This window comes from Lampetra planeri, chromosome 29 (assembly GCF_965212315.1).
Source record: "Lampetra planeri chromosome 29, kcLamPlan1.2.h2, whole genome shotgun sequence".
Lineage (NCBI taxonomy): Eukaryota > Metazoa > Chordata > Hyperoartia > Petromyzontiformes > Petromyzontidae > Lampetra > Lampetra planeri.
Window position 1 is genome coordinate 1,751,902 of NC_136135.1, and position 69,089 is coordinate 1,820,990.

A 69,089-nucleotide genomic window follows, 5' to 3' on the forward strand; every position below is an offset into this window, starting at 1 on the left:
CGCTCGGCCGCCTTTGTCTCCCCAGTGCCGATTTTTACAAATCGCGTCCAACCCGTTTAAGGGCTGAGTTGACCTAGGCGAGGTCCACACTCGGTTCGAATAGTCGTCACTCGTGTTGAAATCTCACTCGCATCGCTCGCTCGCTTCGTAGTGCAGTGCGCTAACCACTGCGCCACCGCTCCCGACGGATACTTCGTCATACAAAAGACAAAGATCCCCCGTATAGCCTTCACATACTGTTGGGGTACGTGTGGTTAGCGAGGACCTATGAAGGCCGGCACGGCACACGAGAGAGTGGGCGGCCAGCACCACGTTCGATCGCCTTTGTCTCCCCAGTGACAATGTTTACGTAACGCACCAGGTACCCATTTAGGGCTGAGTCAACCTAGGGGAGGCCCAGAACCGGTTCAGATAATCGCCATTTGTGTTGGCCGTGAGCGGGAATCGAACCCGTGTGGTCAGGTTCGTAGCGCAGTGCGCGCTAACCACTGCGCCACCGCTCCACTCCGACACGCAGCCCCAGCCACGTGCACGCATTCATACTCACAGACACAATCGCGCACGCACAGACGTCAACACGTACAGACACACAGAAGCAGACACAAAGGATAGACACACAGAACCCGACACGCACACACGCATACACACACTGACCCACACAGAGACTCACACAAAGACTCACAGATGAGAGCAGTCACCGCCGGCACACACAGACTCACTACCTATAGACGCAACCGATGTACGCACAGATAGTAAATACGTGTAGCCTTAACAAACTGTTGGGCCAAGTGATGTTTGCGAGCACCTATGAAGGCGGAACGGCAAACGAGAGGGGTGGGTGGCCAGCACCACGCCCGACCGCCTTTGTCTCCCTCGTGGCTACAACATACTCGTGCCGTCATCACATCGGCATGCTTCACGTGCGCGCAGCCGTATGATCAGACCCAACCCCAAAGGCAAAGACACCTTATACATGTGTGTGTGTGAAATCAACATTCCAGACCACAATATAACGTCATTCTGTAGAGGAAATGCGGGTGCACAGGTTATTAAACGCCTGTGTATGTGTCATAGCAATCACGTGTGCACTCACGATCAACAATCTCCTCGTTTAATTCCCCATCTGAAGCACGGAAATGTCGATGCTTTGTGATAACTGCAATTGGATCGTCGGTTTCCATATTAGATATTATGGAGCCGCGGTAGCGAGATGTTAACTACCTCGCCTGGTATACAAGAGGTCGTGGGTTCGATCCCGATCCCGATCCCGACCCTGACGCTCTGTATTTGGAGTTTGCATATGTCTCTTCCCGTGGTCGTGTGAATTGTGCTCCTTGTCCTCCGGTTTTTCCCTCTACATTTAGAAAAATGTGCTTCGAGTATTTGGCTGCTATGAACTTCCACATGATGATAAGCCACTTCGTTGAACTATCGTTTGTGGCCAGGTCGCTTCTGAAAAAAAACTATACAACTCCGTGGGCCTTAACTGGTAAAATAAAGTAGAAATAGTAGTACAAAGTCACCCCAATAGTTGTTTGATGTTTCGGTAACTTGATTTGCAATTGTACTATAAGTCTAAACGTAATCTTCAAGAGCCGGATTATTCTACAGGGAATACATATTTTTGTTACATCGATTTAAGTTTGTGCAATATTTCAGATTTCTCACGTCACGGTTACTTTTTGCTCTGATTTCTATCTATTTATCCGCTGTAATTTATTGTTTTTCTTTTGCCAATTTGGTGACCCAGGTCACTTTTTTGCGAATGAGGCTCTATCCTGATCCCTTGAGTTCTCACCCTGAGTTAACAAATAAACGTGAACTTCATCCTCATGATTGTGGATAGGCTCAGGGCGACCATAATAAGCCTGTGTATCTGGGAGTCAGAGCTATTTTACACGCTTTCATTTTTAACTCACTCTGTCTGTTGTTGTATCCTCAAATCTTGTAACTAAATTTTAACCCACTTCCCAATGTGGTATCGACTGCAAAATTGGTATACTTATATCATACTGATGGCAATACTATATTATATCATTAAAAATAAAAATTTAAACCATCTTTTTAATATGTTCTGTTTCACCTTGGGTCTAATTGTCCACGCTCAACTCACGTTGGCTATAAATCACCACGGCCCCTTACGCTATGGCAAGCCTCGGAGCCACTTCCTGGAGTCGTGGAGTTCTGCCACTACTCGTACAGTAAATTTCATTAAAGCGTCTTCTTGGTTCTTTCGGTTCTTTTTTTGAATCCCTGCAGTCACGAAAGCTTTAAATCGAAATTCATTAAAGCGTGTTTTTAAAAAAAGTTTTTTTTTAAATTACTTATTCTGTTTGTCTTGGGGTGCGACTGGGATGTCCTCTGGCCCCTACACTCTTTATTATTTGTTTGGATACGCAGTTCGAGAAGCTTCTCATAACCATATCAGAGAAATGTCCATCTGGTACAGATACAATAGGAGGCTGATCGATTCCCGGGGGAAGTCAAATGATGGCTCACTATTGGTCAACCATGTTATGCATGCTAATGACATGGTAATTGCTGCTCACTCTCTAGATTGAATTAGAGACTCTGCTGTTACAGCTGGAGTTTTGCAACGAAGAGGTAAGCCCTTACCATCAGTTCCACCAAAATGAAACACCTGAGCAGTCTGTTCATGGTCAGCTCTGGCTGTGGTCTGCCTCTCAATCATTTGAGGTATCTTTTCATCAGCTGCATAACCCTCTGGAAACATCTGGCCTGCAGCTGCAAACGAAGCTCCTAGTGATTAATCATGCCCTCTCCTCTCTTTGTTGCGAAACGTGGACCCATTTACAGAAACACCAGCACCAACTTGAAACGTTCAGGCCGGCCTACCTACGCTCCACTCTTGGTTTAACCAGATTGGATTCTGCAAGGAGCTCACAAATCCTTGAAAGATATGGGCAAAGTCGCATCTATGAGCCTAATTGGTAGCCGAAGCTGCGTTGGCTGGGTCATGCAGCCCGCATGCCCAGCCACCGCATGCCCCAAAAAGCTTTTGTTTGGCGAGATAGAGCGGGGTAAACTGGCATAGCATGGACCCCTTCACAGAGTGGAAGAGTAGGCCAAATGCCCTCTATATCGGGGCTCTTTAGAGCTTAATTTCATGGAGGCCCTTCCACTTGCAGTGGCGTGAGCAAACAATTGCACCTTTTACCTTTCACCTAGCGTGACACAATCGCCGTGCTGATGTCACCGCCACTTAATCTATGGAACCGCCCACCTATGTGTGTGTGTGTGTGCAGTTGCCCTTTGGTTAAAGCAAACGTGACATTTTCTGTATTCATTGAGCACACATCATGTTCCCATGACCGAGAGTAACGCAAGTGTGAATACAAACTGTCAATCCAGACCATTGATGGAGTACCCATGTTATTTGGGGATCGGAGTGCAGTATTAAAATAATGCCAGCACACCGAAACACGCACACATGCAAGGAAGCAATCTTTAGCCAGATTCGACTGCGTTGAGGCTCACCGGATAGAACATTGCCTTTTAAACAAATGCCGCAGTGAGGTCCTGTTGTCGTCGACAAGAGCCCTCCGCGGAAAGCTTCAAACTGCTGTCGCTGAAAAAACACTGGCTTAGAGGCAATAGCGCATGCAGCATGGCGAGCAAGGGCCCTGCTACAAGGAATAGAAAATTGGGGATCCCCTGCCGTGCAATCTATCCCTCACTTCGTAGCCCGGGAGCTGCCGGCCAGTGGGCTGAGGCGCAGTTGCACCGCCTGCGTCCTCGCGAGGCACGCCGCCATGGGAGAGGCTGATGTACAGAGTGGTCCAGATGTCATGTGACCCCCCCCCCCCCCCCAACTAATTGGCCCCTAACATTTTATATGATTTTATATTATTTACACTACATTACACACCCGTTTGAATAAAATATAAAGTTTTATAGAAGGGTCACAAGACACCTGGTCCACTCTAGACATACACGTTTCACGCTGCAGCGCTATTATGAGTTTACTTTGAGCAGCAAGCCAGAGGCTACGTGACCCGCTGGCGAAAAGTGAAAACGAGAAATTCACGGCGTCACCGTGAATTGCTGAAAGTGCGCGGAGTCCCAGGTGAAGGTTTGGACTCCCAACGCCAATGAAGAACAACCACGAACCTTGACACAGAAGGTGTAAAAACAAAACATCGGAGGTGGACGAACAGCTCAGGCGGTTCATAACACATTGTCCTGCGGAGGGAGCTGGTAGGAACGTTGGGTTGCTCGGTCAATGGCCAGGGTCAACGGCGGCGTGGTGTATTCCGCAAATATGCCCGACTGTGAGGGCGGGCACAAACCGGCGTGAGTAGGTTAAACGTTGAGTTTTATAAGGGCACCACGGGGTGACCAGCCCCTCCCCACTCAGCCCTACCCCTCCTACCCCCCACCCAGCTCCACCCTCCCCACCCAGGCCCTCCCCACACTCCCCACCCAGCCCCTCCCCACCCTCCCCTCCCCACCCTCCCCTCCCCACCCAAATCCCTCCCTCTCCACCCAGCCCCTCCCAGCACGACGGACACAATAATCCCCTTGTGGGCTGGTGTAACCAGGAGGTTCCTGCCAATAATAGCCACGTCACAAAGGCTGAGCTCGAATCCGGACCTCAGCCACCCATGAATGATTACATCGATGTCTCGGTTTGCATGGCGAGATGCCACCGATGACTGCACACACAACAACAACAACCCATCACTAATCTAGGCCACGACTAACATCAGTGGTGCACGATATCCGAACAGTCGAGGTAGTACGCATTTGTTAGAAAAAGTTAGTCTTCAGGCACATTGCTATTTTACTTGTTGTGATAGTCACCTTATATATCTGTTTAATATTCTGTAACCTAATTTGTAATTGTGCTATGATCAATCTAAACATAATCTTCCCAAGCCGACTTGCGCTTATAGGGAATTTATCCCTTAACATCCATTTATTTTTGCGTAATATATCTCCCAATTCTCATGTGAAACCGTTGCTTTTGTACCGATTTATGTTTGCTTCATTGCTTGTATTTTATTGTATTTGTTTGGCTTTCCTCATTTTGGTGAGCCACCTTCACTGTTGCAAATCAGACTTTATCCTGGTCTCTTGAGTTCTCACCGCCTGTTTAAACACAATTTTAAACTGGGTCGATCCATATTCTTGGTCCTTTCGGTAAAGTCACGTAGAATGGAAATAATAAAATAATAATAATAAAACATAATAAAATAATTCTCACGACGTTTCGGCCACAACGCAAGCAGCCGTCCTCAGGTGAAGAACAGGTCTGTCAGAAAGACAGCGTCTGAATGAACACCACCAGGCTTGGCAGCGTATATTTAAGCAAGGCGCTCTTCCCCCTCCAACCCAGCTTAAATATACGCTGCCAAGCCTGGTGGTGTTCATTCAGACGCTGTCTTTCTGACAGACCTGTTCTTCACCTGATGACGGCTGCTTGCATTGTGGCCGAAACGTCGTGAGAATTATTTTATTATGTTTTATTTTTATTATTTTATTACTTCCCTTCTACGTGACTTTACCGAAAGAACCAAGAAGAGGTTTACTGCAGTCTTGCACCCCTTTGGGTCTCAATCGTTAAAACGTTTATAATGCATATAGGGTTTGATTAAATAAAGTCACGAAAGCTTTAAATCGAAATTTGACTGAAAAGATCTTAATAAAACGGCGTAACAACATGGGACCCTACTGATAGAAAAGAGTCTTTGCCATCAGTGTCGCTTTCCTGGGTAAATAAGTCATTCTTGTTATTTCGTCACGCGCACAAAGACACGCACTCATATATACTCGCACACTTCAGTCGATTCACACGCGGCGTCGTACGCGTTCAGGAGCCGTATTGGAGGTTCGTGCACGCGGATGAAGGAGTGAATTGTGAATGCTGTTATTTATGATGAGCGTGCTGGGTGGGGTAAGGTTGGTCACTGAATATTGTTTGTGTTCGATTCATATAAACATAGATGCCTTGTCCTCACAGGGTCCCACCTGGTTATGAGTAAAGTCTTTATATGTTTTTATTTTTATTTTGCTACCATAGGCCCAAACACATCAGGCTTCCAGCAGCAACCAGTCCGATTCTCAAAGTTGTATTCGGTAAGAGTGAACGCTTTTCTTGATTTGAGCACGATTATTGTTACTGGAGTATTGCCCTTATCGTCATGCGAGCATGGCCAAGAGATCATTCCGAACGTGGAGCAGTGCCGGGTGATAGAAGCGAAAAGAGGAGTGCTGTGGCCGGCAGTGTGGTGAGTGAGCAGAGTGTGGGTGAGCTTAAAGGGTCGCTCAAGTCGACATTTCCCGAAGGATCAATGAGGGAAGTAACTGGATGGTGATAAGGAGGCAGCCGATGAGAGAGTGTCGAGAGTGAATCAGCGAGTGCTGCGTCACCGATTAACCTGCACTGCTTTACACTGAATGATATCAGGTGCAGTGAGGTGGGAACTGAGTGTGGTGTCCGTGTGTTTATAATGTACTGTACGTGTATGATGTGGGATGAGCGGTGGTGCAAATGTTAGCACACTACGCCGTAGACCCGGCTAAGGCGAATGTCAGTGATATCAAAACTACCGTAGTTATTTTCCCTCCCCCTAGATTGACTCAGCCTTAAAATGAGCACCAATTTGTAAACCCATTTTTTTGGTGATGCTGATGCATTTGCAGCGATGCACAAGCACATTTAACACACAGAAAAAACGCGACACATTCGTCGATAAGACCGTGGCCTTTCAAGGAACAGTCTATAATAGTCGATATTTCATCAGATGGCCCTTCACGAGTTACGAACAAGGCCAGAAACGTCGCCTATGATATACGTTTCCTTTCAAGGCCACTGTGTTGTTGACGAATGTGCCGAGTCCTTTGATCAACGTGGCCGGCTTGTCAAGGCTGGGACTCTCATAGCAGCACAACGTTCCACTAAAGTTCGACTTATATTGGATGACCTTTACGGGGGGTTATCGTGACCCCATGGCCCAGGCAGGCACACGGATGGACAGAGCGAGTGCATTAATGCTATGAACCTTCGTTCAAAGGGCAACGTGATTTTACTGTTCCACAAATCATTGAGGCACGGCTTATTCTGCTTACGTCCCTGAGCCAGAGGTGGAAATTCGAAATTTCTAAGGCGGAGCCGAGTCTATCTACATCACAACCACCGTTCACTTTACCCACAAAGTGGGAGCTATTTTATCGACCCGGCAACTTCGCGATTGTGAGCCGCTCACTCTATCGCCGAGCCACCTTAAGCTTAGTTCGAAAGTGTTTAGAAAGTGAATTCGTAAACCTTATCCAGAGACCATCAACTAGCAGCGAAGCAGCGATGCTCAAACAGATGTGTTGCCAATGCAAACAGCACCCGTTACATTGTGTGCATGCATACAAGAGGGGGGGGGGGGTAAATAACCCCTTCCCAGACCCTGTGGCTCTGAAACTCGCCTGCCACCCCACCACCACCACCCCACTGTTTGAACAACACAGCTTGAGTTTCCCTGTCCACCGGCACCAAATGCCGTGCTCTGCGTTCCCTGTTTCACCGGCGCGTTTGTGTTCATCGCCACCTCCGAACCTGACCTTGAGTCAACATCACCGGTGGGCAAACGGCGCGGCCCGAGAGTGCGGCTGAGGTCTCACCACGAGCAGCAGAAACGCCCTCCCCCTCCCCCCTGTTTTTTGAGTGCGCGGCGATTGTTGCTGTGAGGTTTTCTCGGTTTGAACCCGGCGGCCGCCCTGGTGAATACCAACAATATATTCGCACCATCTGATTCGCAAGTGGACTTTAATGATCGTCTTGATCCCGTGTGCTGGCGTCACGGGCCAAAATTTTTTTCCCCAAATCTGTCGAATTTCGAATATAAACTAAACGATTGTTTTTTTTTTATTTTTAGCAGGTAAGGCCCACTGAGCTATATAGCTCTTTTTCAGAAGCGGCCTGGCCACAAATGATAGTTCAACCAAGTGACTGATCATGTGGAAATGTCTAGCAGCCAAATACTCTGAACGCATGTTTCTAAATGTGAAGGGGAAAATCGGGGGACCCGGAGAAAAATCTACGCGACCACGGGGAGAGACATGCAAACTCCAAATATACAGCAGACTTCAGGGTCGGGATCGAACCCACGACCTCCTGTATAACAAGCGAGGTAGTTAACATCTCCGAGCCACCGCGACACCCCGAAATAAATAGCATAGAGAACGGTGAGACACTACCAGAACGCACTCAAACGTAATCTATGTCAGTTGGCGATAGCTGGAGTACGAATTTAAAACAAGCTAACAAAACAGCAATTCATCAAGATAGGATTGTTTGTATTTTTAAAACGATAACTTGAATAAACAGGAATGTTCATCTTCATTCAAGGAATGTTGCGTAATTTATCTGTGGGGCTTTGGGCCCTGGACCAAGGCCTCAATTCCACCCCCCCGCCCCCGACAAACTCCAGCCCTGTAAACATAACTTGTTATTTAATCTGTTAGGACATGTAGAAAAGTAAATGGGCTTGAACGGGACACGCCATAGATAGAAGGGATGATGGCAGATGAACGGGAATAATGACAGAGTTGCAGCCAATGGATGGAACGCTTTCGAGGGCACGTCTGCTAGAGAGGGATGAAATCACCTCGTAAAATAACAAGAAGAAATTTTTTTTAGGTTTCTAATTCGGTAAAAACAAAAAAACTCAATATTTCAAAGAGCCGCAATGCATGTGAATACGAGATGGTCCTTAATTAATGTCACGAAACAGTCCTTAAAGACCTTTGTGCTAGGTGGATAATTATTACATCACAAGATGTCGAGCGATTGTGGCAACGGTTTGGGGAGGTCTTCAGCCGGTAGAGGATTGATCGTTGCTGCTGCTGATGGTGGTGGTGTTGATGATGATGATGATACTGGTGGTTGTCGGCTGACATTGGTGGATGAGTTATGCCCCACGATCGCTTTTGTAGAGAGGAATTGGGCGCAATTTATGAACAAATCACTTTGCAACCGTTCCAGAGATATTTTTTGAGAAAAGTCATTATATGAGATATGTCATCAGATTTTTCCATTGGGTTTTGATTTGTTAAACAAGCTGGAATCCCAGAAAAATAACCCCGCTCTAAATGAGGGAATGGTGTACACGTACAGCCAGTTTGTCAATCCACTGCTTGGTAAAGGCCTCCCCACGCTTGTGGGCTGTGATGGATTATAATTAATCCTATTCACCGCGCTGGTCAGTGCGGATTGGCAGTACAGGGCAATGCTGTCTTAGTACCCACAATGCCTGTTACACGACGAGTCTTTTTGAGCATTCTGGTCATTGGGATTCTTGGATGGAACGCGCATTATACATTAGAAGTATTATTATTGTTGTTGTTATATCTAGCGCACTGCTCAGGCACAACTTTGCTTAGCTTCTTAGTTCAGACGATATCGGCCGAATCGAATAACCCACACTACCTGCACGTCATGCGAATGCCCTGGGCCAGCAGTGGATTGACACACGGGCTGCACGGATATCCTAATGATCAAACTGCACACAGAATGTGTAATCCGGCTCTGAATTACCCTGGTGTGTGTTTCTCATTGGATACAGCCGTCTCAAAATCCGGTTTTTCAAGAACCGACTCATCTGCGAGGGCCTTTCTCTGTCAAGAGCAGACTCGAGTCACTCGACCCGTTGCCACATTCCTCACGTTCCTATGCAAACCAGTTCAGACCACCTCACCTCGCGTTTCACCTTCACCCAATGACCGTTCCCTACGCGTACTTCACCGGATGTCCGCCAAATCACGATCCTCAAGATTCAGTGAATCACCCGGGGTGGTGGCGCACGCCTGTGGATGGCAGCGAGGGTTGGCGGGTCGCACGAATGTTGCGAATACCCCTTCCCATTAGGCGTCGAAGACGTGCCGTACCCCGGCTCGCTTGTACAGGGTGGTCCAGATGTCTTGTTACCCACATTTAATTATTTTAAACTTAATTTATTTTTAAATGTAAGGTTGATCTAAAACAGAAATGAATATGCAAAGGAAATAAATGTTAGGGGTCAATTAATTGGTGGGGGGGCGTCGCAACATATCTGGACCGCCCTGTACAGCACCTCTGATTGTTACGGTGCGTAAGAAGTTCGATATACAGCAGCAAATGCGGACTCGGCATGTTCCGTGTCTATGGGATAGAGTTTTGCCCCCTCGCGCGTGTGTTGTTTGTCCAGGTGCTCCGGTTTCCTCCCACATGTAAACACTCATTGTTGGCACCACCTCACCGCGTCTGTGGTTCATTGCGCTTCCGAGTCATCTCTCATCCACAGAGAACGGATCATGTGTGCTGTACATGTTGATATTGTTATAAAGCACCGTGACAACACAAATTGCATGCAATACATTTAAATTTACAGCTCCACCACACCGGATACACCTGGACACTTTATTAATCGGCTATGTAGGGTGGAGGAGCGTTAACAACACATTTTATTTACGCGATCTGACCCAAACTATCAATTATCAACCGTATCCCAGTTGGCTCAAAGCGCTAATACCATGTCACAGTATACTGCACCGGCACTGCCAATATACTGGCTTTATTCAAATCTGAGTTTCATCCGCCTGTGATTAAACTAGGTTCTTATAGAAGTATATGGCCCGGTCATCAATAGCTGCAACGAAAGGGAAACGTGTTGCTGCTGATCTACCATGATATGTAACACGATAACTAATGAGACAATGTGCCTCCTTCCAGTGGTGACCATAGGTAGCCACAAGGGTCGCTGCGTGGGCCACTATGAATAGCTCTCCCCAGAGCTGTGGGAATACGTATGTACAGACGTAGCCAACCGTGATAATTATCGGAGGCGAGGAGAAAGCACAACAATCTAAACACAAAAAAGCAGTTCTAGGGAAGTGAGTTTTTAATTTAAATGGCAAAGTGCATAACTCCGGTGGCTTCCTAATATCGGAATGAAGAGCGTTCCAGACGGACGCAGAAGCGCATCTGAAAGCGCGAGATGCAGTGCTTGGGATTCGAGTCAAATGTTCCCTATCATTCTGATTGTGTGCTGCATGGCTGCTGTGTTGAGTTTGGTGACTTGAAGGTGGGAGCGTTTAAACTTCCCACATATGTCAAATAATACCGTGCAAGTATATTTTACACGACACATCGGCCACTCGGCCTTCTGGAAAGGGCCTAATTTTAGCAGCATTGAATCAACACCAACAAACTCTCGACTGGTTTTGACATTCAATGTCTCATCAGCGCTGTTGTCAGGCTTGCTTGAACCTAGCTTCCACTTTGGTAAGGCTGCCGTGACATCATTTTTCATCATACAAGCGGAGGTAGATGGAATATAATGGGATTTACCAGACCACATTCGCCAGCATGGGGAAGTATGGTTCAACAATCATCATGACCGGCACGGCTTGAGCAGGCCTTCATCTGGACATCTGTAAAACTACTGAATATCTGTGAGAAAACAAGCTTTATATCTCCAGTATAAATACAGATTCTGAATTTGATCTAATAACAGATTGATGACGTCCGCAACAGCATTTTGAAAGGTAGTGTGACGAAAATATATGTGGGATTCTAGGAATTTGGTGGGTATGGCTGTAAAGAAGAAGTTGGCCAAGCTGACGGAGGCAAGTGGCTGGCAAGCCCATCATGTGTCCTGCTTGAAGCCTCCCAGAAATGCGGTGGCTGTAATTGCCGTGCCGTGCAAACCGATTTTGCTGCTGGGGAGAAAATTATCTTCTGACCTCAAATGCAGGCGTCATGCCCCACCAAGTGGGCGCCACGATGGCGAGATGTTAACTACCTCGCCTCTTATACAGGAGGTCGTGGTTCGATCTCGACGCCTGTAGAGTTGGGGTTTGCATGTTTCTCTCCCCGTGGTCGCGTGGATTTTTCGCCGTTTTTTCCCCCTCCACAATTAGAATCAAAGTGCGTATCGAGTATTTGGCTGCTGCAAATCTCCACTTGATAAGCCACTTCGTTGTACAGTGGAGGTCTTCCCTGGTCGAATAAAATAAAAGTTTAAGTGGCTCGCTTCCCTCCTGCCGCCTTGTGGCAGCCGGCGGGAGGTTGGGTCAGTCGCTTTTACCTCCCAAAGGGTTCGGCGTTCATGGCAACAATGTAGGCGTCGTAAAAAAACGTCGTACGCAAGTTGTTGTTGCTCTGTTGCACATATACAGTCGCACCTCTTGGGGGCCGTCCATAAATGACGTCACGCGATTATGGACGATTTTTTTACCCCCCCCCCCCTCGTCGCACGGCGTCACAAAAAGTCAGACCTCCCCTCAAATATGACGTCACAAAGCTCTGCCCCCCCCCCAAATAAAACATGCTTTAAATCGCTTTAAACTATTGTCATTGTAGTGCGTATTTAATGTGCCGCTGCACTCTGATGTTGTAGGAGAAAACATTTATTAAAGTATATTTAATTACGTAGAACGTGTTGTCTATATTTATTTAAAGTTGCGCATTTTGATGTGACGTCACATTTCTCCCCCCCCCTCCTCACACATCGTCACAAATGTCTGACCCCCCCCCCCCCCCCAGGTGCGTGACGTCATTTATGGACGGCCCATTGTCAAATGTAACTGCTGGATGAGGGGCCTCCCAAACGCCGTGCGGGTCGTAGGGGTTATCTGGCTAAACTTTAGCGGGGCTGGTCAATACCCTCAGCTTGCCCACAGCAAAGAGCTTTATAGATCATCGGATTCCTCCAGCATAAATACATATTCTTATTGATGACCCCCCCCGCCCATCTAGCCAGGCTTAAACCTGCTTAGCTTGCTAGCTCTGAGGACTTCGAATAATTCGGTGAAATTAGTGTTTTGATTAATTTTGAGATCGGGTATAAAATACACGCTGTATTTAAAATCTTACAAAAGTATTCATAAAACTATGGGATCTAAACTCTATCACCGTCATCGTCATCATCACGTTCCTGTGATGTTAAAATTCCCCCCTGACCGCACAGGATTTTTTTAAAATCGCTCCATCACTAGTAGTGTGTGGTTAATGCAGACAGGATTCATGGAAAAAATGTTTCTATTTGGTACTCTTAGCTTTTTTCGGTAAAGTCAAGTAGGAAAAAAATGATCAAATAAAATAATAATAAATTAAAATAAATCAATTAAATCACGGCGTTTCGGAGGCAACTTGCGTCGTGATTTAATTGATTTATTTTCATTTATTATTATTTTATTATTTTTTACCTACGTGACTTTACCGAAAAAACCTAAGAGTATATGAATCCTTGCAGTCACGAATTTCTATTTGGTGTTTGAACATCTTAACACAACTCCTGTTTTATTGCCAGAAAGGGTAAAACATATTCTGAAATAAAAGTACATTTATTATTATTCGTAATAATCAATATTATTTTTATTTAAAGCTTTCGTGACTGCAGGGATTCATATTCTTGGTTCTTCGGTAAAGTCACGTAGAAGGGAAAAAATAAAATAAAAAATAAAAAAATAAAATTCTCACGACGTTTCGATTGCAACACAAGCAATCATCATCATATGTGAAAACCACAGCAAGAAATTTAGAAAAAAGTGGCGTTTTTTAAAGTAATATTATTATCTTCTTGGTTTTTTCGGTAAAGTCACGTAGAAGGGAAGTAATAAAATAATAAAAATAAAACATAATAAATTTATTTTTATTATTTTATTACTTCCCTTCTACGTGACTTTACCGAAAGAATCAAGAAGATGAATCCCTGCAGTCACGAAAGCTTTAAATCGAAATTCACGTAGAAGGGAAATAATAAAATAATGAAAATATAAAACAATAAAACAAATTATTATTTCCTTTCTACGTGACTTTACCGAAAGAACCATAATATAATTATTATTTAACACCGCCGGTAACCATAACAACTCGTCGATGCGTTGCTATGCGAGGTTTCCCCCCCCTCTGACCTGGCATCGCGGGGTCGCAGCGGGCGTTGGCGCGGGAAACACAAACACACGCTCGCAACATTGACTCTACAACAACACTTTAGCACACTCGCGACTGAATGTTCGCATGAACACAACGCTCGGGGCATGGCTGCAGCTCAGTACAGGTGCGTGTTAACGTTATCGTCGCTCACAATCATCCGTCGTCGTTTGTGAAGGCAACCACTGCTGGACGGAGGCCTACCTAGCGCTCGTTGTTGCGTTGGTTCGCAGTGGTTTTTGTTTGAACTTCAACAACGCGGGGTTGTTTTAAGGGGACCTGTCTCAGTTGTTCTCACTCGCCACCGATGTTTAGCCGCGACTGGGGAAGCGAACTATTTAGAAGTCGCCCGGTTACATAGCGCGCCTTGGCGCTAATCACTGCGCCACCGCTCTCTCTACCGCCGCCGGTTCATAGAAATGTTTTTGTGGTAATTTCCACTAAAGTCACTTTCATAGGAATATATTAATGATCTCACTTGAACAGATAACATTAAAAAAAACTCTACTTATAAGTGATTAAACACTGTGGGCTCCAACGGTAAAGTGTATAAGAGGCGACGTTTCGGGCAATGGTCCTCCAGCCCAGCACAAAAATAGGCCAGAGAGGTGGAGTGGATAAGAGTCGGGAGAGGAAGTTTCGCAGTTGTCTTCAAATTAAAAAAAATTATTTAGTAAGTCTCTTATTCACTCAATCACTCTGGCCTCGATGTGCTATGAAGAAGGGCCGTTGCCTGAAACGTCGCATCTTATATATTTTCTTTTAAGACCATTGTTATTGACGGACGTGTTGAGTTTGTTTTTATTAATATTAGTGCTTGTGCACTACTGGCAACGCAGAATCACCAAATTACCCACTTTCATAGAGATATATTGAGCATAAAGTACTACATTCTTCCACTTCCATAGAGGTTACTGGGAGGTCACCTTCATTCTTTAGAATGGAGCTCTAATTGTGAGTTCAGCTTTTACCCAATGTTCAAAGTATATCGATGAAGTATATCAATGAAGCAAACAACAATGTCACATGGGAAATATGTGACATCTGAAAAATATACAAACAAATCATTGTTAAGTAAGACATTGTGTAACAAGTTAGCATGGGCAGATTCATTTTTATTGGTAGATGGTGGTGTTTGTTTTTTTGGTGCAGTGACCCAGTGTTCTCAACCAAAGGAAGCCCATTTGTTGAGCCCCGCTCACCACTGGGCCACTACCACCCGTCTCCTGGCAAGACTCTAACCCAGCGTGCCAGGCACACGGTGAGCTCGGGCGTTCGAGACCTCCGACATCCTTTGGCCTTGCTCTGCCCACCATCCTCAGCATTTTATATTTATTGCATCCTTCCTTGCCATTTGAACTTTTGAAATAATAAATGTTTCTGCTAATTTTAGCCCAACTGTGCTTTAAGCTTCATCTATTGAGATAAATGATAGTTTAGGGAAATAGTTACTATTCTATTCATTAAGGCTTATCAGCCAGGGGTTTACATGAGATAATTTCAAAATGTTTGTATCAGAACTGGACTATCTGCATAAGGTTGTGAGATGCAGAATCCATTCAGAGCAGTGCCTCCCATCGTGTGAAAGAACGGACCACGGAGGCGGCTGTCACAGCGTGACCCCTGAGAACCATTCAAGTGACCTCTGGTTCACATCATACTGCCATTTTAAACATGCACATACTTTGAACATATATAAAGCTTAATTTTAAGTTGTATTTCAAATCCGTTTATTGCTGAATTATAGACTCGTAATATTTGTGGTGAATTAAGTTTTTGCTGTATATTTGGTGTGATTTGCTTTGTCTACTAGGTCTCCTTGAACTTTGATCAATGTGCTTTCATATGTTTTAAATCAGGGGTCCTCAAACTACGGCCCGCGGGCCACATGCGGCCCACCGAGGGCATTTATCCGGCCCATGGTCACTAATTGGGCTGCGCTTGTGAGCACTAATTGGGCTGCGCTGGTGAGCACTCATTGGGCTGCGGTGGTGGGCACTGATTGGGCTGCGGTGGCGAGCACTGATTTGGCTGCGCTGGTGAGCACTGATTGAGCTGCGGCGGTGGGCAATGATTGAGCTGCGGCGGTGGGCACTCATTGGGCTGCGCTGGTGAATGGTTCAATGGGCCAATTGACTGGACTTGCCCCCCAGGCCTAAGGCTGCCAGCCCTCCCCTGGCTGCGCTTGACTGGCTCTCCCTCCCTCAGCTCCCTCACTTGCCCCTCGGCTCCACTCCCAGTGATATTCCCGTGTGCTGAGTAAATGATAGAGGGGTAATAACAGAGTGATCTCTGATCTCTGGAGGGGCTGCCTGCTGTTTTCCCGTGCTGGTCAGTGACAGACAGCCGAGGAGTAGGAAACCCAATTTAAATGACAGTAAGTGCATTTATATTCTGATTGCTATTCAATTATATGAGGTTATATCGCACTGCGATCTGTGAACAAAACTGCAGGTGTAATTAACTTTTTAATGGCACCCGCACCAGTGTGAGCCTAGGGTAAAAGCGGTGTTCCCCCAATCAGACTGCATTGATGGGCAGTGCAGTCTGTATGTCTCTGTGTGGGCAAAGTTATTGCTGGTATATTGTTTTTGTAGCGCTGTATATATATTGGTATTTTACTAATAGCAATTTTGACTCCCTAGGAAACAATGATGTCAAGAAAGAGAAAAATTGACTCGGAGTGTAGGATATTCAAAAAACAGTGGACTTATGATTACTTTTTCATGCAGTACAAGGAAAGAGCTGTGTCTGATATGCCAGAATATAGTGTCTGTGTTCAAAGAATACAATTTACGTCGACACTATGAAACTCAACATAAAGATAAATATGATTGTTTGGTCGGAGAAGTGAGAAAAGATAAAATATTAAAACTGAAAAATACATTAACAACTCAGCAAAATACTTTTGTGAAGCAGAAGCAGCTAAATATTTCATCACTGCGAGCAAGTTTTCAAGTTGCCAAGCTAATAGTGTGCACTGGCAGACCATTCGTTGAGGGAGAATTTGTTAAAGAATGCCTTCTTTCTGTTGCCAAAGAGATGTCTCCAGAGAAGGCCGATTTATTTAGTACAGTGAGTCTTTCAGGACCTACAATTACACGGAGGATTGAAGAAATGGGAGACAATTTCCATCAGCATTTCCAAAACTCCACAAAAAAACTTTCCTATTTTTCCTTGGCACTCGACGAAAGCAATGATGTGCGTGATTCTGCACAACTTCTAATTTTTATTCGTGGGACGAATGACTATTTCGAAGTCACAGAAGAGCTTGCTGCACTGCAAAGCATCAAAGGAACAACTACAGGAGAGGATATCTATGGAAAGGTTTGCCAAACTGTGAATGGTTTGGAGCTGAACTGGGCTAAACTAGCCAGTGTGACAACTGATGGTGCTCCTAGCATGGTGGGGTCTAAGAAAGGAGTAATTGCTCGCATTAACCAAGAGATGGACAAACATAACCATTCTCATCCAATAGCCATACACTGCCTCATCCACCAACAAGCGCTGTGTAGTAAATCACTCAAGTGGGACTCTGTTAACTTCATTAGAGCTCATGCACTAAACCACAGACAATTTCAGGAATTTCTGTCTGAGCTAAATGTTGACTATGAAGATGTTCTGTACCACACAGAAGTCCGTTGGCTGAGTCGAGGGAGAGTTTTGAAACGTTTCTATGACTTACTTCCACAGATTACAGCTTTTCTGTTTTCAAAAAACAAAGAAGTACCAGAGCTCAATGATGCAGAATGGAAATGGCACCTTGCCTTTCTGACAGATGTAACAGAGCTACTCAACAGTTTCAATGTGCAACTTCAAGGAAAGGGGAAGCTCATCTGTGATATGCAATCACATGTCAAAGCATTTGAAGTAAAATTAGGCCTCCTCATCAAACAAGTGAAGGAGGAAAACTTCTGCCATCTCCCCACAACTCAAAATCTGTTAGCGAAAAAACCATTGGTTGCATTCCCAAACAAAACATGTGTGGATTCACTGGAAAAATTGCAAAAGGAGCTCCAATTTAGATTTAAAGAGCTTCATCTCCATGAACAGGACATACAGCTTTTCCGTAACCCATTTTCTATTGACATTGAAAATGTGGATACAATTTACCAAACGGAACTGGCTGAACTGCAGAATTGTGACTCTCTGAAAGACGCATTCAAGTCAAGCAGCCTTCATAATTTCTATGCATTTCTCCCCTCTGAGACATATCCTCATCTCAGGAACCATGCACTCAAAATGGCAACCATCTTTGGCAGCGCTTATGTCTGTGAACAAACTTTTTCCAGAATGAAACATTTGAAATCTCCAACCAGATCTAGACTAACGGATGCACACTTGCATCACTTGTTACGACTAGCAGTGACAAATATGGAACCGGACGTTGACCATCTCATTAGCCAAAAGCAGGCCCATAGTTCCCATTGAAATACTGGCAAGTTTGTTGATTTAACTTTACTGTTCTTCATTTTAAATATTGTATTTTTTCCCGTTTTGTTTCTTCACTTCAAAATAAGATATATGCAGTGTGCATAGGAATTTGTTCATAGTTTTTTTTAACTATAGTCCGGCCCTCCAACGGTCTGAGGGACAGTGAACTGGCCCCCTGTTTAAAAAGTTTGAGGACCCCTGTTTTAAATTAAGGTCTTTTTCCTCTCTACCTAGTCTCTGAGTCCAGTCCGGCTGCAGTCTTTGAGTCCGAAGGCTGGGTTTCATGCCAGTGGTTCCCAAGCCCAGAAGCCCGGTGCCCGCCAAGACGAACGGCAAAACGAACGTGTCAAGGCGCAGGTAAATGATTGCCTAATGTACTGCAGTACGGTATTTGCATTATACATCACACTGCAATGCATTGTCCCGCTGTACAATAGAATATTGATGAAGAATGCGAGAAACCTTGGAGCTGTCACTGATCCAGAGCTCTTGTTTTCTTTCGACACATCTCAACTCGGTTGGACTCCACCCCTCTATTTGCGGAACATCTGCCACTTCCTGACCTCAGCAGCCACTGAGGCCCCCATCCCTGCGTTCATGACATCCTGACTCGATTATCACAACTCTCTCCTCTACAGTCTTTCCAAATCCCTCATCTCTCCAATCCAGCATCACCAAACTCCAGATGTACAAAAAATTTCACTGCCAGATTCCGCACCAACTAACACGAGCAAATGAGACGACATTTCCTCAATACTCCAATCCCTCCACTGGCTCCCAATCTAATCCCAAATCAATTCCAAGATCTCACCATCTTCAGGATGAACTCTCCTCTATCTACCTGTCCCTCCCAGTCTCACGCTCCTCTCTACATACCCTCTACTACAGTAGCCTATTGTCTTCAATAGTTGGGAACTCCCAGTCCCTGTTTCATTCCAGGCTCAACACTTTACAATGTCTTCTGTCTGTGACTGCCTCTATGATATAAATACGCCATCTGTATCTGTACATTGTCCTGAGATGCGATCGCAAACAGATACTACATTGACATGGTATTTTACTGCCATTTAATGCATTGCAACAAGAAATACACTTTCATCATCAATAAGTAATCATCATTCATACATTAATTATTGCGCTATTGCAGCACGAGTCACAATGACAGCGCAGTGGCTCTGTAACTGTACACTCCCTGTGCTTTGCGCCATCACAAGGTAGCGGTTCGGACAGCGAACTCCCAGCCCGACCCCGACTCTTCGGACCCCTTCGACGAATCGTGGCCATCAACCGAGCAGAGCTCAGCTCGCACGCCTGAGGCTGTGGAGGGGGAAGCAGGGCTGGAACCTGTGCCCCCCACAAGGGAGCCTGTCATTGCAAGGTTCGGATTTTGATGACGGTAGCGCTGACTCCTCAACGGATAACGTATTTCTTTGTGGCAGTGGTTGGGCACTGATCCAGCCAAACCAGAATCAGAATCAGAATCTTTATTTATCCTGGAGGAATCCGATGAGCTATCGAGCCCTTTTTGTCCAGTAAGGGGGGGGTTTTATAACTGACCACCCCGAGTTCTTGTGCTAGGCATGTGAATATTGATTTCCGTGAAATTTAATGAACTATCAAAATGGAGGCTCATGGCTCGATTTGAGAATATTCTTTGTATGATTTGAGCGATTTTTGTTTGTATCGGTCATGAGGTTTTTTTAAGTGTCATTGGTCCTTTTTTTTGTTAATTCTACAAGCACAAACAATCACTATCACCTTTGGGTTATCCAATAACAAAATAAAAAAATAACGTGCGTGCCAGCCGAGTATAAAGAGATCCTCACAGTGACGGAAGTGACTGAGCGTGCTCATATTAAATAATGTTGGCAGGCCACACCCAATTAGTACAGCTCGGATGCTTGCAGTGATGGATAAATATAATTTTGGTGAGCCATTTAAAATTAATATGCCTTGTGTTGCTGTGGGTCTTATGACATTAGGTCGTGAGTTATATTTAAACTATACTAAACTAAACTTTTTATTTCATCAGATAAGGCCCACTGAGCTATATAGCTCTTTTTCAGAAGTGACCTGGCCACAAATGATAGCTCAACGAAGTGGCTTATCACGTATCCAAATACTCTAAACGCACATTGATTCTAAACGTGGAGAGGAAAACCAGAGGGCCCGGAGAAAAGTCCATGTGACCACGGGGAAAGAGACATGCAAACTCCAAATATACAGGAGTCAGGATTAGGATCGAACCCACGACCTATATACCAGCCGAGGTTGTTAACATCTGACTTGCGGTCAGTAGGTTCCCTACCCCTGGCCTAGGTACGTGTCTGCAAGGTTAAGAGTTGTCTCCTCCGTCGTGCAGGTTTGTTGAGCGGTTCTGTCACGGCCGCCCCACGAGCCGAGCGGAGCGCGAGGCGGCCGAGCGTGCAGGGGGCGGCTCGTTTTGGTGGCTCCAGGGCCCGACGACCAAAGCCACAGCACGCGCGGCGGATCACCTCGACTCCGGTAATGTGAATGCTTTGTCATCATTATCCTGAGAATTTTTTACGACCGTCATTTTGTCACCATTGACAGCATCATTGTTATCATCATCATCTTTGTGATCTTTCCTGTGGTTATCGTGATCATCATCATAGTCATTATTATGACCGTAATTTGTCATTATGACCGTACTGACATCTTTGTCATCATATTAAATCATGTGATCATGACATCATATCACGAAGGCCCGCAAGCCATATTTATCCATCACCACAAACATCGCTCCAATTTTAGTCCCCGTGCTCAGTCAATGATTTCACAGCAAGGGCCTCTTGCGGTTACAGAAGTGACTGAGGCGTGTGTTAATGTATGGCCCTGCCAACGGTATTTGAAAAGGTCTCTCACCCCTGTTTTGCACCAACAATGACCATCCATGGGAAAGGTCATCTCCACATCTTACCAATATTTTCAGACTTTTTTTTCTCTAAATTTGAACTACGCGTCTGCCGTGCCATTAACGATGTTTGCAGGTCGTTCACAGCCGAGGTCACCACGGAGGTCATCCAGCGAGAGGTCCTTGGGTCAAAGGTCATCCGGCAGGTCGGGTCCCAGCCCTGCTTGCTCTTCGTTAGAAGGGATGAGACAACGTCACAATTCGGACACGGTGAGGAGTTATTTTGTTCCTTGATCTCTGGTCATTATGAATGTGTTCAAAATAACTTTAAAAAATGCAGACAAGGTATTATATTTTCATTTGTGTTTCATTTGCATGAATCGTAAATATTAATTTCTTATCCATATAATTACATTAATCTATCGTGAGAGTAAGAATCTATTTTAATCGATGAATAATTTCTATGTGATGCCAACCCTCACCGACAGTTGATTGTTTTTTTATCATATCAAATGGCGCGTAAAATGGTACGCACTGGAGTATGAACCCGGTGACCTGAGTTTGATTCCCACGCATCGCTAACATCGGTGGCGAATGATATCTGAACCAATATGAGGCCACCCACCCTTTCACCAATCCACACCAGTCAGTGTGGGTTGGTGAAGAGGGTGGAAGCCTTCATCCAGCCCTGGATTGATTTCACGGCTGTGTGTCGCATTAAAGGAAGTCTTGAGATATGATATACCCGTTATGGACCATACCCTCAAATAACGGCATGGGTGGAGGTGCCTCTTATCTTCCAGAGTTTTCAGAAAGATGCAAAATTATACTATTTCATTATGGCCAGCCTGCGGTCATCAGGTTACCGACTAAAAATAATGTGTGTTTCTGAATGTGTATATTAATGTGTTTGTGTGTTTGTTTCTCTGTGTGTGTCTGTATGTACATATGACAACTCAGCCTCAAATGAGTACCTGGTGCGTTGTGTAAACATGATCACTGGGAGACAAAGGCGATCGGGAGTGGTGCTGGCCACCCCCCACCCCCTTGTGTACCATGCCAGCTTTCATAGGTGGTCACTAACAGCACTTGCCCCAACAGTTTGTTCAAGCTATACGGGGGGGAATATTTGTCTGTATATGTATGCCTGTGTTTTTTGTGTGCTGTGCCTGGGACTCGTCATCCTCGTTGTTTGTGCTGGGCCCCGGTCGCTACGTCCTCGGCTGTGTCGCGATGTCGCTGTCCCCTCGCGTCTTCCCCTGACTCTCCTCACCCCCTCCTTTATATCCCAACTTACAATTATTCATGACGTTGTAAAGCGTCTCGAGATGGGATGGCATTGAGATGATAATAAATGTGTTGAAATTGTTGCTGCTGCTGCTGCTGTTGTGTGTTCTGTTGTTGTCTCTCGGGGCCAAAGGAGGGCGATGGGGATTTGTCCGTGAGCGGCCTCATGGATGCAGACACTCGCAGTCTTCAGGAGCGAGCAAGCCAGCTCCTGGAGAGAAGGTAAACTGTGGCAGGGTTCGACCCAGCTGATAAGCAGCTGCTTAAAAATAACAACAATACGAAGTGGCCACGTGGCTTAAAGGTCAAGGCCAAGCTGGCACCGCTGAGATCCTGCGTTAGAATCCAGGCAGCTGTCTGTGATTAAACCGGGTTCTCAAGTGTCTCTCAGTCTCTCGCTTCCTCGGTCTCTTACTCGCTATCCCGCTCACTCCGTTCCATGTCTCTCACTTTAGCTCGTTTCATGTCTTTCACTTTTTGTGACCCTCACTTAATCTATGGCTCCCTCCCTCTCTTATTCTCTTAGATGTTCTCTCACCCCATCACTCGCTTCCACTTACAACATTGCGCACTCAGCCATGTATCGCTCACTCTCTCTTGTTCACTTTTCCACTCTCTCCTTGTGTCACTCTCTCTTTCACTTTCTGCGTGCATTTATCACTAACTCCCTCTCTCACTCACTCCCTCTCTCCTGCTTGCTCCGTCTGTCTCGATCCTTCCGCCAGTGAGAACACGCTGAGCAGCCGTGCGGGCGCCGTCAGCTCGGCGGGGCTTGGGTCCGCGCGCTCGTCGGAGCGAAACTTCACCGAGCCAGCACGTCCGCCGTGGGGCCACCTCGAGCTCCTCCTGCCTGGTACCGGTGGTGGGGTCGCACTGTGAGGGTCACGCTGTGAGGTCACATTGTGGGGTCACTGTGATATCTTTAGTGTGTAATCACATGATGCGATCGGGTCCCACAGGGAGCACGACCCCCCTCGTCTCGTCGCAACCAACGCTGACGACGCCACTCCCGCCTGGCGCAGGCAGAGGAACGACCCCAGCGGACGACATCTTGTACCAGTGGCGTTTGCGGCGCAGGATGGAAGAGGCGAGGGAGTTTGGGACGAAAGCAGCGCACGACGTGCCAGCGGTGCCCTCCAGCGATCGGGAACTCCCACGACCCACTCCATGGCAGCTGCCACAGGCGAGCGTGTGTCTGTGTCTCTGCCAGTGGAGTAGCGATTGAGTCCGCAGGCAGTGCACCTTTTTGTGTTTAGTTTGTTGTCCTTCCCCCGCACCTCTGATTCACACGGTTGGCTACGTACGGTGCGAAAAAAGTTCAACATACATACGTACATACCATTTCCCATGGGTCAGAGGGGGCCTCATTTCATTCTTTGCGCACGAGGCCCCATGCTAGTGATTGCTATGTGAGGTGCCCAGTTTGGCAGGCATAGCAGGATAGGGTTAGCAACTCGAAAGTTCCAGAATAGAACGAGGTAGCATAGCGTTGTACATGTTTGTAGGAAAGGTAACGATGGGGTGGGGTTCGTGTGGGATGGAAAGAGGGGCAGATCGCCAAGCCAGGTATTGCAGTCGCACCCAGAGGCTGACAACCAAGTGGATGACCTCAAACCAGATGGTGGTAGTAGTGGTAAAATGAGACCTTGATGGACGTGTTGACTGTGTCACAATGGAAATACGAAACAACTACTTAAATATTTAATGCAGCCATAACGTAAAAAAAAAACTCCCGGAGTGCACAAATACAAAAGAAGAGACGAGGGAGCAATCAATGGAAGGAGAAAAAGGAAGCAATTAAAGGGGACTCAAGGCATGGGGTGGAAGAGGAAGAGTTTGAGGAAAGACTTGAAAGCAGAGAAAGAGGGAGACCAGGTTAGGAGTTGCCTGGGAAGGAGTCACCAAGGCCATGTCCTCCAAAGCACTGGGTCTCCGGTGTGCAGTATCACCGTGAAGTTTCATACAAGTTATTTAACAAACGTGTTCATTCTCCTTTGCTTGGGTATTTCGCAGGCTAACGCGGGTGTTCTTTTTACCGCGGAAGACACGGGGAGGCATCCACCAAACGCCCCTGCCCGCTTCGAGGTGCCCATCGCCAGCCCCCACATCAGGCTAGCCCCCACATCGGACACACTAGGAGGCCCCAAAGACTCCATGGTCATCACGCCACACCTCCACCTGTCGTGCGACGTGCTGCCCTGCCCCCACGCCCCCCTCGTCCATCACGAGATCCGGGACGAGCATCGCCCCTCGCGCCCGGTCAGAGTCGCTCCTTACGGAAGCAACGGGGGAAAGGAGGAGAGTCGCAGCGAGATCAGACCTCGGAGTTTGGCCAGCGCGACCGAGCGGAGTGGAACAACGGGCCGGCCGAAGACTTCCAAGATCGCGAGCCGCCCGTCCGAAACCAAAGTCGCGTACGGTGACGACGATCGGGAACGTCGGGGCGGGGATGGCGACCGTCGTCACGGCGCCTCGGGTCTCGACGTGACGAGCGATCGGCGGAGCAGAAGTCGCACCGGGACCGCAGAGAAGTCGTCGTCCCCGCCGGCGTCGAGCGCAGACCGAGGTTGCCCTGACAGGGCGGCGAAACCCGGCAGGGAACGGCACGAGAGGAGACGGAGCGGAGAGGACGCCGGTGGCGTCGAGAGGAGGGGGGAGGTGCGACCCGAGCGAGCCAGAAACGGGAAAAAGCGGAGGGAAGGAGGAGGCGGAGCGGTGCACGGTTCGGCACGGAGCGACGAGTCTCCGTTGAGCAGCGCTGTTGGTTTGGTGAGAACTTTGTCCAAGTAGACATTAACTGACTAACGTCGGTGTGTTCCGTCGGTTATTTTGTGTACGAATGCACACGAGAGAGTGTGAGTTAGATTAAATTATTTTTTTTACGGATAAATATACTGTGCAAAGTTATATCGGCATCATGAAGAGAGATCCACTTCTAGATATCTCACTAATATCAGGAGAAATAGATAACAAAAATGTAGATTTCAAAGCCTCTGCATGTCTTCTACCAATTTCCACTCACTTGTTAAGCCTTCTAACCATCTCCTGACACGCTCTAGCCTAGCCGCGCTGATTTGCTCACAACACTCACCGGTGCGCAAGCCGAGGTCATCGGCACCTCACGGTTGTTTTCGCATGTACACACGGCGTCTGTGATGTGACCCCACGAGAGAACACCCAGTGGAGTCATGTTAGGGTGGGGTATGGGGCACACAATTGCTCCACCTTGGCCAATCCAACACACAGACGTCTGTTGTAACCCATCGCCTACTGCGCAAATATAAGTATGGTAATATGTTTGTCAGGCACATGCTGATTCTCCGTATTAAAGATATCCGTGAACTCATTGTGATGATAATTGTGATGATTGTAGGTCCTCGACGAACGACTCTTCATGCCCGCCGAGTTGAAACGATCCGAGACAAACGAGGTGAGTTCATCGTTCTCTCGGTCATTACAGATCCGAGTTTACCCGGGCGGTGGTGGTTAGGCACGTCTGTAATCCGGCACTGGAGGCGAGGGTCGGCAGTACAGCAAAAATAAACACTCCACCTGTTCCATCTATATGGGATAAAGTGTGTCCACCTTTGCATGCTTGGGTTTTCTACGGATGCTCTGGTTTCCTCCCACATGCATAAACACATTAATTGGCTGATAACACCTCGGTATATAGAGGACTGGAGAACTTGGGCAATTGCTGGTGCCGGCTCACCCGCCTGGCTACCTTCGTCTGTAGTTTCTTGTGCCTCTTGCGTCATCCTTTCTCGACGAGAGCGAATGAACACTTCGGCGCGTTACAAGTTGAAATGATTATTGTTATGAATAATTTGTATTGTTATGGCAGCCTACGTGTTAAATGCATTGTTATGACTGAAGCCTGGAAGGATGTAAATCGTTGCATTGCTACTGGTAACGTATACTTTGTTACCATTAAAAAAAAAGGTGTCAGTTTTGTTGCCAGATAAAAGTGTAAAAAAACAATTATCATATTTTGCTACTGGCAAAGGAGGTTCCAATGGTACTTTGAGAAGTATCAGGATTACATTTGTGACATCGCTTCTCATTCCAGCCGCGGCCTGGTCGAGTCCAGGGAGGTGCGTCGCGGGGCGCCGTCGCGACGTCGCGTCCTCGCTCTCCTCCGTCGGCCCAACCGGGACTCCCGAGTGCCGTGCTGCGTCTCCTAGAGCAGGCGGAGGGTGAGCGTCCTCGCTCGACGTGGTCACTGCATCGCTACGGAGACGCCGCCCCTCTCTCGTACGCGACAGTAGAACCTGGAACAGTTGGTCAATCAGGTTGTGGTTAATTGGCTAAGAGTTGTAATCGACTACTTTCGTGTTGGTCGATTACACGAGCCTCTTTGAAAATGGCGGCCATCCCGATATTCTGCCTCCTGAAGGTAGGAACCTACCCCCCCCACCCACCATACAAGCCATGCTCAGAGTAAAGCGGTTGATAGTGACGATCACGTCGCCAGACTTGGTGTCGACTAATGTGTGACCAGCCAAAGGTATTTAATCATCCTATTCGGTCGTGTTTTGCAATTTTATTTGGTTCGCTGTGCAGGGTAGTGGAGGGTTACACGATGATCACGTGGCCTAACCCAACAATTAGTCATGAATTGTAATATTGTGTTTGCGAAAACGTGCCTGTCGAGTTAAATAGTTTTTGTTTTGTACGCACGTGTCCGTGATTCCTCGTCTTAAGATTCAGATGGAGTCGATTTCCCAGACGATCCCCTGCTGAAGCTTCTAAGAGAGCAGAGAAACCGGGTCCGAGATCGCCTGTGGTGAGTGCCCTTGATGCAGACGGTGTGACAGCTTTGAACTTGACAGCCACGGCCAGCATAAAGTCCTAAGACGCGACCAATTAAGCACACTACAAGTACATCTACAGCCCTTTTGAATATCCACTGCTGCAGGTGCTCGATGGATTGTTGACCGAGTGAAGGTGATGGCTTGGGGAAGCCTTCATCCATCAGTGGCTGGATCATGGCTGACGATGAATAATTCTACACAACCGCTCGTAGTTATTGTCGCCCCTGCTGGCTGCTAGGCACACAAATCGTTACAAGTTCCGCTTTAACTCGATTATCCATGGGTGGATTGTCTGGCTTGTGAATTAAGCGTGCATGCGAAAGAATGTCTTTCCATTCACGCTGCTTTCATTAGTGGCTGCAGTGGCCATATAACATGTTGGAAAGGTAATAGATTACCTTAATAGACTTATTTAATAATAAGAGAAAACCAAATCTGTATGATGAATACACAGATGCCGCATTCTACGTCTTTACCACCTTTCTACACAGGTAACCAACACATCTTTCTAGTCTAATGCGAATGTGCTGTGCATTACCCTAATAATGTTTCCGTTTTGTGAGTTTCACACTCTCCCCGTGCACTGTGCACTCTGGTCTGGCAGCGACACCACCCGCCTCATCTCCTCCCTGGAGCTCACGGAACATCCCTCCTGAGAATGAGGAAAATTCCGCTTGGGAATTCTCCCAGTGAATGAGCCGTCGTCAGCAGGATGGACAAGATCCAAGTCTTTTTTTACACTTTCCAGCGCAAGATGAAAGCTTTGTGGGTCCACCCAGTCTGTTAAAAATTCGTACAAAATTATCCAACATGAACCAACCCATAATAGAAATGTGTGTTGCTATTGACTCGCCAAATACAAAATCGGCCAACTCTATCAAAAGGTGGCCCAAAACGTTGGAGACAAACCAGAGAAAAAAATAGAATCTGCAAATTCTCACACGAATTTTGCCCCGAGAGATACCCGTCGGCTTCAAGACTGATAATTAAATACTTGCAACGACAAGCACTTGTTGAAAAGTGTAACGTTATCTACACATTTATCGTTTCCATAACTTGTTTGTATTGCGCAGTCTCAAGCTGTATAGTTGCTGTAAATGTATAATTTCCTGTGGTGGGTTTCATTCAGAGGTCAGTTTTTTTTTCCTGTGAAGTTCATGTTTAGCCTTGTTTACTACCGCATCAATACGACAATAAAAAAAATATGTGAAATTACAAATATTCACAAACGTGTACATAGATTTAGAAAATGTTAGCATCGGCTATCTTTCCAATGCCGTCATACTTATGAGTATCGCGAAGGAGCAATCCATCTAGCTCATGGGTCAGCAATCAAAATAACAAGAAGATACATTTATTTATATTTGGCTAAAAAAACTAAATATTTCAAGATCCGCAATGCATGTGAATACGAGATGGTGGTCCTTAATAAACAACGTCACAAAACAGTCCGCGGTGAAGCCGCATGCGGTGCCGGAGTCGTAGGTTGCCGACCTCTGCCCATGGTGAACTGGACTTCCATGGTCAGGGGCAGAGGTCGCAAACGGGTTTTGATTCCTTACCCGTACCCGGCCGCACCAGGGTCGCAAATGGGTACCCGTACCCGGATGGGTACGGGTACCCACATCAAGCAAAAAAAAACAAAAAAATATTGTTTAACGCTGCTTAAATATTGCAAGAATACACCATGCAGTACTGTACTGCACTAATGAAACCCTTTTAAGTCATTGCCCAAAACAACCTCATGTATTTTTCACTAATGTAGTTCTTTTCCAATATTTCTGTTCATGTGATATACAAGAATATCTTTCCTCAAATATAAGTTGAAAAAATAATGAAATTTATTGGCGCTGTATTTCACAAACGACTGTGACTGGCACGGAGCCGAGCACACTTAAGTTGAAAGGCAGCCGAAAAGAGTTGGTGGGGCCCTTAAAGAGTCTCTTAAAAGTCGGTGCAGATTGAACGCTGCTGTGGATCTGTAGCATGTGGGAGCTCACGCGGAGAAACGATGCCTGGAAGCACCGGTACTGGTCCTTCGTATAGGCAGCAGCTTGTCAATCGCGTCGCCAAATTTCCTGATGATGCTGGTTGCAACTATCAGCGAAAAGACGCACCCAGTTAAAATGTTGTGGAATTGCTGAAGTGGTTCACGTGACAACGTCATTAATTGGCTGTGGAGGGTGTACGACACTTTGCACCTATACGGTCTGATCCAAAAATAAATGATTAATCAAAACACAGGCTTTTATAAATACAATAATCATCTTTAAGCTTCTCAAGTTATCTACAGATGCACAGATCCATTGCTCATGCTTCATAACCAACTACATTCCCTCCCCCCCCACACGCAACACTCCATACTCGAGCCCTTAAGTTGTGTTTAGGTAATACCATCATGAATGCAGTTTAATATGCCGAGAACAAGCTTACCGAGCATAATGAAGCTTATTTTATGGACAATAATGCACGATACAATAATATTGCATCAATATCTTTAGAATTCATGACACTATAACTTGAATCATTATTACAGAAAACGCATTCCATTACAGAATAAAACTTATCAATGAACAGACTTCCATAACTTAACGATTTATGCACAATCACATCACTTACGCTCTAAGCCGTGTCTGGAGCATTTTGAAGACACGAAAATCAACACGGGTTTATATATTTCTTTATTTTTACTATGCATAGAATAGACACAGACATGTTTTCATAAAAAAGAAAGTACGTGATCCGTTTATAGGTGTAATTTCATTTCAGAAGACGAGACAAAAATACAAAAAATATGAAGGAGTTTGTATGTAGCAACCGGATTGCAAATGAGAAGTCGACCTTGAGGGAGTGAAGTCACCATTGTGGTTTTTAGCAAGCGATTTGCGAGCGACACGCACACAACAGGACCGGGCCTTTTTTCACTTCGTTTTTCTTATCATTAGCCATGATTAATCCACTGCTGGATCAAGACCTACCCGGATTGTAATATATTTATCTTAAAGCATTAGTCATAAGCATTCTAATTCAACGTTTCCATCCACTATTTCCTCAAAAAAAATCTATTTTATTACGTATGTTGAACTTCTTCCACACCATACGTAGCCAACTGGTAATCGGAGGTGCGGGGAAATCAATCGTAACCATGATTGTCACTACCACATCTCCACCATAAAAATTATAATCATAACCATCATCATGATTACCATCACCACTAACACAACCATCGCCACCACCTTCCCCAATGACATCTGTATAAAATCACCATCTACATTCGCATCATGATGACCACAGCTGTAACCACCACAACCATCATCCTCAATCACATCAAAGACAAAGATCCCCTGTATAGCCTTAACAGACTGTTGGGGCAGGTGTTACTAGCAAGCATAAATCTAACTGGAGCGGAAATCAAACTCGGGTCGTCGGGTTCGTAGTGCAGGACACTAACCGCTATGCTACCGCTCCCCACTACCATCGCCACCACTGCCGTGGTCGTCGTCATTAGATGACGTTGGGAGCGAAGATGCCGTGGAAGCCGTATGGGATGTCTCTGGGCACCACGGCTCGGCCGAGTTCCACGAACGAGGAAGCGTCCAGAACCAGCAGGAAGGACGGCTTCTCCTGTACACGGTCAGTGACGGCAGGGTGGTGGGGTCAGGTCAGGGTGGCGGGGTCAGGTCATACTGGCGGGGTCATGGTAACGGTCAGGTCAGGGTGGGACATTCATGAAGTGATGCTATATCACCAGGAGTGATGGAGGGCTACGAACCCAGCTGAGTTCGATTCCTGGCTACATGCCAGTGACATCTAAATCTCTTTGTTTCAGAACGCGACTGTTGGTCACATATCAAGCAAAGAAAAAACATGGAATCGCCAGAACTGCAACTTGCCATATGAAGTCAAAAGCCAAATTGAGCATAGCGGTTTCTCTGTTCAGTCTCTCGTGACCAAGGAAATCCCATCAATTCGCACAACAAAAATTAAGAGGCCAGTCGAGTCGTGGGCGAGCGTCTGAAACCTGGACTCGAACCCAGGATCTCGGCAAAGGACCAACTCGGCGTCTCTGCCGTGCCATCGTACCCCTGGCGCCGCCCGGCCGCCTCTACTTGAGGTCGTCCTCGGATGAACCGGAGCACACCTTGTCAGGCGAAATGACGACGGACAACACCACCCCTTCGTCCTCTCCTTCGGCTCCGGGACTTGGTACGAACACGGGCTCCGACGGGTAATAGCCGTCCACTTGCCAATGCTGCAAGCGCACAGGCATACGTGCACGCGCCAACACAAAGACGTATAAACGCACACCCGCGCGCACATGCAAATGTACACATGTAACAACAACAACAACACCTGCCATTCACCACCAAGAGGCGTTGACGTCACCACGTCGCCTGTGCCAGGCCAGCTATACTTTGAGACCGCTCGAAGTGTGGAAGGCTCGCTGACAAGAGGTCATGGGACAGACCCGGGTGCCATGGCTCGACTGAGTGTGATGACTGGCAGATGCACCAGCTGTGCCCTCCCCCCTACTGTGCCAATGTAAGCACACACAACGGCGTGCACACGCTCAACTACAGCTGTGCTCACACACACGCACGTGCACACATGCACGCAGGCATGTGTGCGAAAAAATACACGAAGTTCCCCCACTCATCGAAAATAACGATGGTGTACGTACTGTATGTTGAACTTCTTTCGCACCGTACATAGCCAACTGCGAATCGGAGGCGTGGGCAACCAAGTGTGTGCCAGCCAAGCGATGAAGCGGCAGCCAAGGGATGGAACTTGCCACAGAGGATATCCATGACGGAGATGGAGTGATTAAATCAGCCCATGTACAATTGCTCGATGAATTGTTGCGCAGCAGGACAGAGATGGCGACGGCTTGATAAGGCCTTTATCCAGCAGTGGATAGATTGTGCCTGATGATGATGATGCTGATGACGACGAGGGTACATTCCAGTTGCGTGGGGCTGGTGCCAACCTGCAGCGTGCAGTGACTCAACAGCTTGCCCTGGTGTGATGTCGAGAGATGGGGTAGTTAGCAGTGGATAGACCATGGCTGATCATGATGATGGCGAATGGCGGCTTCAGTGACGGTGGTAATCATGACAACCAAGAGGATGGTGATGACGATGGCGATGACGACGACGTTGATGACGATGCGGTGGGACGTTTCCGATGAAGGATGTACGCGCGCGAAAGAGGACAAGATGTTTTGAGACGAGCGGGGAACCCCACCGCTGCGCCGTCGCACCTTCGTCTCCTTGGTGGTCACGTCCACCTTGATGAGGCTGTTGGGAATCACGTGCCGGAACCCGCACGAGTAGAAGTAGCGGTAGGGCCGCGCGTTGAAGCGCTCGTAGTGGATCCTGGGGAACTCGAGGCCTCCGTACTCCTCCACGTCGTCGCCGTGCAGCGGCTCGGGCTCCAGCCACACCTACGGCCACTCGGACGCAACGTGCTAAGGTCCGCAACACAACGAGGACAACGATTCCTCTCAACCCCCCCCCTCCACCACCCCTGTGGGTTAAAGTCATGAAAGCATGAAGGAGAACAAGGGTGAGAAACCGTAGGTCAAGTCGATGGGTCAAAAAATGTCAGAGAGAGGCACGAAAGACCGAGGAAGCTCTGGTCGGGTCAGGCAGGGTCATGGGAGGTCAGGTAGGGTCAGACAGGATGTAGGTGGATCACGGGAGGTCAGAGAAAATCATCGGGAGTATCAGGGTGTTTTTTAGAGGGCGATGGTAGATGATGTCACGCATTGAGGAATAGCTACATTCTACACAATGAAGTTGAGTTTTAGTCAAGAGCTTTCGGAGATGCACACAGTGAATCTGGGAAGTGCTTCAGAGGGATGAGTAACAGCAGGGGACTTCCCACAGCTGTCCACCGGACGTCCCATCGTATTGAAGCTGTTCACCACACGCGGTCCGCGAGGCGCCCACGGAGTCTCCGTTCGTGTGCGAGGGTACAACGCATCGTCCACGCCGGGTGAGGTGAGAGAAGGGTCATGGAGGAACGGAGAGGGTCACGGAGAGGGTCACGGAGGGGGTCTAGAAAGCACGCAGAAGACCGCGTCGGAGGACGAGGAGGAGGGGGCCGCCCACCTTGCCGTCGTCGCGGAGGGTGGCTGAGGCCGTGGTGTACGGCAGGGAGCAGAGGTTTGTGCCACGCGGGGAATCGGGCCCCACGGAGAGGGGCATCACGAACCGGCGTGGGTACGTCATGGGCCGCCGATTGTAGAGCTGAGGGCGGAAATCACGACGTTCAGATGCAACGATTTACGCAGGGCGTTTGCAACAAACCGAGGGGCAGCTCTCCGGCGCGCGTTGGTCGGGGTTGTTACCACGTGTCTGTCGTTTGACACGATTTGCGACGGTTTGCTCCGATGTGCTGGGAGCTGAATTAATCAGTTCGCGAAGAAGCTCCCAGCACGTGGAGAAAAACGTCGGGCAACGTGTTGGACAACACGCGGTGCGACACAAAAGCACACACGGCATCGAAGCCGATGTGTAGCTTTTGGAAGAAAATGTGTTTACAAACTTGCAAATAGTCCGTTTTCCACTGGGTTTTTGTATTCAAGTTTTAGGCAAGCCTCTGATCAATGTGGCTGGCTTTCAATAGGGCGAGTCCGCTCGTAGCAACACAACTTTCTGCTAAAGTTTTGTTAATCTTGCATCATCTTTACGAGAGTTATCATGACCCCCACGTTACGGATAGATGGGCAGAGCTAACGCACGCTTTCAACCTCAGTTGGAAAGCGTTAACACTGCCGACTGATTCAACGCAGACGCAACCTGGTCAAGGGCATCCCCGGAGCTACGCAAGTTCTTCAGCGTCAGGGGGTCCTCGTCCGCTGTGCAGTAGTGGTCGACACAGCAGAGGTCGTTGACGATGTGACCGTCATCCTCGTAAGCGTTGATGTGGTGGAAGGACATCATGGCCTTCATGTGGTAGGCCACCGGCAGGATCTGGTCAGAGGGAGCGACACACGGTGAAGAGGTGGCAGGGATAAGTTGTTCGTTCTTTCGGTCACTCATGACAATGATGATACACTCGTGCACAGAGACAAAGATTATCTCTAACGCAATAACAGATTTTTGGGGCAAGTGCTGTTAGCGAGCACCTATGAAGGCCGGCACAGTACACGAGAGGGTGGGTGGCCAGCACCACGCCCGACCACATTTATCTCCCCAGTGGCAATGTTTACACTTTGCACCAGGTACTCATTTGAGGCTGAGTTGGCCTAGGGGAGGCCCTGGACCGGTTCAGATAATCGTCACTGGTGTTGACCGTGAGCGGGAATCGAACTCGGGTCGCCAGGTTCATAGCGCAGCGCGCTAACTGCTACACGACCACTCCCACACACACACACGTACACACATGCTGCTGTACGTACTCGTACATAATTCATCACAAGAGGTTAAATCAGACATGACTGGCCCACTGCCAAATGGAATATCAACACTGAGAAAACGCATTTCATATCAGTCGACAATCCCAAATATGAACTCTTTGTAATATACACTCATGCCATCATCATTATTATCATCCATGGTCAATCCATATTTCCTGGAAAACTCTTAAATGCAAAAGCAGTCGTTATAAAGAAACTGGCCAATCATCCGGATGGCGGGACTTTCCAAAAAAATTATTCTGAGACTCAGAGAGGGTTTCCTGGGCAATAATAATAAAATTACAGATTTCCCTCTCTGAAAGAAGATAAAGTGCAAGAGTGTGTGTCTGGACTAGGCGAAAGAGGGAGGTAGTTGGAATTGCAGGCCACTCATCATCTATCTATCAATGGAGATGTGAAGAGCTTGAAGATGCAATGGACAACAGAAGTAACTGTGGATTACGGACTTCCGTGCGTATGGTCACATCAGAATAACCAAACAGGAATCCGGCAAAACCAATGGCGACATGAGTAGAGGGCAACAGAGGAATGGGATGCCTAAAGAAAATGGACCGATGGAGAGGAAGAGACACTGTAATGAAGAGGAATGATCAGCAAAGTAAGACGGAAACATCAGGGATATGACGATGATCACCAGCACACGGGGACTGCTGCTGCTGGAAGTTCATGAACCAGCGGCCTCCGTAAATGGGCTGGACAGGAAGAAGAGGAAGAAACAATAAGAAGAAGATATTGTTCATCCGTTGCGGCGAATTCGCGCGAGTGCTTCGGGGAGGGCCGTGCGGCGTGGAGGGGAGGCTCGTCGCACCTCTCCCGTGTGCTTGTTGGCCACGCGCATGATGCTCCCACGCTGCGGCTTCCAGACCATGGAGTTCGAGTAGGACCGGCCACGGAGACGTGACGTGAGCAGCTGCAGGATGTCCATGCACAGCGGCTGCTCCAGGAACACCACGTAGTTCTCCGTCATCGCTGGACGAAGATGAGGGGGAGAGGGAAAGGTCGAGGTGCAGCCCCGCAAAGTGTCTGGCTGGCGGCACCGCTCGGCCAGAGGCCTTGCTTCAGCCCCCCGCGTCCTTCCAGTTACCGGATTGATGTCTGCCCGCACCGGGTTAGTCTTGGGGGGTTATGTGACCGTGCATACGTATGTACGCTCAACTTCTTTCGCACCGTACGTAGCTGATCGGAGATGCGGGGGAAAGAGGGGAAGACAACGGACTGCTTCACCGCGTTGGTCGGTGTGGCCTGGCGAAAGTGGTGGGGTCACCTCGGGACCGCTTCAAATGTCAACCGCCGCTAATTCTGCCCGTGGCCAGGAACCGAACTCGGGTCGCTGGGTTCATAGTGAAGTGGCGGAAGCCGTCTGCGACATCGCTCCAACCCATAATGCAGTACATTCGTGGATAATTCGACTGCAATGGCATAATTACAATGACGGTATTGTAAATGAGCATGATTGGATGACACTTACACCGTGAGGGTTGTGGGTTTTTTTTACCATACTTCACCGCACTTTCCAGTGTGGGTTGGTGAAGGTGAGGTTCTCACAGTACATGGTAGCATAGTAGAGTACAACAATGGATCAATTGATAACGTTGCACTGCCGCGCTCTGCTCTGACAACGTCGCCCAGTGTGGTTAGCAGAACGTTAATCAGCACACATTTGGTTCGATCGCGAGTGTGGGTTTAGCGAGGCTGTGGTAATATTACCAAAGCTATGGTAATACGATGGAAATCGTGAATCCGCGGCCGGGAAGCGTGCGACGATCGTGGCGCCCTCGAGCGTGTCGCCGTCCGAGTCCTTTTGCACCGGCACGCGGATGATGGCGTAATGCGTCCCTGGGTGGGTGGCACAGACGCAGCGCAGCAATCATATTGAGAGGGTGGCGGTGGCTTGAAAGGCCTTTATCAATCTAGCAGTGGATTGCTCACGCGTGTATGTATGTGAAACTTATTTCGCACCGTAGGTTTAAAAACCATCTCTTCTCTCGCGAGCCCATCCTGCGACTGCTACTCCCTGCCCCCGCTCTTCAGCTACAACCAGAATCAGAATCTGTATTCATACTGGAGGAGGAATCCGATGAGCTATAAAGCTCTTTTACACAGGTGTCCAGTCAGAGTGGGTCAGAAAATTACAACAACAACAAAACAGACCTACTCCAATCCCTACCACTACTCCAATCCCTATCAATAACCCTATCACTACTATCACTACCTCCACCCCTATCACTAACCCAACCCCTCCGTAGCACACTTATACCAGTGGTTTTTTTTCGTCCATAATATATAATAGGTGATGTTTCGGGCAATGGGCCTTCATAGCATAAAGAGAGACCAGAGAGACAGAGTAGCTAACAAGCGTTGGAGACTGCAGCATAACACATTGTTTGGTGATGCTGCTGTGTTGGCAGTGGTGCAGAAGCGTAAAGAACAACACAAGTCACATTCGTCAACAAGAGATTATATAGAATAGGCAATGGCCCTTCAGAGAGCATGGCGGGTGACGTTTCGAGCAATGGCCCTTTCGGGCATGTGAAGGTGCTTCACCGTTTGCGACCTCTGACCTTATTTAGCCCTCGTGACCTTTGACTGACATTGCCCCTTGCGATCTGCGATCTTTGTGACCTCTGACCTTCTCTGCCGAAGATGTTGCCCATGTTGTAGGCCGTGCCGTCGGGGTCGTAATGGGGGTGCGCCGTGGCCGAGTTGACCGCCACAAACTTGCCCCAGTCCACCTGCACGCGGACGAGCGACCACAACCCCCACCTTGTGTCACGACCGTGTCCCGCCGTGTCCCGCCGTGTCCCGCCGTGTCCCGCGCCGCGTCGCCCCCATTCGTGGTGTGATCCCTTTGCTGTGCAAGCTGTACTGCGTGCGTGGAGTGCTGTACGGCCCAAGGCTTGCTACAATGTGACCAGGGGTGGAAAAGGGGCCGGAACGACCCAGAATGCCGTGGCGGGAGTGAAAATTTGAACCTGACTGAGGTTGTGGAAGCAACCAGGGACAGAAATAGCGTTGGTAGCGATAGTCTATATATAATGATTTGAAGCTTTCCCACCTGATGACAGGCGCTTGTGTTGCGCTAGAAACGTCGTGATTTATTTTATTTTATACCTACGTCACTTTACCGAAAGAACCAAAGAGTACAGTCTATATATGTAGATATCTACAAATATAACTCCCGCAATTGTCCGTCTGTTATGCTCTCGATCTCCCAATCGGTAAGTGGGCGTAAAAGATATGGAGAATCGCGTAAAACGTTTGCGAATATACTTAACAAATAGATACAACAGTGTTTACTATTTTAAATGAACACGCTGAAAGATGCAACACAATATAAAATGTATTCGTCAATGCTCGTGTTTGCCCCACCGATATGATGCATTGTACTACCCCGCTCTGGGCTGCGTCGTTTCCACACCGATCGACGCTGTACCGCACGAGTCGCTGTGAGCCTCACCTTCTCCTTGGTGTCGAGCGTGCGAGGGTCGACCTTGCGCATGTGCATGGTCTCCGAGCTCACGTACACGTCCTTCTTGTACTCCACGTAGTTCACCACATCGTTGTCGGTGGGCGCTGCATAACCACCCCCCAGCCCGGGCAACACGCGTAACAAAACGTTAAGACTAAAAAGGAACGATTGTTTTTTAAAATCACCCTAGCAGCCCGCATGTTCTCTGGACGTGACCCTGCCTCCAGTGCTGGATTAAACTAGAGCGGGGCCTGTAGCATATGATGTTATAAAGGGGCCCTAAAATAAAATAAAAACATAAATATTAAAACACACTTTTTTTAACTTGCATAGTAAAGTAATTGTATTTTTTTCATTTGCTATAAAGCCAGATAATATGACAAATCGCTAACCTTAAACACCCGGTCGTTCGTAAAAGTTGAAGGCAGTATAGTACTCTATTAATAGATCAAGTGCAGAAACACTGAACTGGAATTGATAGCTTGAAAGCATTACACGTGGGGCCCTTGAAAGTGCGGGGCCCGTAGCATATGTAGCTACTTTTGCTACTCGGATGATTGTTTTTGCAGGCATTTGTGGCTGATCTGAAAACATCGACCGGTAACACTTTAGATCCCAAATTAATCATCGGTGGCTCAAACCCGAATTCGAACCCAACACATTCGTCAATAACACCGTGGTCTTAAAATTAATAACATATTATAGGTGACGTTTCAGGCAATTGCCTAAATAAGGACCATTGCCCAAAAAATAAGATACTTTTCCTTTGAAGGCCACGGTGGTCTTGACAAATGTGTTGAATACAGTATTATACTGGTAGGAACGAAGTGGACCAGACCACCAATAGATTATATCGTCCGTCCGTCCGTCCGTCCGTCCGTTCGTCCGTTCGTCCGTGTATCAACATCGACCCCTACTGCAAACACTTGGCAGGACCCTACAAAAACCTTTTGACTCAGTGGGGCTTTCCTGGCTTAACAAGTGTAATAATACATTATGTTTATATTATTTGGTTATTCGTTCCTACCAGCCCACCCCGCAGGGTCCTGTTCTTTGTATCAATGCGGCCAGTATTCAATAGTGTAAGTCCCAAATGGCAACACAGCTGTATACTGTGTTCTTTCATTTATATAAACTGTGTGGATGAGAGCTACAGTGCCCAACCCCACCCCCGACAACCTCATTACGGATGGATGGACAGACCTAAGGAAAGCGTTTTGCAGTCTGAATTGGTAACCCAGTAAATGAGTGCCTCTTCCTTGCCCCCTACAGTTGCCGAACGAATACATTATAAGGTCGCACTCATTACACACAAAGTGTTTGCCAAAAATTAACCACTACACTTTGCCGATCTGGTCAAGGAGCATAAACCATCTCGCAAACTCCGGTCATCCTCGCAGCAGCTGCTTTCGGCTAGCCATCGAACAAAGACGGTCACTGCATCGCGCACTTTCAGATGCGCTTCTGCGGCCGTCTGGAATGCTCATCCTTCCGATATTAGGAAGCCACTTATCTAGATTGACAAACTAATTTCTTTAGAACTGCTTTTTGTGTTTAGTTTGTGGTCCTTCCCCCGCACCGCCGATGAACACGGTTAGCTACGTGCGGTGCGAAATAAGGTCAACATACAGTACATACATTCTGCGGACATCACCTGGTGGTGAGAAGTAGGTGAAAAATCTGTCGAAGAGCGTCTTGCAGGGGTCGGGCACGGCCATGGTGCCGAACTCGGACGCCACGATGCGCTGCCGGGCCTCGTTGAGGAGGTACGAGTCGCTGCGTAGGAAGCGGCTCGAGTAGGAGACGCGGCCGTCGTGCACGCGGAAACGGTGCATCAGCGCCATCCCGTCGAACCAGTGGTTGTAGCTGCAACGGGGAGACACCGTCCGTCACGTTAGTCTCCTGGTATTCTACAACCAGTGGCTGTAGCTGCGACTGAGAGACACCGTCCGTCACGTTCGTCTCCTGCTATTTTACATACAGCGGTTGCCGAGTGCAAGGCCCAACCGTCCAAAACACCAAGTGGCCAGCATCAAACGGCACCGATGGATAAATGTGAATGCTCATAATTATGTTCGGAGTTATGACGTTTCTGGAATTGGGGAAGGTTATAAGTAGCTGGGGCAGGGGAGACCGGATGGAATTCCAGAGTCGCGCAGTGTGGATCTCTACGCAAGCCTCAGCAGTTGCGTATCAGTCAAGTGCGACCAATCGCTCGCCTCACATGGAGCGATTCGGGAAAAGAACAACATTGCCACATCGCCACGTTAAAGCGTTGCACTGGCCGGGCTCGACTCAACGCAGTCACGACACGTCCACACAAATTCGGGCGTCCACCGACAATCACGCGCGTCACCATTTTTCTCCATGTTAGTCCTTATGTCAGTGTATTCTCTCCCTTTGTCTCTCAACGTGTCTCTGTGTTTCTCTGTGCCTCTCAGTGTCTATGTTTCTCTGCTTTCCCCCGTGCCTCTCTATGTTTCTCCGTGTCCCTGTATATGTATCTGCATTACCCTGTGTCTCTCTACGGCTCTGTCTGCGTCGCACCATCCAACGTCAACTTAAGCAGCAGTCACACGCGCACACACACACGGGCAAATCCGAGTTCCCGCCGACAATTGAGTGTGAACCTTCGCGTCACCTGTCTGGCCCGAACTCGAACTTTCCGGGTCCATTTCGGAGCAGGGTCCCCTTGATCCAGGCTGGGATGGTGCCGTGAATTTCTGCCTCCATGGTCTCGGGGGTCTCCGTCACTGTGGCAATGATGGGGGCGATGCACTGCAGGCCGGAGCACTTTGCGTACTCGCGGCTCGCCGAACGGCGACGTGGAAACAGCAGCGAGAGGCCTGCACGGCACACATGCACAACAACAACAACACCAACAACTGGCGTTCGCCACAAAGCGGCGGGGACGTCACCACGGCGCTTGTGTCAGGCGACGTGTACCTTGAGGCCGCGTGAAGTGTCAAGGATTAATCGGCAGGAGGTTATGAGACAGACCTCGGTGCCATAGGTTGCCTGACCTAGATGACTAGCAGATGCACCACACACACAGATGTACATACAAACATATACCTACACTCACATATGGACACGGATGTACACATCTTTCCAATGTGTACACGGATGTGAAAATGGAAAGTGTACAAACACAAGCACACACATGCAACCTTGCAAGTGGGGTGCATGCATGCACAACCTGTTTTTTTCATGGTGGCCTCCTACTAAAGGCCACTGGTCCCCACTTCCCCTCTGCCGCCCGCACTCCGCCAGCCCCACACTTGTTTGATATTGTGTGCTCGTGCATTTTGTTGCTACAACGTGGCACTGATATTACACACTTCTCGCATTTTAACAAATTCCTCCTGCACGTTACCCATGCCGCAGCCTGTGGCCCTCCTGATGGGCTTTCACGCCCCCATGGTGGAGTGCTACACATGGGTTGTGTGACACTGCCATAGTGTACACCCATACAGACTCTTAGGACAAATGCTTCGAGTAAGCGTCTATTAAGGGCGGCAACGCAAAGGAGGGAGGGGGTGGTGTGGTCGCTACTACTTTGGGCTTCCTTGGTTTCCTCCGCGCTGATACTTTATCCACCGCACCAGGTGTCGCATTTCAAGGCTGAGTTGATCTTGGGGAGAACCAGGACAGGTTTAGGTGTCACTTATTACGAATGCTATCCATGGTTAGGAATCGTAAGCCATACGTTAAATCCGTGGCTCAGTGCGCAAAACATTAAGCCACCACTTTGTACTAACCCATACAAGCAGAGATAATATAAACCGAACACTGCTCCAGCAAGCTCAAGTCGATTTACACTTTTGAAGCGAATCCAAAATGCATTCAGTTCAGGTAAAGTTTGTAGTCAAAGCCAGTACAAAAATATCATTGTTTTCCCAGTTACATCCCAAATGTGATATCGGCATCACGTCACGAGTCGATGAATCCGTTTGTATCTCTTGCAGAGAAATGCAGCCGCCTGGGTTACTGAGCAGCCTACAGAACTAAATACCACTTAGTGAGATACCTCGTGAGACACCTCGTGAGTTATTTCAATGTCACAATTTTTGTTGCCACAATGAAAAAAACTCTTCAAATGTATTGGCAAGATTAAAAAGAAACTTGGCTTTAAAAAACACAGCAAAAGAAAAGTTTAACTATATTGGCACAGAGCAAAGTGCGAGATAACTGATAACATATACAGCTATGCTGATAGAGGATCAAAAGTGCACTCTGCATCTGCCAATCATCAGTTGCTGACAAATCGGGTTCATGGGTTTTTCTCGGTCAGGAGTCATCGCAGTCCATAACCTACTGGGGTAGACCAATGATTACCACGTCGGCCCCTTCCATGCAAATGTGGAATGTCCACCACTACGCGGGATTTCCAGGCCCTGACTTTGACTGCTCATCGTCATCATTAGCCATAATCACTCCACTGCTGGATGAAGGCCTTCGTAAGCTGTTGCTGTCTCTCACGGTCCTGTCATGTAGCAATCCATCCAGCACCAGCTCGTGAGTTGATTATATCACTCCAATTGAGTGATTGACTACTGGAACCCACAAAAAATATGTGTTGACTATATTTGGCCTGTTCACAGGGGGCTCTAGGTCTCAAATACATTCATGTTTAAAATATATTTTTCAGAAATAAATGCATCTTATCACATGTGAAGTCGTCTAATTAAGTGTGCCATTTTCATCTATAATTACCGTACTAAATTTAAACTTAAGAGCAGTTGATGTCTAATGCCCCCAGGGCCAGGTCTGCCTCGTCTTGTTTCCTTGCTTGGGTTCCTTTGCCTACCCTGGCAAGGTAATCAGGGTGAGACCGGGGTCGACCCAAGTTATTACCATTATCATCATCAGCTCTTATCGAGCCACTGCTGGATGAAGACAAATACAATGTCTCTTACTTTGTGTTTATTGCTTGATGTGTTTCTCTGTCTGTGTGTTATTCCACGCATGCCTCTCCATGCTTTTATGATCTTCTAGATTGAAAACTAATTTCTTTAGAACTGCCTTTTGTGTTTCGTTTGTTGTGCTCCCCCCCCTCCCCCCGCAATCCCCGATTACCACGGTTGGCTACGTACGGTGCGAAAGAAGTTCAACACACATGCTTGCTCTAATCACTGCTGCATGAAGATACAAAATAAATGTCTTTAATTCACGAGTGTTTCAGAATTCGAATGTTCCCTTTCCTGTCTCTCAATGTCATGCCCAGTGTGCACCTCCATACGTCGTTGCTTTTAATACTTTCCATTCTTTACCCATTTTCCAATTTTTGCATTAATATCCACGTTCCTCTGAACCACGTCGTAGCAAGTCATACGCCTTCATCAAATAGATCAAAAGAAACCATTCCTAGCACAAGGCACGTTGGGATGCGACACACAATCCATGCATCTGCATGGTTGTTTCCCCCCCCGTCCCCGTCTTGTGTTTCACTGCAATGGCCTCACTGCCCGACGTCGTGTGTGGGTGTCACGCATACCGAGCAGGCGGCTGAGCCAGGAGGCAAAGTCCTGGAGGAAAATCCACAGAAGACCCAGCACCAGCCCTCCGAGCCGCACCACACTTCCACTGCTGCTGCCCATCGCGCTGGCTCGCCTGGGCTCACCTGGGCTCACCTGGGCACACAAACATCAATCACCCACCACTGGCACCGGCAGTACAGCCAGGATCAACAGCTCGAGCAAAATTACTACCACCATCAACACATGCACCGCGATTACCACCAGCAGCAGCACAAGCATCTTCACCAGCAGCAGCAGCACAAGCATCTTCACCACCAGCAGCAGCACAAGCATCTTCACCACCAGCAGCAGCACAAGCATCTTCACCAACAGCAGCAGCACAAGCATCTTCACCACCAGCAGCAGCACAAGCATCTTCACCACCAGCAGCAGCACAAGCATCTTCACCAACAGCAGCAGCACAAGCATCTTCACCACCAGCAGCAGCACAAGCATCTTCACCACCACCAGCAGCACAAGCATCTTCACCACCAGCAGCAGCACAAGCATCTTCACCACCAGCAGCAGCACAAGCATCTTCACCACCAGCAGCAGCACAAGCATCTTCACCACCACCAGCAGCACTAGCATCTTCACCAACAGCAGCAGCACAAGCATCTTCACCACCAGCAGCAGCACAAGCATCTTCACCACCAGCAGCAGCACAAGCATCTTCACCACCAGCAGCAGCACAAGCATCTTCACCACCACCAGCAGCACAAGCATCTTCACCACCAGCAGCAGCACAAGCATCTTCACCAACAGCAGCAGCACAAGCATCTTCACCACCAGCAGCAGCACAAGCATCTTCACCACCAGCAGCAGCACAAGCATCTTCACCACCACCAGCAGCACAAGCATCTTCACCACCAGCAGCAGCACAAGCATCTTCACCACCAGCAGCAGCACAAGCATCTTCACCACCAGCAGCAGCACAAGCATCTTCACCACCAGCAGCAGCACAAGCATCTTCACCACCAGCAGCAGCACAAGCATCTTCACCACCAGCAGCAGCACAAGCATCTTCACCAACAGCAGCAGCACAAGCATCTTCACCACCAGCAGCAGCACAAGCATCTTCACCACCAGCAGCAGCACAAGCATCTTCACCACCAGCAGCAGCACAAGCATCTTCACCAACAGCAGCAGCACAAGCATCTTCACCACCAGCAGCAGCACAAGCATCTTCACCAACAGCAGCAGCACTGGCAACATTAACGGCACCATAGACACATTGACCATCAGGAGCAGCCCCAGCGGTAGCAACAGAGCCAGCAACATTAATGCTAACTTTGACTTAGAACTTTCGTGACTGCAGGAATTCAAATTCTTTGGTTCTTTCGGTAAAGTCACGTAGATAGAAAACGTCGTGAGTTTTTTTATTTTGTATTTTTTTTATTAATTTTATTTTATATCTACGTGACTTTACCGAAAGAACCAAAGAATATTAATGCTACCCTCAATATCAGTACAGTTCTACTGTTAGCACCAACACTGCAGCCAGCACAGCAACACAGTCAGCATTATCAACACAAGAGCAGAAAGCACCAACAAGCCTGAGCAGCGTCAGCAGCATGAACAACACCAGACACAGCAAAGCTCCACGGGCAACATGAACACCACCGGGCACTGCTGCCTCCTAAGGCAGTGTGGTTCCAAATGTGCGGCCTGTGGACCATTGGTGGTGGGCAAGCCCGTGGGAAGAAGTCACCTGTAGGACTACTACAGATACAGTACTGCGATATTTCCCCCACAAAATGATACAAAAAAATGACTACACGTAACACTAATACAGTATTTCGATGAGTAAATGAAAAGAGAAAGAGAAGCTCGTTTGACGACTTAATTAACATTTTAAAAGAGGTTTTAAAATGTATAATAGTTTTAATTTTGCAAATGTTATTTGGCATTTGGTTGATCGTGGAAACATTCTTGACGGCTGGGCAGTTGGTGCAAGGGACGAGCAAAGGTTGTGGGAATAGATGTGCCGTGGGATGTTTAATGTGCAGTGCCGTGCAAATCCATCACACGCGTGGCAGGCGTGATCGTGTCTTGGTGTAGTCACGGGAGGGTCCTTCTATGGCTTCCGCGGATTTTTCCCAGTCGGTTTCATGACCCGCCAAAGATTATTTTTTTCTCGCGTAATGTCAGCCAGAACGGGTGAGCAAGCCACTGTAGTGGGAGTGCATTTCAATGTGCCAGTTATTGTTCCAAGGATAAACTAAACTATCATTCTAGATTTGAAGCTTTCGTGACTGCAAGGATTCATACTCTTAGGTTTTTTTCGGTAAAGTCACGTAGGTAAAAAATAAATAATACAAATAATAGAAATAATATTATTTCTATTATTGTAAAAATAAATAAAATAAAACATCGAAATAATATAATTTCTATTTTTTTTTATTTTTACCTACGTGACTTTACCAAAAAAACTAAACTATAAACTATTTTTATTTTTACCAGGTAAGGTGCCACTAAGCTATGTATATATAGCTATTTTTCAAAAGCGACCTGGCCACAAATGATCGTTCAACGAAGTGGCTTATCACGTGCCAAAAGTACACTCTAAACGCGTGATGTTGATTCTAAACGTGGAGGGGAAAACCGGAGAGACGCTGAGAAAAATCCACGCGACCACGGGGAGAGACACACGCAAACTCCACAAATACAGCAGGCGTCAGGGTCGGATTCTGGGTCGAACCCACGACCTCCTGTGTACCGGGCGGGAGAGTTAACATCTGCCCAACGCGGCGGCCAGCTCTCTGACGGGTGAGTAACCCGGCCACCTCACGAGCATGCTTGGAATATTTGGCAACTGGTGGCATGGGGAGCTTTCGTGAATACAAGCAGTACAGTACTGGCACATAGACTATGCACGCAATGATTCACGTGGGGGTGGGCTAGTCGTGGTGGCGCAGTGGTTATTGCACTGCGCTATGTACCCGGTTACTTTTACTTTGATTCCGGGTCACAGCTGACATCAGTGTGCGAGTGACATTTAAACCGCAAACTTGCCCCCCCCCCACCACCTTTGACAAATCCACTAAGATCAGCATGGGGAAGTATGGTCATATAACTCCCGTGACCGTCAAGATGTGGGGAAGGCCTTCATTGGGCAGGGTGTTGACAAAGGGCTGTATGCAACGATTCACTCCTGGCCTCCCAGATCGATTCAATCGACATGATTCAGTGTCATTTTGTTCAATAATCGATTCTCATTTTTACCGTCTGATTGGTTTTTTTTCAGTGCAATTTTTTAAAAAGTCTGTTTTATTGTTTGCCACCCTAAGTTCTGCCGCAAGCCTTGTGTACAGCACAAATCTAATAAATAAAAATTAAGACAGTGTTTTCAATCCATGTGTTATATGTTGTGTTACATGGCAAACACGGTGGCAAAAATGTCAACATCGCACGTGCTGAGCGAATTACATTTTTATGCAAAGTTATTGGACTTGGACCAAAATCTATCTATTTTTGCCAAATGATGTCACCTTTCGGCGAGAATAATCCCCAGCCACGCAGTGCCCACCAACAACACACATTAGACGCCGAGTTTACCTGATCCACTTACAACTCTGTGTTGTGGAATTAATTCGGCGAAACATTCCTGTCTGTTGCCCATTCACCACCCCCAAGTTAAGAGCCTGGTCACCTAACACAACTACTTTTACACGCGCTTGTATGCACTCAGCAATGGTACGAAACGGACAGCAAACCGACGCTAGATTATGCTGTGTACACGACTGTTTTACTACCTATGCACTTTGGCAGTGAAGTTGGAATCTGCGGTGCAAGCACCAAGGTCATGCTCCTGACCTCCACTGTACGTACTTGATGGGATTCAAAGTAAGGAAGAGGTTCATCGACGGCCCAGCACTCACTGGTTCACTCTGGCTACTCGCTCATCGCCTACTCGTCGCTCTTCTACTGCTACTACCGTGGTTTTACAGTTCCCGTTCACCTCGCTCGTCCATTCCTCCACCCATGTTCACAAACCTGTCAACCCCTTACCAGTGCCCTACCTTTTTACAGACCAACTCAGACCTTATTGGTCACAACGTGCCCCTTATAAATCTTAACGTTCATCCTACAACGTCCCATCACAAGGGAGACACACAAATGAACAAAACATTGTTTTGCCCGTATTGAAACGGCTGTACGCCGTATGGACCTGAAAACTCAATTTCCCAGTACAAGAATACGGGGTAAACCGTCTGGGTTCAGAGCGATGTGTTGAGGACTCGGTCTCCCTGACTGTTTCGTCTCTAACCACCACACTGCATGTCACACAACACTTATCTGTCTGCGTATTCGTTCACACTGCTCTACTTTGGAATCCTCTCCTCCCATCATCTCTTTTAATTTAACAGTGCAATTCGTCGCCGGCCAAATCAAATCAAACTTTACTTATACAGCAAAATTCGGCAATAAAATGCAATGAATAGTGCATCACAAGACACATTAAAATCGACTGCCACAATGTAAACAACAAAAAGATGAATACGTTAAAAAAAGATGTAACATAATGAACTAAACGTATAATAAAAATCATAATAATAACACAATCAGGGCATCCTAATTATAAGCCAATCTATAAAGGTTACGTTTTAAGATGTCGTTTAAAAACATTCACCGATTCTAATGCCCTCAGATCCTCGTGCAGACCGTTCCAAAGACGAGGACCACAGCAGCTAAGGGCTGCCCTCCCCAGAAGTGTTTGAGTCCTGGCCTTCGGAACAACCAAAAGACCAGTGCCGGAGGACCTGGGTTCACACCTTAAACGCGCATGCCAGACGTGTATTCAGGCGCCAGTCCATGTAGTGACTTAAACACCAAGAAAAATAATCTTGAAATTAAATCTAAAACTGACAGGCAGCCAGTGTAGAGACTTAAAAAAGATGTAATGACTAGATTCGAAGCTTTCGTGACTGCAGGAATTACTCTTTGGTTCTTTCGGTAAAGTCACGTAGAAAATAAAATTAAATAATAATAGAATACGACGTTTCGATTGCAACACAAGCAACCGTCATCAGGTAAGAATGAATTAGAAAACCAAACCAAGTAAACTTATAAATATAATGCAATACAACACAGAGAGTCAGCTAACACAACAGTCAACACCCCACCTGGTTGATTACGTTCTTCCAAAGATTGCTATATTTAGCCGACTCTCTGTGTTGTATTGCATTATTATATTTCTAAGTTTACTCTGTTTTTCTCCTTCATTCTTACCTGATGACGCTTGCTTGTGTTGCAATCGAAACGTCGTATTCTATTATTATTTCATTTTCTTTTCTACGTGACTTTACCGAAAGAACCAAAGAGTCAATCTCATCATATCTCGGAAGCTGAACAGGGTTGAGCCTGGATAGTGCTTGTATATGAGTGGAACACACACACACATGTTGCTGCTATAGCCTGCTACCGCTGCATCGCGGTGCGAGAACAAAAACAACATGCCGATGTTACTGTGCTACAATGCTCCCACCGTCTGTACTCATCGCCTTCACAACCCCCTGTCACGGGCCCCAGCCCCCTCTCCATGCAGCAACACAGGATGCGTGCACGCTGGCAGCTGACGGTACCGCGTGTCTTTGTGAGAGTGCAAAGACACGGAGCTCGTAGAGCGTGATAGTAGGACAACGGCGCACAAACGCGCCGTCGCTTCTCGAGAGAGAGAGTGAGAGAGACGTTATTCAGTGACACTGCGTTTGGCAGTGGTGCAAAAAGCGCAGACAAGAAAGAACGAGAGCGCGTTCGTCGATAACACGTGTGGCACCAGAAGGAAAACGAGCACAAAATAACAAACGAACAGGATACGCGTTGGACAATGGCCCCTTTTTCGTGCGCTTCTAAATAAGGTCCATGGCTCGAAGCGTCGCCTACTTCAATTGACCTACGGCGTGTTAACGACGAATGCGGTGAGTTTAGAGAGACACCACGGAGCCGATCCACCCACCTGGTTCACCACCTGAGTCGAACTGCGAATGGAATGGGAACGCCGTCACCACTTTATATATTTATGTTGGGAACCAAACAAGCCGAGAGCGGACAAGCGGGTCCTCGGTCTACGTCACTGGGCGAGGGTGACAGGGTAGGGGGCCCTTTAAACGCCTGGGCAGCTCCACCCCCTCCCCCCAACCCCTCGTCAGCACCCCCCCCCTCTCAAAATCTCCCCCCTCTCATCTCCCCCTCGCCCCTCCCCTCATCGCAACCCCCCCCACCACCTCAGCCCAATTCGAGCCGCTGTGGCTAGGAGATGTTAACTCACTACACATGGACACACACGCGCACATAACAAGGGCTTTGTGCAGGCGTAGAGACGCCACAGATTGTGATGAACCAGGCGGCCCAAGAGCTCCATCCGGCCACGTTTTAACACGAGGGGCGAGTCACAGGTGAAACGTTTCTGCTACCCACACTGATTTTCCGACCCCAGAGCGATCAGCGTGGAGAGGTATGATCAAACAACCACCCCCCCATGGCCGTCACGGCATTCATCCAGCAGTGGATTGATAGAGGGCTGCAAAATGTATTTAGTTTATCATTCTACACTCACAGAATACGTGGGAGATTAAACACACACGCAGGCTAACACAGATGCCACCATTACATAAGCTCCCTCTAACAAATACACTGGGACACACACACACACAATGCACACTCGTCACTGACCGTAGTCACTGACCGGCCCCTCTATCAAGCCTGGGTCACTCGAGTGCATTAAGAAGAGGTGGAGAGCCCAGTCCTGCAAGGTAGCGTAATCGCAACAAAGATGATGATGAGAATGACGATAATGGTGATGAACATGATGGCGATGAGGATTGTGACAATGGTGATGATGATGATGACGGTGGTGCTGGTGATGTTGAGGATCATGACAACAATGGGTTATGACAATGACGATGACCACGATGGTGATGATGCGGATTGTGATGATAACAATGGGTTATGACAATAATGATGACCATGATGGTGAGGATCTTGACAATGACGACAACAATGGGTTATGAAAATAATGATGGCCATGATGGCATTGATGAGGATTGTGATGATGATAATAACAATGGCTTATGACAATAATGATGACCATGATAATTATTGTGATGATGATAATAACAATGGCTTATGACAATAATGATGACCATGATAATTATTGTGATGATGATAATAACAATGGCTTATGACAATAATGATGACCATGATGGCATTGATGAGGATTGTGATGATGACAGCACTAATAGTGATGGTGATGACGGGGGCAGTCGGTTGGGGGGGGCAGAAGGGAGGCAGTGGGGGGTGAAGGGGAGGGGATGAGGAGGAGGGGTTGTAGGGGAGGGGTTGTAGGGGAGGGGATGAGGAGGAGGGGGGCTTGTAGGGGAGGGGTTGTAGGGGAGGGGTTGTAGGGGAGGGGATGAGGAGGAGGGGGGATTGTAGGGGAGGGGTTGTAGGGGAGGGGTTGCTCACGGAGTCCTCCGTCTGGAGAAACAGGCAGAGCTGGCCTCCATCACAGAATCTTTGTGTGTCGCAGACAAGGGCCGGTCAACACTCGAAAAGTCAACCACGCAACGGCCACAACTCACCCACAACATAATCACTACCGCAGCAACACAACACGGCCATAGAACAAGCGTGACAAAGTCTGGAGAGAAATAACACATCGCCTGCTATGCAAGGAGGGCGTGTGAGTTGGATCCCGACCCAGACGCCTGCTGTGTATTTGGAGTTTGCGAGTCTCTCTCTCTCCCCGTCGTCGCGTGGATTTTTTCCCTCCTGGTTTTCCCCTCGACATTTAGAATGAACATCACCACGCGTTTCAAAACTATTGTGGCTGCGGCTATAAATGTCCACGCGATAAGCCACTTCGTTGGGCTATCATTTGCGGCCAGATAGCTTCTGAAAAATAGCTACACAGCTCAGTGGGACTTACCTGGTAACATAAACAATAATAGTTTAAATACTCTTTGGTTCTTTCGGTAAAGTCACGTAGAAATAAATAATTTATTTCTTTATTTTAATTCCTGCAGTCACGAAAACTTCAAATCATTGTTTAAATAGTTACATTAGACCCAACCCCCACACCCCCGCCCCTTAATTAAAACTCCCCCGGGCCCCGCCCCTCAACCCACCTCTCCCCCGTCGCCCCTCCCCTCGTCCCTCCACCTGCCCCTCAATTAAAACTCCCTCGCGCCCCGCCCCTCCATGCCCCTCGTCCCCTTCCAGCCCCTCAATTAAAACTCCCCCGCGCCCCGCCCCTCAACCCCCCTCGCCCCCCCCCTCGTCCCCTTCCAGCCCCTCAATTAAAACTCCCCCGCGCCCCGCCCCTCAAGCCCCCCTCGCCCCCTCCTCGTCTCCCCCTCCCGCCCCTCAATTAAAACTCCCCCGCGCCCCGCCCCTCAACCCACCTCTCCCCCGTTCGCCCCTCCCCTCATCCTCCTTTCAACCCCTCAATTAAAACTCCCCCGCGCCCCACCCCTCAACCCCCCTCGCCCCCCCCCTCGTCCCCTTCCAGCCCCTCAATTAAAACTCCCCCGCGCCCCGCCCCTCAACCCTCCGTCGTCCCCCCCTCCCGCCCCTCATTTAAAACTCTCCCGCGCCCCGCCCCTAACCCCACCTCTCCCCCGCTCGCCCCTCCGCTCGTCCCCACCCCCTCGTCCCCCCCCTCGTCCCCCCCCCCTCGTCCCTCAATTAAAACTCCCCCGCGCCCCGCCCCTCAATCCCCCTCGCCCCCCCCCTCGTCCCTCCCCTTCCAGCCCCTCAATTCAAACTCTCTCGCGCCCCGCCCCTAACCCCACCTCTCCCCCGCTCGCCCCTCCCCTCGTCCCCCCCCGCTCGTCCCCCCCCCCTCGTCCGCCCCCCTCGTCCCCCCCCCCTCGTCCCCCCCCTCGTCCCTCAATTAAAACTCTCCCGCGCCCCGCCCCTCAATCCCGCTCGCCCCCCCCCTCGTCCCCCTTCCAGCCCCTCAATTCAAACTCCCCCGCGCCCCGCCCCTCAACCCCTCCCCCTCGTCCCCCCCCTCCCGCCCCTTCATTCAAACACCCCCCCCTTCGCCCCATCGCTGGCCCGGGCCCCGCGGTGCACTGTGGGAGTTGGACGTACTTAAGCGAGCGGCCATGTTGGTGGAGTTGGGCCGCTGAAAGGGAGAGGCGTTCGAGAGACAAATCAATCCTTCTCCATCCGCACCCAAGCCCGGCTCATCGAGAGACGCAGTCGTCTCGTACGGTTCGTGCGCTTCCTGCCTATCGAAACGGCGACATTATTTTTCGCGATCGATGCTCGGTGAAATGGGATTTGTGTCGACGCGAATCTGGCCTCTGGTTGTTTGTGTACTACGCGGATGCGAAGGGCCTCGGAGGCTTCTCCTGACCGTCCCCTCCCAACGATAAATTCGCAATCTTTTGGGGTAAAATAGCAAAAATTGCCGGCTAAATAAGCGCAGTTTATCATCCCGTCGCTTTTATGGGAACTGTTGGTGGTTTGAAACGCTTAAAATGCGCACCATTGGTGGCGTTGAGGTTTTTTTTGTGTCGAGCGAAATTTGTGGGCCGGGTTTGTGACGTGGGTTTAGGTTATTGCGCTTTTACTGTTTAAAATGTGAAATATAAATATTCTTAAATATTCCGACGTAATACACGATTGCATCGAGAAGGAAGGACGTAGCAGCTGTTATGTCACCGGTGTTGCCTTTTAGAGTAGTTGTTTACGCAAAAAAAAACATCGTATAATGGTGCGTAATGCAATTCCTGGCTCTCATTGTGCTGCATTGCACAAGCGAATAAACGTTAACTTCGAATGGTTTTATTTCAGTCAATCCTCGCCGAGTACTCGTTTCTTCATTCGGGGAGGGTCCTACGTCGTAATTGTTAACCAATTTCAATTTAAGGAGCGATTTTTTTTAACGTTTTGGGGGGGGGGGGCGGGGGAAACCCCGAAGTGCTTGAGGCAGAAATCCACGCAAACTCTGTCGGGTTCGGTAAAGAGACGGGTCCACGATCTCCTCCACTTGGCCGTCTTCTCGCTTTGCTCTGTCCCCGAGTTCCTTCGAACCTGCGGGAGTTCCGCAAGTCTGATCCACCATCTTAAGAAAATACGCAACTGCTGTCCATTTTAGCAGTGCCCTGGGTGCTTTGGGAGCGTGCGAATGTATCTAAATTTAGTAACAATTGTGGTGTATTACCAATATGCCGATGTCAACAAGGTTCTGTTTTAACTCGCGATGTTTGAGCTGCAACAAAAAGGCGACTTGCCTGAAAACATTACGAAACTTTGCTCCCATGGGAGGGCAAGTGCTTCGACTGATGGGCACTGTAAACACCAGAAACAAAGTGGCCTAAATATTACAACTTTGCAATGTGGAGAACGTGCAAGCGGTTTTGAGTAGCACTAAATAATTATCCCTAACCAATTAGTCAAGAGTGTGAGCCGTCGCACTGGTCCTCTCCTGCTCCCAGCCACCCTCATACTATAGCCCTTCCATTGGCTTTGCCTCTTCATTTCGTCATCCATTAGTACGAGTTATCCCGCTGACTAATCAATTAGCCCACCATTCACAAGTGCTATCCCTTCCACTGACCCTAGCCATGTCACTGGCCCTAACCCCTTAGCCCCCTACCTCCGGAGATTTGCGAGTGCGTAGGCCACAACTGGATTGAGAGGGGGGGGGCTTTAACACGCGTCTCCAGCTGGTATGACCTTTTGTGCTACCTTGGTAGGGACCATTGGCCACAATCCAGGCTACATTGTCGCTTGAGGGAGGGCTGGATTTTACTGGGAGAATAATAGCTTTGCTAATCGATGTTTAAATCTAATTGCCTCAGAAACCTATAACAAAGCAATACGTAAAGGTTAAACACACGGTAATTCATTGAAGTAACGAACAGACCTAAATGTCCGTCCGCAGAATAAAAATGTTTGTCTATTGACCTGATGTTCTCGTATTTGTTTACAAGAATCCCTCCACCACTTTCGACCTTCAAGTTCTCATCAATAGTCGAGCATTATATATAATTTTCCTACATTGTTATTGCCAAGAACCACTCGTATTAATAATTTTGAGTGCTGCATGATTTATATGCTTAACTATATATTGAGAAATCTTCCAATTCATTGATCTTAGAAAAATAAAAGTCATGCCCAAACTGCAGTGAACGTCTTTCCTTTTTAACGGGCGCATTGTCTGTTTTGTTTGACTTGGCTTCTTTAGCCATATTTTATTTTGTGCCGTGTTTGCAGTTTGTGAGTCTGACAAGTGGAAGCTGTGTGCGGTGGTTGGAGGTCTCCTGAGGTGATTTCGGGGAGCTCCCTGCCAGCGTCCTCACGGGAGGCCGGCGCGTTCTGGAAACGCGACCGCTCCTCTTGACATTTGGACGCACAACAAAAGACGACTGCTGCGGGAAGAGTTCTCCAGCTTTCGAACTTCAAAAAAAAAACCTCAATTTCTCATAATTTCTGAATTCCTCGAACTCTGATTTTTAAAGAGTCGGAGTGCCGACAATTTCTTTGCGTTTTTATTTTTAAAGAAAATTCAATATAGAGTATATAATTTCGAAGATTTTTCTTTTCGTTATTTATATGAACTTGTGAAGATTCTTGACGGGACTGCTGTTTGGGGCCGCGAGTGGAGGGACGAGCAGCAGATTTGCGACCAAGATTGAACTTCTTAAAAAGGGCGGAGACGATGGCTGCCACACGCACAGAAAACGGTGTTGCCGTGGGCATGGGCGGCCAGATGAGGTCCTCGACAGGGCCCAACATGCTCCGAGTGAACGCGCCCACTATGATGTCTCAGTCCAAGGGCCCGATGCCCATGTCTTCGACAGCGCTGCAGTCGGCGAGCATGCACGGAGGGTCCCAGGCGCAGAACCCAGGCGCGGGCAGCGGTGTCAAGTAAGGGTGCTTGGTGTGGTCTGAGGTAGAGCTGGGTTATTGGATTATTGGTGCTTTTACTTAGATAAATCGAATAAGTTGAAAATATAAACAAGACTCAGCATATCCACGTGTACAGTTGATGTTTTAGATGAGGCTTGGTAACCGTCACATCAGCCGTGTGGCATGGTAGGGGTTTCCCCAACTTCGTTGGCAGGATGTAGGAGCGGACATTTTTAAAGGGACCCGAGTAAAAGCCGGCCATTCAATGCCTGGCTCTAACATGCACGACTCTGCTGTAGGCTCATGCTTTGAGTTTGAAGCTTTGTTAAATATAACAAGATTCCAATTGAATGGGCATTAATTTTGCCATAGTTAACTCCAGAAATTACTTTATTGACTTGTAAAATTGTATTAGAGTGGTAAAATTGACATCTGTAGAATGCACTTAAGCTATTGAAGTTCAAGCTCTGGTTGGACAGCTCTGCAAAACATAATTGAGTTCCAACCTTTCTGAACTCGTAGGCCAATGTCAACCCTCAACATTGAGGGCCACCATGCAATAAAATGTCTGCAGCCCTTTTGCATGCCACTTCTCAGTTTTGCGGACCACAAGTTGGAAACCACTGGTCTTGGTATTTATCTGTGATTGGAGCTTGTTTGTGTCTTGGAACTTCAACAACACTAACATGATCCTGCTGTGTATAATGGTTATTGCTGAATTTTCAATCCATATGTTGGCAGTTTGATCTGCCAGTGCAGCAATTAAAACAATGGGACACGTTTTTTAATCCTCTCCACATCTGTCCACCCAGCATTTATAAATGAGTACATCACAGTCGATCAGCAGTTAAGAGTGGTTGCGTAGTGTGGATACAAGCACATTCCAAGAGTAGTGGCCAGCATGAAATAATAGGCTAAAATACCAGTTCGAAGTGGCATGAGTGTTGGAGAGAAAACCAAATTACTTTTCTGATGTTGAGCCATTATTTGGCTGATCTACTAACTGTAAAGCCTCGTCTTGAGGTCCGTGCAACCAATCTAACTCCGTGGTCGCTAAAATAGTCTAAATTGCAAGTGCCCTGGACATTAGTCTGCCAGTAGGGGACAATTGTGCAGTATAATCTTGATTGAATAAGTTACTGGTAATTTTCGAATTGTTGCCCTCATCCTGGCACACAATAGCCTACTCTTGCAAATAATATGCACATATTAAGGTTAATTCATCTGCTGTGGATGGCAGCTGGATTCAAACTTAACCGCAGCAACCACGCTCGAGCCAGGCAATGTCACAGCCCATATTAAGTACCACTTTTTGGGAACTGCATTGTAGCCTGCCCCTGCTATACGAGTGTCATTTTATCCACTTGGCTGCCAACCGATGAGCATTACCCCATGCTCCTTCGAACATGGAGATTCTGCTGACTGAATTGTCTGAAGTGTTAGCTCAAGCAAACGAAGGACACGTGATGTTTAGAAGAACATTGATCTGTTTACTTGACAAATGTAATTGTTACTTTTACAGTGGTCATTTGGGCTATGTGTTTTGGTGACATTGGGTTGTGACGATGTTGCACCATATTCTGATTACCATAAGCCTTTCTTGGTAAGAATTTGTTTTGTTTGCGTGAAACATTTTAGACCTGGTGATGACTGGAAGGCAGGTCTGAAGTTGCCACCAAAAGACAGAAGAGTAAAGACTTCAGTAAGTGGCTTTGTTTCATGTTGGTCGCCCACTTTCACTAAGGATTTTGTCAAATTCCAAATTTGGATCTTCTGGATTGGGGCTGCGTCTTGAGCATTTCAAGCTTTCGCCATGCACCACTGGAAAGGCACGAGAAGAAATGCTCAAGACATGGCCCAACCCATCTGTGCGACTGGAGGGTGAGCAATAGTGGTGTCTGTTTGTGTCCAGGACGTGACCGCCACGAAAGGAAACGAGTTTGAGGACTACTGCCTGAAGCGTGAGCTGCTCATGGGCATTTTTGAGAAGGGCTGGGAAAAGCCCTCTCCAATCCAGGTGAGAACTTTCCAGTGCATAATGTGAAGATTCATCCCCTTCAAAATGTATTTTTATAATTGCCATGCCTCTTGGATTCTCGGTGGATATTGATTATGTACAATTTCTTAAAAGTTTTATGAAAATGTTACTTAAGGCAATTGCTGGTACAAACAAGATGGTGCACTTAATCATGAAGTCTTGACCCCAGTTCATAATGAGTTATTGAATTGTGAGTAGGTAGGGTACGCGATACATAATCCAATAACTCATCTTGAGACTTGCACAACTAATTTGATGTTGGCCTTTCAACAAAATCCATTTGTATTATTGGTCCTTGTAATGACGCACCCGTCAAATGACAGGTCACGATTCGGTTTGAGAAATGTTCAAAATCCAATGTGCATTTTTTATTCTCGTGCAAATGAGACCTGAAATAATGAGCAAAAAATATATTTGTACCAAATGCGGTGTAAAAACAAGGGTACGTGCATAGATTTTGCTTTGAGCATGCAAGTGCTATATATTAAATATTGTGTACATTGCTGTAGAAAAAGTTGCACACCAGGTCTGCATGGTTTACAAAGTTAATTACCTATAATCACCCAGAAATGTCTGTCCGTCCTGCGTGTGATGTCACTCCACATGAGGCCCCCCTCATTAATATTCACGAGTGGGTGGATTTTTACACTAACGCAGAGGACGATCGAGATGAATTAAATCATTTATTACGCCAAGTTGCTTCAAATATGACGTTCTTTACAAAAAGTGATGGTAAAAAATACATCTACACAGTACAGTGCGACAACCGTGTGTGACGTCACTGCAAAAGAACCCCCCCCTTCATTAATATTCATGCCCGCTTGAAAAGTTACACTACCGCAAGGTCGCGCACTCCACATGCCGCACACCTTAGCGGCTGAACATTTTTTCTATTGAATATTTCAGATTTACTGCAATATACACTTGTCCTTGGACGGGAAAAAAAGCTAGTGTTTTATACAAGGTGTGTTTTTGTAGGGGCTATTGGTACATGAGCACTCAATAGTTTTTGACATTCCATTGACCAATTGTGCAAATGATATGCATGATATGCTAATTTACACTCGATGGGACATGCTACGAAGGAGATAGACAAATGGAAATACAAAATACCAGAAAACAATAGATTATTGAGTACATGCTAGATGGGGACATTTTCAAATGTATGTCTGTGCCACTGGATAGCTTAATGAATACTAATACTGTTGCTGTGCAAAATCTGACTTGGCGCCTGCAGGAAGAGAGCATCCCTATTGCACTGTCTGGGCGGGATATTCTGGCGCGTGCCAAGAACGGGACCGGTAAAAGCGGAGCCTACCTCATTCCCCTGCTAGAGCGTCTGGACATGAAGAAGCCCTACATTCAAGGTGCGTCTCAACCTGTTCATGTTGGCACACGACCCCTGAGGGCTACGATGCACGAAGGCAATTTTACAACAATAGTCACTGGCGTTTGCAACCAGCAATGGTTGCTGTCACCATTTTCTATTGTAAAAAAAAAGCTTGACACATCTGATCATAGCGCCCCCTAGTGCGCAACTGATGGCAGCTTCCAGTCGGATCACAGATGGCATGACTACCTGAGGTTGTGGTCTGTAGACCAATAATTGATGAAAGCGTAGTACCACTGCTCCGTATATCCACATTTTATTGTGAAGTTTTATTGACTTGTGTGGGCTGCTGCATCCAAGGTGATGCTAGCATAGCTCTGATTTCCTCCGTGTGTCCCCCGGCAGCACTAACGATTGTGCCGACGCGTGAGCTGGCGCTGCAGACCAGCCAGATCTGCATCGAGCTCAGCAAGCACATGGGTGGCGTCAAAGTCATGGCCACCACCGGCGGCACCAACCTGAGAGACGACATTCTACGTCTCGACGAGACTGGTAAAGAGCAGCGCTTGCATGCGTACACGGTTCAAGGGGGAGATCTGCTGCCAAAGGGAAAATCCATGCCTAGGCTATCCTCACCTCTAGCTTTCCAACGTAGGTGAGGTGAGGGAAGGATGACATGTAACAATATGAAAATATATTCTTAGGCTCGTGACACGTCCACATGTATTGATATGCAAATGTTTCATTTCGGGTATTTGAACAACTAAACGAGTTGTAAAGTTATGAAAACCATGTATGCTTTATGTAACGCTTGCCCAAAACGCATTTGCGTTGGGTAGTGATTAGCAGTGTAGAAGGTGGGAGGAAGCTGTCGCGGCAAACCGCATTTGGTTATTTGCAATTATTTTTTATTCTGTTTTGTCTCAAATGTTGGCAACTCTGGTCAATTTGTCCGGTTTCTAAAGGACAAAGTCCCTCCTAGCAACGCTGCTTTATACTGCAGGTGGGTTCATTGGATCATCTTTCCAACAGTTCTGTTCCCCTCTGTCCATAACAGATGGACAGAATTAATAAATTCATCAAAAAAAATATTGCAAAGTGTTAAATCGAGGTGAAACAAACACATTTGGAACGAGATAATATAACTAATTGAAATGTGTAATTTATTATACATGTCGATTTATACTTGGATATTTACAACTGTATAACAATTACCCATATTCTGAGATTGATAATTGTACTATAATAAAACCTGGATAATTCTACTTGGTATATTTAAGCACTCATATGCAGTTTAATTGGAATGTAGGCTTTTGTTAAGCTGGAGCAAATCAAGGTTTAGCCGAGTTGTGTGGAGCAAGTAAAGATGTGGGTGTTAATCTGCTTTCATACAACTCAAGTGAAGATTAATCCTGACAATTTGCTATCGGCTACATTTCACACATCCCAACTGTGCCTTAATAATGTTAAGTGGTTATGTCATGTGTTATTGGGCGTCTAAATGCATTGATATACTAAGTCGCTGTAGGGCATCATGGATGATGCAAGCTGTTGAGTTGAAATATTTGTTTTCTCTGGCGTATTACCATGTGGTGTGTTTCCACATTTAGGTTATTAATGTGGATTTTTTTAACCTTGGTCTTGATAAACCACTAACCCTAGTAGGTCACCAACAATACTATAAAAGATTGGTTATGTAATTGAGCAGAGGATGATGGTGTAAGTCAATAAAATAACAGTTTTAATTCTATATATTTATATCCGAAAGTAAAGAAATACCTTTGTTTCAACCAACTAACCTTGTACAATATTGATCTGTGACCTATTAACTTGATGTTATGTAGCCAAAACATTAACACATTTACTCTGAAGTAAAATGTATTTTCAGTATCCAAGTCGATTGTATAAATTAATGATCAGTGTAGGTTAGTGAAGGGAACTCGGGGGGGTGGGGGGGGAATCCGTTACGATGTCACAAACCACCACTGATAGGTGGGAATCACTCCTAAACATGATACCTTATGACTTGTACGAAGAGCTATATGAAACATCTGTATACTGTTGAATGTCCATATATGTGGGTAGATTATCCAGATTGCAGATTCTTCATGCTTTCATTAAAAATCTTTACATTGGCGGTCAAATGCCTCGTAGAGCATGGCTGTGCTTCCACAAACGTGACGAAAGAACCAATTACTTTTAGGAAGTATTAACAACAGGACCCATTCTACTTTTTCATTCCCATCTTTCATAGGGAAACATGGGTTTTATACCCATATTAGTTTAAAATTATCTGTTTTATCTGGGCCATACCCCCCCCCCCCTCCCATTCGGGATATCAAGAGTTACATTTTTTGCTGCAAGGACTTTGTGCTGACAAATAAAGTGTAAGGTAATGCTTGTGGACGCAAGCACTGCCTGTCGTATCATCGTTGAGCCTCGTCGCCAATATCCGCGTTTGTCCCGCACTCGCAGTGCACGTCATAATCGCGACACCTGGCCGCATCCTGGACCTCATCAACAAGGGCCTGGCCAAAGTGGATGCCGTGCAGATGATTGTGCTGGATGAGGCCGACAAGCTTCTGTCGCAGGACTTTGTGCAGATGCTCGATGACATCATCCGTGCCATGCCGCGCAACCGCCAGATCTTGCTGTACTCCGCCACCTTCCCGCTGAGTGTGCAAAAGTTCATGGTGAGCCTCCCTGCAGAGTTTGTACCACTTCCCCCAACGTGTGTGGTTCTGCGATGCTTGCTTTGCCACGATAGCTTTTTTCAACAATACAATATCAGTTTTCACAATACTACAATTATGGCTATCAGTTTTGAAACTCTTGGCAAATTTTTGGTGGTGCTTTCAATCAAAATACACCTGCTATAGTAAGTCTTATTTTCCATTCTATCACACTTGTATACCACTGTCAGTTACACAATAAATAAGTAAAAAAACGGACTACAGGAAATGGTGACGTCATATAACCATCATGCAATCGATGAAACGTTTTTCAAAGCATTTAAATTGGCAATGGCTATTTTTTTAGGTCTATATTGTGAACTCTATTTAAAACTTGTTAGAAAATGAAGGTCAAAAAGCATTAACCTATAATCATCATGTAACATTATTGGTCTTGTATTGTGTGATCTAGCATATCGCCACATTTAAGCAACCCTGGTATGAACGAAGGGTCTTAACATTTAATTCCCTCAGGAATCGATGATATGGAGTTGTCGTTTGATTCAAGAACATTCTTTTAACAATTGTGACTGGCATTGCCAGAAGCATAAGAACACATGACAACACACATGAACTGAAAAACATTTTCTTCCAGGATGTAATGTATATATAGGGGGCCATTAGAATATATCGATTGATTAATTGTTACACATCTAATATGTACATTAATTGGGGTTCAAACCAGTAGTTCCCCATCTTTAGGTTTGTGGACCTAGTGTTTTTCAAGACTGGTAAACAGTCCATGGAGCTGTTGGTGTTTTCTCAAATCCATATTTGTCAGCACATAGTGGTCTGCAAACATGTTTTGAATTGAGCTGTGGTCCACAGGTCAAAGGTTGGAAACCCCTGGTTTGGAAATGTGTATGTTACATAAGGGGGTGGAGTGGACTGATTTGCTAGTGGCAGTCATCTTTATATATTTGACTATGCACTACAAAAAAAGATTGGAATATATTTCAACAAATATAACTACATACAATAATACAAAGGCTTGCTCACTGCTGTAAATTGTTTTGAGACCTTGGTTCAGTTGTTGCCTTCGCAAACATCAGTGGTGAGCAAAATCAGAATAGGTCCTAGGGCCTGGGTCACTCCCTTCAATCAACCTGCACTTGCCAAGGTGATGACATTTGGTCATATGGTCTGTGAATCCCCACGACTGACGGCCTTTATCCTGCAATTAATTGACAATTGCTGTAAATTACGATGATCGGTTACTAGTTGGTGAATATGGAATATATGAGGTGGTGATTGATGAAACTGACAATGCAATAAATAATTCAAAATGAAGCTCAACTGCAAGAACTGTCTGGCTTGATGTTAATAATGTTTTGTTTCTGATCCATCAAGAATCGGCACCTGCAGAAGCCGTACGAGATAAACCTGATGGAGGAGCTCACTCTGAAGGGCATCACACAGTTCTACGCTTACGTCAATGAGCGCCAGAAAGTGCACTGTCTGAACACGCTCTTCTCCAAGGTATGGGCCCTCGCACATGTTCACGTTTGTAAATGTATGTCCCCAACCCTGGAAGTCTGATTTTTTTGGGCACAAGGTAATTGACAACCGTTTATATTTGTATATAATTTAAAATACGGCCACATCTCAAGAAGTTGTATGAAACATTGGGCATATTGTACGTGACAAGTGGTGCAAAGATCAAGCTTTAGGAGTTGGAAATATTGTGGCTGACAATTTTTTAAAACTTGCTCTAGAAATTGATCCCAGGCTAGTTTGAGAGCCAATGGCTGAATTGGCAGTTCGGGCAGTTCTCAACTTGCGAACAGGTTCCGTTCTTGAGATCCGTTGGCAAGACGGAACACAATGTCCTTTTTCAAATGCACATGGTTAGTGTTTTATAAAATGTGTTTACGGTTCAACAAAAAGGGAGCGCATTGTTAAACTCGTAAATAAGAATAAATATTGTACGTTTGCTTATAATACTGTAATAAATACCGTTTGGTAGTTAAAACCTAAAATAACATAATGTTAAACAATCCGTTAACATTTTCACTTTCCTGGAGTCCTGATGGTGGCTTGAATATAAGAAGGGGCATAATGAGTCTCCATGATTGTGCATGCGTGCACACACAACAAATATAAATAATCCCCTTTTATAGCCTTGACAGGCTGTAGGGGCAAGTACTGTTATCAAGCAGCGCCTATGAAGGCAGGCATGGCACAAGAGAGGTTGTGGCCAACACTGCATGCACCAGGTACTCATTTGAGGCCAAGTCGACCTCGAAAGGCCAGGATCCATTCAAATAATCGTCACTGATGTTGGTCATGAATGGGAATCTAACTTGGGTAGCCGGGTTGGTTGCGAAGCGCACTCCCCGGTTGCGCTACCGCTCCACACATGGGGGAATGCACCCGCACACTCACAGCTGGTTGCTGTGACCATATATCTCGTGGAGGATTGCTTCGCTGAATACAATAGTTATGCGGTTTAGTGTGCAAATGCAAGTTCGTGTTTGCAAGTTGATGTAAAAAAAGTCATGGAAACTGGTCCATAAGTGAGGATGTTTGGAAGTCAACTTGCCTGTTATAGGTTTGTCACTTAATTTATGGTGTAGTTTAGCAGTTTAGAACTGGCATTTTTGCAAATGCGGTGAAATCCATTTGGTTTTCTACCCAGGTTTTCCTCAACAGTTAAAGGTACTTTTTTTTAAATGTAATGTGTTCTGAGTGGAGTGGAATCTGCCCTTTTATCTATATCCTCCCTTGTGCTTTTTTCTAATCCTTATCTTTTTTTTCATTCCCACAGCTGCAGATCAATCAGTCGATCATTTTCTGCAACTCAACTCAGCGCGTGGAGCTGCTGGCCAAGAAGATAACACAGCTCGGCTACTCTTGCTTTTATATCCACGCCAAGATGAAGCAGGTGCGTCTGCCATTCGGTTCTTAAATAGTGGCAAAACTGCCACACAACTTGGCTGAGACACCTTGTAGAGTTTTTTTAGGACTGGGGTATTTGCATCACGCTGTGGAATGGTGAGGAGTGGTCCTCTCATTTTATTGTAATTTTCTTACGTTGCTTTTTGATCTCTGAGGTTAAGCAAGGTTTGAGCCTGGATAGCCTTTGGATGGGTGTTCATGCATATTAGGCTGGAGCTACATTTTGGAAAAATCCATTGTCCTGTACTTTTCCCACATCTGCTCCTGGCCTTCACCAACCAGCAGTAACTTAGCATGGTGAAGTCTTGTCAAACCACCCTCATTAATGACATGGTATGGGGAGGCCTTGATCCATAAGTGGTTTAACAAAAGGCTGTACACGTGTGTTTTTGTTGGTTTGTTTCCTTTCTGCAGGAGCATCGTAATCGTGTGTTCCACGACTTCAGGAGGGGAGAATGTCGGAACCTGGTGTGTTCCGGTAAGCTCGCTGCCTCACTGGCTTCAAAACTAGATACAGCGTCACCATGGACTCAATCTTGTCACCGAGGCTGTGTACACCTGTCCATTCCCTTAAATGAATTAATCGCATGGCTTGCAATGGCATCTCTGCCATGTCTGGATATGCACTGTTGTACTCTGGTATTTTACACTATTTAGTTGTGACCTTGTCGATTACAACAGTGCTCACCCTGGGTCCGGTCACACTCTTAACGAAACTTAAAAAGTAGAGATTGTACATTTATGTATTTCCCATTCTCTTGTACCTTTTTACATTTTAAACAATGTAGTCGATGCTATTTATTGGTCAAATGAACTTTGAGGTAGTGATGATCTCTTACAGCCCAGAGTTGTGGATATTCCACATTCCAAAGGACGATCACTTTACCAGTGATACCCATTTTAGTGACTGGAGGGATGATTTGCATATAGATACCAACATGTTAAATGAAAAATATAATGGTGGGGTTTATTCCAATGCTTTGTTGTCGAGGGTTTATGAATCGTGGCGAGTTGTGCAACTCAATCCACTGGACTGCAAGAGCCAGGTGGTGACAACAGCATTGGGTTCCATGGGCCTTCTGTGGGTTTTTTTTCAGGGTTATATTCACTACACATGCGTGATAGGTGTTCTCATGTTTTCTACCACTTGCAAAACCCTTAAATTAATTGGATAGTTATCCAAATGCAGGACCTTTTGTATATGTTTTTTTAAAAAGTCACACTTTTCAGGAGAAATAGCCTTATTTTATCGAATAGCAAGTATTGTGTTGCTTGACCTTTGTGTGGGTAAATTAAAGTCAATTTCAATATGAACTTTCAGATCTGTTCACCCGAGGAATTGACATTCAGGCTGTGAATGTGGTCATCAACTTTGACTTCCCAAAGAATGCCGAGACGTACCTGCATCGCATTGGCCGTTCCGGTAAGGACACGAGATACCCATCATTACATTTTTATACGTATAACCGGCAATGTTTGTGCATTTGCACTCACTGGAGGTGGTAGGGGGGAGCACAGGCTCTTGGGGCCAACATTGTGGCAACATTTAACCAGCACTGTTCCCACTGCTTGTGTAGAGCTGTAAAATACTGGCCTATTAAGCTGGTCTATCCAACCTGAAATTATTCTACCGATTATTGTTTAGGTAACTAGACTAATGGGATGAAGACCTGTGCTTAAAAATTTATAAGGAAATCCTTCCCACGTGTGCTACTGGATGGGAAGGTCGGTTGAGGTTTGATGTCTGCATAATCGGCCATATTGTGCTCAGCATTGTTTGTAGGAGACCTGTCTTTTGAGAGGCAGGATGTGGGGGTGGCCCCCATTTTTTAAAAGAGCCCAAGTTGACCATGAAAGCAGTCCTACAATTTTTAATCCACGAATCATCCCAGCTCTAGCTAAGCACTCTGCACATATCAGCACTCAACCCCTGGCTCTAAGTAGTTACGAGTTCTGAGCCAGCAGCTTGAGATACTGTGTGAATCTGGGTAAAAGCCACCTGTGATTACAGTGGGAATGGGGAAAATGTGCCCCCTTGCGAAAGGGAAGAATTGAGTGCCTCTGCTTTTGCGGGCCATTCCCTTTACAAATAGGTACGATTGTGACATTATTTGAATTTGATTTTTACATGATGCTAATGGAAAAAAACTAAATGGAATTCGGAGAGGGGTAGAACACTGACAATTTGCTGAATGACTCTGTGTGTGCTAACTCGTCAGGCCGCTATGGCCACCTGGGCCTGGCCATCAACCTGATCACGTACGAGGACCGCTTCAACCTGAAGGGCATCGAGGAGCAGCTGGGCACCGAGATCAAGCCCATCCCGGGCACCATTGACAAGAGCCTGTACGTGGCCGAGTTCCACAGTGAGCCGGATGAGGGCGGCAGCACACAGCAGCCAGCCCAGCAGCCGCCATCGCAGCAGCAGCCCTAAGACAAGTCGAGGGTGGGTGTTGGCGTCGCTACGTTGGTGCAGCGGGGGGAGCCCTATTGCGGGACGGCCACAGGCCTACACCCACGGGTGTGAAGGTGGTGTGCGGAGACTTGAGAGGGTGTTGCTGTGGGGTAGGGGATGAGGGAATAGTGTACGATGATCGTGGGGTGGGAGGCGGGGTGGGGGGGGGGACTATGGGGCAGGAGGAAAACCCGTCTTTGGGAGGTGAAGTTCAAGTTGGGGTGGGGGGAATCCAATGATGGGGTATACCTCCCATAGTTTATAACAACTTGTAGGCCTTTTGTCAACACTGCTGGATAGAGGCCTCGCTGTTGAGCATGCGACTTGTTTGGCCATACTTAATGCTCATCTGAGCTTATTGTGATGTAACTTAGAAGAAGGTATGTTTTAATAAATGCCAAAATGGCAATTCATGCTAAATTGGAAATTAACAACCTTTGTTGATGTAAGTAACAAGAACAATATTCTCGTGGTTGTGCTTGGCTCTCTCCATTTGCAGTCGTTTGCTTGTATGTGGTTGTCATGCCCCTCGGTGATTTGTTTAATTTGTTCCGTCTCTGCCCCCCCCCCCCTCAGGCATCCTGCACGCTTCCTCCAAGAAGACATTTATGTTGGAGGCGTGCCACAGCTTTTTTTTATTGTTACACTTCGCTGCCCCCTTAAAGTTTTTATTTACAACTGCTTATTTCAAAAATATTTTAATTGGAAGGTATATAAGAGAAATATCAGCATTTGGGAGTGCATTCCTTCTGTTAAAATTAATCACCATACAATTCTTAAACAAACATGGTGACGAGCGTAGGGTTTCTGGGAGGTCTGTCATTCAAAGCTTCAAGAATTAATTTAGCCCCCTCCTTTCCTCCTGCTGTTTAGACCGTTACTTCTGTGCTACAATATAATTTTTTGCACAAAAGTGCCTTACTGACCGATACTGCAAGCATTGTGCAAAAGATGAGATGTGGCAGTGGGGCGAAACACCCGGCCGCTGGGATTTGGAACCTTGAGCAGATGCCGCAATGTGGCTCGTGCTGCTCTTATCGCGCTCACAGAATGGATTGGCGTGACGGCGCCTGCCTGTTCAAGAGGCTTGCGTGCTCAAGCGCGACTGACTTGGAAGCCCTCTGGAGTTACAAGACGACAACAAATCTTGTGTTTTTTAATGTTGTTATTGTTATTTTTGGACTATTACAAAAGTACAAAAGACAAAAATCCCTTAACAAACTGAATGGATATTTAAAAAAAACCAGCTTACAAGGGTGGTCCTGGGCCAGGCAGCTTGCCTGCGTTGGCATACGCGATGTTGGGGGAGCTTCTCTGCTGAAACGGACCTGATGCCATGGAGACCACGGGCAGCACAGGGCAGCGAACACTTGCAAGGTGGCACCGCCTCCAAGCGCAATACACTATGCAGCCGAGTTGTGGTGTCTCCCTGGCCTTGCAACCTGCTGAAAACGAGGACAATTGTTGGTTTGAAAAAACGGAGAAGAGAAAATGGAGGGGAGGGAAAAAAGAAGAAAGGCAAAAAAAAAATCATTAAAAAAAGAAGTCCCTGTTAATGCTCCAGAGATGGCTGTTAAAATGGTGTTGCAGGCAAGCTGAGGACCGTTGTGTAAATAGTGTACATTTGTAAATAACATCCTGGATGCCCGGTCATGCGCAACATGTCCATTCTGCAGTTTGGCGATGGGGCCCATGTGTTGCTAGTTGCGTCTGGGCGTAAGGCATTAACAGTTTTATTTAACAATAACGTCCAAATAATTGCTCAAGGCCTCGGCTGGCTAGCAAACGGAAACAAAACCACATCCATGCACGTGTTTTAAAATGCCCCCAATCTTAGCTCTTGGCGTTTTGGAAAATGATGGCAATGCTTTGATGGTTGTGAAATTTTACCACAATTGTACGTGACAAGTGGTGCAAAGATCAAGCTTCATGAGTTGTAAATATTGTGGCTGACAATTTTTGAAAACTTGTGAGAATTTGGCACGTTGCAGTTGCAGCAGTAATTCACATTCAACTGTTG

The 69,089-nt window shown here is 46.9% G+C and overlaps 3 protein-coding genes across 4 annotated transcripts; 2 read left to right on the forward strand and 1 right to left on the reverse strand.

The window, feature by feature from the left end:
- The first annotated feature begins 13,902 nt into the window (after positions 1–13,902).
- Positions 13,903–28,558, forward strand: PROSER3 (proline and serine rich 3). The gene is made up of 14 exons (XM_078608063.1): positions 13,903–14,054; positions 15,080–15,188; positions 18,596–18,718; positions 19,576–19,739; positions 20,724–20,866; positions 21,373–21,506; positions 22,657–22,745; positions 23,249–23,376; positions 23,483–23,706; positions 24,537–25,292; positions 25,897–25,953; positions 26,593–26,719; positions 27,228–27,309; positions 27,942–28,558. Exons 1-14 carry the CDS (start codon positions 14,035–14,037, stop codon positions 27,991–27,993), a joined length of 2,208 nt encoding a protein of 735 aa, XP_078464189.1. The 5' UTR covers positions 13,903–14,034; the 3' UTR covers positions 27,994–28,558.
- Positions 28,559–30,000: 1,442 nt separating this feature from the next.
- On the reverse strand, positions 30,001–49,831 carry LOC144728554 (carotenoid-cleaving dioxygenase, mitochondrial-like). The gene is made up of 13 exons (XM_078608064.1): positions 49,708–49,831; positions 43,727–43,862; positions 40,871–41,075; positions 39,884–40,095; positions 38,218–38,333; positions 37,390–37,492; positions 36,468–36,596; positions 35,569–35,729; positions 34,141–34,314; positions 33,451–33,588; positions 32,598–32,780; positions 31,479–31,589; positions 30,001–30,961 (listed from the first exon to the last, which is right to left on the reverse strand). Exons 2-13 carry the CDS (start codon positions 43,827–43,829, stop codon positions 30,842–30,844), a joined length of 1,755 nt encoding a protein of 584 aa, XP_078464190.1. The 5' UTR covers positions 43,830–43,862; positions 49,708–49,831; the 3' UTR covers positions 30,001–30,841.
- Positions 49,832–52,798: 2,967 nt separating this feature from the next.
- DDX6 (DEAD-box helicase 6) lies at positions 52,799–68,278 on the forward strand. Of its 2 annotated transcripts, none has more exons than XM_078608075.1 (13): positions 52,799–52,970; positions 54,952–55,634; positions 57,255–57,318; positions 57,529–57,633; positions 58,892–59,021; positions 59,390–59,536; positions 61,460–61,677; positions 63,067–63,195; positions 64,484–64,600; positions 65,029–65,092; positions 65,936–66,037; positions 66,834–67,060; positions 67,646–68,278. In XM_078608075.1, exons 2-12 carry the CDS (start codon positions 55,426–55,428, stop codon positions 67,046–67,048), a joined length of 1,500 nt encoding a protein of 499 aa, XP_078464201.1. In that variant the 5' UTR covers positions 52,799–52,970; positions 54,952–55,425; the 3' UTR covers positions 67,049–67,060; positions 67,646–68,278. The 2 variants fall into 2 exon arrangements, with proteins under 2 accessions (XP_078464201.1, XP_078464200.1); XM_078608074.1 differs by having other exon boundaries at positions 52,814–52,970; positions 54,981–55,634.
- Positions 68,279–69,089: the final 811 nt, after the last annotated feature.

What these genes read in the sequence shown, in the direction of transcription:
- PROSER3 (XM_078608063.1), top strand. Translation starts at nt 14,035, where the DNA reads ATGGCTGCAGCTCAGTACAG. An exon ending in TGAGCAGCGCTGTTGGTTTG is followed by an intron (nt 25,293 to 25,896) that starts GTGAGAACTTTG and finishes TGATGATTGTAG; the next exon opens with GTCCTCGACGAACGACTCTT. An exon ending in AACGATCCGAGACAAACGAG is followed by an intron (nt 25,954 to 26,592) that starts GTGAGTTCATCG and finishes TTCTCATTCCAG; the next exon opens with CCGCGGCCTGGTCGAGTCCA.
- LOC144728554 (XM_078608064.1), bottom strand. Translation starts at nt 43,829, where the DNA reads ATGGGCAGCAGCAGTGGAAGTGTGGTGCGGCTCGGAGGGCTGGTGCTG. An exon ending in CTGGCTCAGCCGCCTGCTCG is followed by an intron (nt 41,076 to 43,726) that starts GTATGCGTGACA and finishes TGTGCCGTGCAG; the next exon opens with GCCTCTCGCTGCTGTTTCCA. An exon ending in TTCGAGTTCGGGCCAGACAG is followed by an intron (nt 40,096 to 40,870) that starts GTGACGCGAAGG and finishes TCCCCGTTGCAG; the next exon opens with CTACAACCACTGGTTCGACG.
- DDX6 (XM_078608075.1), top strand. Translation starts at nt 55,426, where the DNA reads ATGGCTGCCACACGCACAGAAAACGGTGTTGCCGTGGGCATGGGCGGC. An exon ending in ACAGAAGAGTAAAGACTTCA is followed by an intron (nt 57,319 to 57,528) that starts GTAAGTGGCTTT and finishes GTTTGTGTCCAG; the next exon opens with GACGTGACCGCCACGAAAGG. An exon ending in AAAAGCCCTCTCCAATCCAG is followed by an intron (nt 57,634 to 58,891) that starts GTGAGAACTTTC and finishes TGGCGCCTGCAG; the next exon opens with GAAGAGAGCATCCCTATTGC.